Source organism: Saccopteryx bilineata, chromosome 2 (genome assembly GCF_036850765.1).
Source record: "Saccopteryx bilineata isolate mSacBil1 chromosome 2, mSacBil1_pri_phased_curated, whole genome shotgun sequence".
NCBI classification, from domain to species: domain Eukaryota; kingdom Metazoa; phylum Chordata; class Mammalia; order Chiroptera; family Emballonuridae; genus Saccopteryx; species Saccopteryx bilineata.
In genome coordinates this window covers 50,125,574-50,197,122 of record NC_089491.1, presented here as the reverse complement: position 1 = coordinate 50,197,122, position 71,549 = coordinate 50,125,574, and the positions used below count along the sequence as shown (strand labels likewise).

The 71,549-nt window shown below is 45.3% G+C and overlaps 1 protein-coding gene across 1 annotated transcript; it reads left to right on the top strand.

Moving 5' to 3' along the window:
- The first annotated feature begins 20,897 nt into the window (after nt 1-20,897).
- On the top strand, nt 20,898-57,752 carry LOC136324325 (phosphoserine aminotransferase). Its single transcript, XM_066257041.1, has 9 exons — nt 20,898-21,037; nt 26,829-26,889; nt 29,271-29,340; nt 32,162-32,367; nt 33,180-33,352; nt 35,147-35,316; nt 50,479-50,607; nt 55,849-55,986; nt 56,615-57,752. Exons 1-9 carry the CDS (start codon nt 20,978-20,980, stop codon nt 56,718-56,720), a joined length of 1,113 nt encoding a protein of 370 aa, XP_066113138.1. The 5' UTR covers nt 20,898-20,977; the 3' UTR covers nt 56,721-57,752.
- The last annotated feature ends 13,797 nt before the right edge of the window (nt 57,753-71,549 follow it).

The following is a 71,549-nucleotide window of genomic DNA, read 5'->3' as shown; positions in this document are numbered from 1 at the left end:
CGTCTCACCTCCGGGCAGGCAATGATGCCTCTTTGAGGTGGGTTTCCCTTTCATGGTTTTGAGCAGAAGCAGCTTCTAAGGAAGACCTCGGTGGCAGCACAAAGGTCTCAGCCAGCTTGGCCTTCTGCCAGACGGGGGTGGGGGGTCCCACACAGCAGAAACCCTCGAGGGTGGGTTTCTCCCAGTTGAGTTTCGGATTACAAGTCACGGACTCCAGACTACTGTGCAAAGGAGTGGCGAACTGGAGACCCGGAACCAAGATTGTCCTGCAGCGGGGGCAGCTGCAGAAAGAGCTGGACTCTGCCGCCAGTCGCTGAATGAGGCCCCTCGGGCTGACCCTGGACCGAAAAGAAATGAGGGCAAAAATAATTGCCTTCCAGAAAAAAAAAGGACATTTTTAAAGATTTTTATTCCTCCCTGAGAATTTAATAACGTGAGGCATTTCATTTTTTTCTTTTTTTTTTTTTTAATTTATTCATTTTAGAGAGGAGAGGGAGAGACAGAGAGAGGCAGAGAGAAGAGACAGAGAGAGAAGGGGGGAGGAGCTGGAAGCATCAACTCCCATATGTGCCTTGACCAGGCAAGCCCAGGGTTTTGAACCGGCGACCTCAGCATTTCCAGGTCGACGCTTTATCCACTGCGCCACCACAGGTCAGGCCACGTGAGGCATTTCAGATAGTTCAAATCAGGGCATTTTAATATTGCTGGCATTTATGACTTGTAGTAGTAGTTTTATGCCTTCATTTGAGTCCATTGCATAATCTACAATGGTCTCTGCTGAATATCCTACCTGGGAGAATGTCTGATGGAAAACAGATTGGGAAGTGAATTTTCAAACCAGGGCTTTGGTAGAGCCTCAAGTAAATTTAATCAGTGTTTTCTACTCAGACTCATTTCAGAGCCGTCAGGGTCCCAACACTGAGCTGACCTCAGGAGAACTCACAGAACCATGATGACGGGCAGCAGCGAGCAGCCTCAGCAGGGCGTTCACAAGCACTCGGCATCCTCTCCCAGGAAGAACAGCTGTATTTGTGCGGTGCTGAGCCCTATGTGTTAAGAAATAGAAATACCAGGGAGGCAGGAGAAAAGACATTGTCCTTGCCCTCCATGCATCAGCTTAATCCAATGCAGATGAATATCTGCTTTCTCAGAGTTTTGGGGGACTAAGCTCTTATTCTCCCTTTCAGATGCCCTTTCTCCCAGGATGAAGAATTGGCTTATTCTGGCTGGTCAGATGGGCTGATGGTCCTTATGCAGGCATAGCCTGGTTCTGTTTTGGATCCTGCCTGTCCCCAAGCTGCATACAATCTTGTGTGTTTTCTATAGTAAAATTCATCAGAGCTTTCTCTGATTTTGTTACAAGGTGGGGCACAACAGGCCCTCCATTGCCTGGTAAGTAAATTCCACTGGGGGGAAGGGGAATGGGAAGCCTAGCCCAGATTGGCTTCCAGTGATTGTCTCCAATCCACCTTGAAAAGTACTATGCTGATATTTTGATTTCTATCAGTGTTTGTTGGGCTTCTGTGAATAAGTTTCAGTTGGGTTCTGAACTTTGGAGGTGGGGGATATGAATAATTTACACCCTAAAAAACTCAACACTTTCTTCACATGTCAAGAAACATGACAATTAGGGTCCCACCTCCGTAGCTTCTGTCATGGAAGAAACTGACTTTCTTCCTCAGTTCCAGTTAAAAATCCTGGGGAAACCACCTCATTCCCATTAGAATGGCTACTATATACAACAACAAAGAAAAAAATGAAAATAACAAGCATTGGTGAGGAGGTGGAGAAATTGAACCCTTGTGTACTATTGGTGAGATGCAACATTGTGCAGGCACTATGGAAAATAGTGCTGTCCTTCTTAAAAAAAAATAGAAATATAAGTACCCTATGATCCATCAATTCCTCTTCTTAGTACAAATATCGGTTGACTTACGACCAATGCAACTTATGACCATTCGACTTTACGACCACAATCGCTAGCCATGACTGCTCCACATCTGGCAGCACAAGCGTTGCCCAACTGGGCATATGACAGTGCAGACCAGCTTCCGGCAGCACTACCATCTCCACGTGCACCATCTCAACAGTTATTCCAGACTTGGTACAGCAATTTGTGTTTTGTGTCTTGGATATTTTTCATCAAACCCCTCCCAAGATGTCTACCAAGGGGAAATTGTCTTTACAAATATTTAACCAGTTGTACTGGTAATGCAATATTTTACTTAAACCTGACAAATGTAAAAATAAGAAACAAAATGGTGTAGAGATAATACAAATGGCATAAAATGAACAAAGAAAATTATGATATATAACAGTAATGAAAGAAAATTATGATAAAATATGACTTAAAAATTTTTATAACATCATTTCACAGTACTGTACCTATAGCCTACTCAACTTACGACCGAATCGTGTTACAACTGGTCTGTCAGAACCAATCATGGTTGTAAGTCGAGCACTAGCTGTATATACCCAAAAGAATTGAAAGTAATTTCTCAGAGAGGTATTTATACTGCCACGTTCATAGTAGCATTATTCACAATAGCCAAAAAGTGGAAGCAACCTGTGTGTCTATTGACTAATAAATGGATAAACAAAATGTGTTCTTTCCACATAATGGAATACTATTCAGTCTTAAAAAGGAGGGAAGTTCTGACACATGCTACAACATGCATGAATCTTGGGGACATTATGCTAAGTGAACTAGCCAGCCACAGAAAGGCAATATTGTATTTTGCACTCATATGAAGACCCTAGAGTAGTCATATTTATAGAGACAGAAAGTAGAATGCCAGAGTCTGAGAGGAGATGCAGAGGGTAATATAGAGTTGCTATTTTATTTTTTGTTTGTTTGTTTTTGTTTTTAGATTTTATTTATTTATTCATTTTAGAGAGAAGGAACACAGGGAGAGAGAGAGAGAGAGAGAGAGAGAGAGAGAGAGGCAGAGAAAGAGAAGGGGGGAGGAGCAGAAAGCATCAACTCCCACATGTGCCTTGACCAGGCAAGCCAGGGGTTTCGAACCAGCGACCTCAGCGTTCCAGGTCGATGCTCTACCCACTGCGCCACCACAGGTCAGGCGGGTACAGTTTTAGTTTTGCAAAATGAAAAGAGTTCTGGATATTGGTTGCACAAAAATATGAATGTACTTAACACTACTGAGCTGTACACTTAAAAATGGTTAAAATGGTAAATTTGTATGTGTGGATTTCTGCTGGGCTGGTAGCTCATTCTAAGTAATCTTACCTGCACGGATCATGAACTGGAATGTCTGGGAGACATTGCCCATCAGCAAAACATTGCAGGATTCTGAACATTGACAGAAGTTGAGGTGAGGTCCTGGCTGAGCTGTGTGAAGGAGAGGCTAAGTGAGTGGAATATGCAGTGTTTGCCTTCCCAGACCTCTGCCTTTCTTGCGCCCAGAGAATCCCTTTTTGGGTTGCACTAGTCCCACCTCACTTCAATATCACGTTTCAGTGGGTGCTGCCAATTCTATTGATCTGTGCCCGTGGGTACTGGAGTGAGTGTGTGACCCAGAGGCCTCAGAGTTCTTCCCAGATGATGTTTGAACTACAAACAAGAGAAGATTGGACAGCAAAGATGGGACAGCCCTTCAGCATGGTTTCAGGTCTGAGGAGGAAGCCAGTTTGAGAGAATGACAGGATGAGATGAGAGAAGGAAATGTAGGAGAGAAAGACGTACACAAGGCACACCTCACATCCTGCAGGGACTTTGTCCAGGCTACTATAGAAGTGAAGCCTTACCTTTGTCTACCTGCCCTGAGGTTTGGTTCCAAGCTGCAGGAATAGAGTCATTCTCCCTCTGCCGACACTGGTTGGAGCTGGATTTCTGACACTTACAACTGGAAAAGTCCAGGGAGGCAGCTAAGCGCACCCAGCATCCCAGAGTGAAGGAGATGCCCTCGGAGGATGAGCTGGTGACAGGGTTCGGCTGCCCTCCCTGCACAAGAAAACAGGAGTAGCAGGGAAAGGTAGTGAACACTAGACTAAGAACAAAGAAGGGCAATCTGGTTTCCGCTCTCACCACTGGTGTTCTGTGTGATCTTGGATGAGTTACTTTCTAGTCCTCTGTAAAATGATGGTCTAGACCAGCGGTTCTCAACCTGTGGGTCGCAACCCCAGCGGGGTCGCCTAAAGCCATCGGAAAATACATAATGCATATCAGGTATTTACATTTTGAATCATCACTGTAGCAAAATTACAGTTATGAAGTAGCCACCAAAATTATTTTTTGGTTTGGGGTCACCGCAACATGAGGAACTATATTGCGGGGTCACGGCATTAGAAAGGTTGAGAACCACTGGTCTAGACAATACCTTCCAAAAGGCACTTTCAGCCCTTCTAGTTTTTCAGATCCCTGAGTGCCAATTTGACTTATGATATTGAGTCTTCTCTTGATTTTGCCCCCAATTTTGCCTTCAGTTTTTTGGGTTTTTTAAAAAAAGATTTTATTGCCTGACCAGGCAGTGGCACAGTGAATAGAGCGTTGGACTGGGACGCAGAGGACCCAGGTTCAAAATCCCGAGGTTGCCAGCTTGAGCGCAGGCTCATCCAGCTTGAGCGTGGGATCATAGACATGATCCTATGGTCGCTGGCTTGAGCCCAAAAGTCGCTGGTTTGAAGCCCAAGGTCGCTGGCTTGACCCTAAGATCACTGGCTTGAGCAAGGGGTCACTCGGTCTACTGTAGCATCCCGGTCAAGGCACGTATGAGAAAGCAATCACTGAACAACTAAGGAGCTACAACAAAAAATTGATGCTTCTCATCTCTCTCCCTTCCTGTCTGTCCCTCTCTCTATCTCTGTCTCTGTCAAAATAAAAAAAAAAAATTTTATTTATTGATTTTACAGAGTGGGTGGAATGAGAAGTATCAACTCATAGTTGCTTCACTTTAGTTGTTCATTCATTGCTTATATGTGCCTTGACCGGCCACGCCCAGGATTTCGAACCAGCAACCTCAGCATTCCAGGTCAATGCTCTATCCACTGCACCACCACAGGCCAGGCTTGCCTTCAGTTCTTTGCTTGAGTCTTGCATCACTTCTTTAACATGGTTGAACCTGAGGACCTTCCTGAGTTGACCAGAGACACTAAAACTGGGGAAAATAGTGTACCCTACATCTCCTAGTTATATTAAGCACTCAGGTATTTAAGAAGATATCTACTTATTGGCAGTATAGGGCATTAAAACAAAAACTGGAAGAAAGAAGAATTTCAAATTGCTCATGATCTATTTTATTTTAGATTGGATGCTGCACTAGCTAATATGTTATCACAGGATAAAAATGGTCAAAGGCAGACAGGATGTATAACCAGGAGTGGAGTTCTGCTGTTTGAAGAGTGGTTTGAGTTGCTATTATGGAAGACTCTTGCAAAACTCCCTGTGTAGGTCTGAGTTCCCCCAACATAACCATGTAAGATCCTTTTAACAGCCTGGGAAATTTTAATGGAACTGTGACTATTGTTCTTAAGCGAAATGCACTAGGTTTAAAGAATGTTGTGATTGGTTCACACCCTGAACTTTTAGTTTTTTGTGTTGGGAGAAAAAACAAACAGATAAAAGGATTTCTTGGAATAATTATGCTTTCAGAGCCTTGGCTGAACTTCTCAGCAAAACGCTTGGTTCTCTGCCTCTTAAAAAGTGCACCGGAACGCTGGCCCCTAGGACTGCCGGGGCCATTGGATAGTCTCCCTCTTAGACAGATGGTGAGTTTTGTATCTTCACTGATGTGGTACTGAAGGAAAAATAAAGAAGAAGGCTGTTTTCTAGCTTCTGTCACGTGGTGTGCTGTGATTTCTGTTTCCTGGTGATAAAAAGAATTAGAGTGGAATTACTCAAAGAGCAGAGGCATCTGTAATTTTTATTGGCCCCCAAAGAGTGACTTCTGAACAAGAAAGACATGAACCTGAGCAGTTCTGGTTCTTACACGGGCTCACCTGTCCCTACCTTCTGCTACTATATCAAACAGGACCTCCTAATTCAAAACTGTTACCTCAGAACTTCTCACTGGTTTATGTCTTCCTAAGGTCCGAGAAAAGAAATAGGCTGAATAATTATTGGCTCAATTAATTTATCCTGCTTAGTTATTTTTTTTTAAAAAAGTGTGTGCACGCATGTGCATGCTTGTTCGCATGTATGCAAATGTGTCCATGTGTTCTTTTATTTTTGGCTTCTTTCCAATCCAAATCAAAATTTGCTTAATATCTGTTATGTACAATAAAAAAGCAAAGTGCAGAGCAGCATATATGGTATGCTACCTTTTGTATAGAAGGGAGGGAAGGGAAGTAGGAAGTATATGTCTGTGTTTGCTTATATTTGCTAAAGAAGCTCTGGAAACATACTAAAGTAACTAACTGATAAAAGTGGCTACTAGTGGAGATAGGACGGGATCTAAATGGGTAGAGGACAAGGAGATTTTCTCTGTACATCTTTTAGATGTTTGATTTTTTTTTTATCTTAATAATATATTTTATTTAACTGAAGATAGCCAAAATATAATCATTTCAACATGTAATCAATGACAAAAGTTAAAGGGACATTTCATATTATTTTTAACACAAGGGTTTTGAAATCCAGCATGTATTTTTATCTATATTGCATATCTCAGTTCCGACTCACCAGAGGTCAGGTGCTCAGTAGCTATGTGTGAGGAGCAGCTGCTGCCCTGGGCAGCACAGCTCTAGGGTGTCATAAAGTTAAATTAGTTAATGGAGGTAGATTAGTTGGTTCCTAGCAAGCACATGGTAGATGCTGCTGTTATTATGTCACCGCCTGAAATGGACAGCACATGGTGGCACTCTGAATAACCACAAAGTATTTTTTAATATGCATCATCTTTTTTCATTGCGAACATCGTGTGCAGCATGTCAGGCAGACAGCCTCTGAAGTCAAACTGCTTGGGTTGAATTCTGCCTCTGCCACTTACTAGTTAGGTAGCCTTGGGCAGATTACTTAACGTCACTGTGCCTCAGTTCACTCATCTTTTTTTTTATAAATAAATTTTTATTAATTTTAATGGGGTGACATCAATAAATCAGGGTACATATATTCAAAGAAAACATGTCCAGGTTATCTTGTCATTCAGTTCTTTTGCATACCCATCACCCAAAGTCAGATTGTCCTCCGTCACCTTCTATCTAGTTTTCTTTGTGCCCCTCCCCCTCTCCCTCCTTCCCTCCCCCCGCCCCTCGTAACCACCACACTCTTGTCCATGTCTCTTAGTCTCGTTTTTATGTCCCACCAATGTATGGAATCCTGCAGTTCTTGTTTTTTTCTGATTTACTTATTTCACATTGTATAATGTTATCAAGATCCCACCATTTTGTTGTAAGGGATCCGATGTCATCATTTCTTTTTTTTTTTTTTAATTTTATTTATTTATTTATTTTTTACAGAGACAGAGAATGAGTCAGAGAGAGGGATAGACAGGGATGGAGAGAGATGAGAAGCATCAATTATTAGTTTTTAATTGAGCATTGCAACACCTTAGTTGTTCATTGATTGCCCTCTCATATGTGCCCTGACCGCGGGCCTTCAGCAGACTGAGTGACCCCTTGCTGAAGCCAGTGACCTTGGGTTCAAACTGGTGGGCTTTTGCTCAAACCAGATGAGCCCACGCTCAAGCTGGCGACCTCGGAGTCTCGAACCTGGGTCCTCTGCATCCCAGTCCGACGCTCTATCCACTGCGCCACCGCCTGGTCAAGCTGATGTCATCATTTCTTATGGCTGAATAGTATACCATGACACCATGTGCCACATCTTCTTCACCCAGTCTTCTATTTTTTTTTTATAGTGACTAAAGCCTTTAGGCAAACTCTTGGCCAATACAGCAAGAATCCATAAAAGAGTAGTGTCCTTAACATGTTTACCAAGTCCAAGTTGGCCCCAACACCATGCCAAATCCCTGAAAAATGCAACCCAACCCCAGTTCAGTCTGTTAGGAGCTGTCACAAGGAGCAGGGGTCCAGGAAAAGTCCGCATGGCACTGGAATTGTTGTCACAATTCTATACTTTGCAGTTCACGTCCAAGTCCCAATGACCGCTGCTTCTAGCTGGTAATGATTCAGGTAGACTGGAAAAGCCATCTGCAGCATGTGTGGAGATGGAGCTTCTGTTCTCCTCTGCCTGGAGTGATGAGACCAGGTTGCTTTTCTCTGGAGCTCTGCGACTGTGGCATGGTAAAGAGAACCTTGGGATACACTAAGTTCCCGCCATGCGAGTTTCTCCCGGCTGCCGTTCACTCCTACCAGTCTCGGTGTGGCTTCTTCAGTGTTCCTTGGTTGAAGAGTCCTCTTAGTTTAGTCCAAAGTTGGTTTTTCCAGATAATAGTTTTTAAAATTATTTTGTAATCCACTTTGGTTCTGGGAGGTGGATGTTGATACATCCGCCTACTCCAGCGCCATCTTGTCTTCTAGATGTTTGATTTTTTTTTTTTATTTTTTTTTAGAGAGGCAGAGATAGACAGGGACAGACAGACAGGAATGGAGAGAGATGAGAAGCATCAATCATCAGTTTCTCGTTGCGTGTTGCGACTTCTTAGTTGTTCATTGATTGCTTTCTCACATGTGCCTTGATCGTGGGCCTTCAGCAGACTGAGTAACCCCTCGCTGGAGCCAGCGACCTTGGGTCTAAGCTGGTGAGCTCTTTGCTCAAGCCAGATGAGCCTGTGCTCAAGCTGGCGACCTCGGGGTCTCGAACCTGGGTCCTTCCGCATCCCAGTCCGACGCTCTATCCACTGCGCCACCACCTGGTCAGGCTAATTTTTTTTTTTTTTGTATTTTTCCGAAGCTGGAAACGGGGAGGCAGTCAGACAGACTCCCGCATGCGCCTGACCGGGATCCACCTGGCATGCCCACGGGGGGGGGGCGATGCTCTGCCCATCCGGGGTGTCACCCTGTTGCGACCAGAGCCATTCTAGCACCTGAGGCAGAGGCCATGGAACCATCCCCAGCGCCCGGGCCATCTTTGCTCCAATGGAGCCTTGGCTGCAGGAGGGGAAGAGAGAGACAGAGAAGAAGGAGAGGGGGAGGGGTAGAGAAGCAGATGGGCGCTTCTCCTGTGTGCCCTGGCCAGGAATTGAACCCAGGACTTCCGCACGCCAGGCTAACTGACGCTCTACCACTGAGCCAACCGGCCAGGGCCTAGATGTTTGATTTTTTTAACCATTTGAATATATCACCAATTCAAAAAATATGTTCAGTACCTAAACTAAAATTGTCCTCAGCAGCTGGGCACTCTTTCTCTAGATTCTGAATCTCTGTAATGCTTGTACATTTTAAAGCAATCATGTGCTACATTTGCCTCAGGAAAACTTAAAAAGGGAGAAAACCATTATGGAACAACAAATGCTATAAATGTTCTTCCTACAGAATGAGGCCTAAGTAAACAAAGGCAAAGTATCAGATGTTTCTCCAGGAAAAACCGTCTAAAAAGATGCTGAGTTCAAAAAGTAGGGCAAAAGAAAAAAAAAGAAAAGGAGGGCAGAAGACAGAATCTCCCAACCACTGGTCTTCTGTATAAACAGGTCTCAAAATTAAGACTGCTAACTGGTTAGAAAGCTTCTCCTCTGAGCCATGCTTCCAGGGATGGTTAAAATGTCCCTATGGCCCCAAGGAAAGACAGAGGTTGAAGACCAGGATAATGGCACCAGCTACCTTGGTGATAAACAGATGGTAAGAGGTGAGAAGTGGCTTGAGATGAAATGGGGCCATAGATCTACAGAGAAAAATGGAAAATCTTATCCAAAGCTCCCATGGATCAATTCTGGGGCTGGCAGAATAAGGGAGCCTCACTAGCAAAAGTCACCTGAACTCTATCTGAAGCCCGTGCCTGCTCTTTGGAGAGGAGGCAGCATTGTATTGAGGGTGTGGCACTCTTGATGGGACAGGGCCAAGCAGGCTTGGCCAGGCTTGTGCGACTGCTTCCTTTGCTCACACCCTTCACTTTTTAGATCTCATCTATGGTTCAAGATCAGCTTATACTTCTCTGAGCTTGCTCTCTTCTTAAATCATTTAACAGACTTTATGGACATCTTTAAGTCACTTCATAAAGCAGTGAAATTTGTATAAGATGGTTATAGTCTCTGGGCTAGAAATGCAGTGGTTTGGTTTCAAACCAAATTTCCTTGGTTTGATTAACCAGATTCTTTTTTTTTTTTTTGGGGGGGGGGGGTTTGGTGCCCTCTCTGAGGCGATTAACCAGATTCTTGGTGACCTTAGACAAATCCTTGTTCTGGGATTCAGCTTATCCTTCTCTGAAATGCAATGGGGAAAGAGGTTACCTGCAGGGCACAGGAGATAACGCCTGTGGAACCCCAAAGAGCAAAGCTGGCCCAGCCGGGAAGCACCACGTGGCTTCTGTGGGCCACCTTCCCCATCAGAAAGTGAAGGAAAAATCTGAGATCTGTAATTTGAATTTGAAACTAAACACCCAAACATAAGTAAGCCACACTGAAAATATCATATCCGGATATATAAAATAAGTCCATGTTGTTTGAAAGAAAGGTGCTTTTCAGTTTATTTTTCATAAGCGAACTTGATCATTTTCTTTCATCTATACCCTTAGGATGTTGAATGTGTGCAGTTTTTGACACCTGAGTTTCACATCATCAGTAAACCTGGTTATGGTTCATTAATCATCTTTAGTTGTCCAAGAAAGTTTATTTCACATCTAGAGGTCTGAGACTCATGGGGCCAGCCTGGGCACCAGGTCTTACTATGTTACTTACCTAAGAAGTATTTTGGTAATACAAGTACAGGGATGCTGGGATTGTTGGCATTAGTACAAAGACAACGATGATGAGTCTTTCATCATTGCCCAATCCTGCAAGCCTCTGCCTCAGCCCCATGTACTCCTGTGGGAAGGGCTTTGTGATGATTTCTAGGAGAGTGTGTTTTCTTCCCCCGTCCTAGGACAGTGCTGACAGAGGGTCCCTCTCACAATGTGTGGGTAAATGATTCTAGATGACATTTCAAGATTCCTTCTAGCTCTGTGAGTTTGAGAAACAAATGCACATTGTAAACAAATGTCTCCAGCGTGCTCCTCTAACCACCTCTGCTTCCTCCATAAAACACACCTTCGGCAACCTGCAACTTGCGGAGGCCTGCGGTGAACTTCAGGTAGTTGTACAAAGTCAGGAAGTGTGAATGGGTCCAGTGCCAGTTGGACAGAAGCGAGTGAGCCAGTCTCCTCCCACCGGCAGCTTCCCTCATCAGTGAAGACACTGACCTAGAATGCTAACTGCATGGTGACATGTCAGTACTTGAGGCAGCAACCAGTCATTCAGCCTCAGCAAAAACACCTTGTGGGAGGATGGGCTTCAGCAGCCACAGGCTCTCAAAAGTGACAAAGTGGGGTCCCAGGATCTCCAGGGTTTCTTGGTGATTTATGCCTACCCTCAACCCACTCTCTTAAAATAACCAACTTTTACAAAAATGATTATTAAGTTTTTGATGTGCATTATAGAAAATTCTGGGGAAATAATAGATACCTATACTATACTTATTTGCCCCCAGCAACAAAGACTGTCAACACCATCCTTTATCTCCCTCTTCTTGTCTTATACTTTCACTCCTAGAATACCCAGCACACACCACGCCTGACCCCGGGGTATAGTCTCAGCTGACAGAGAAGGTGCGCTTTCGGATGGAAAATGAGTAAGTACACCAGCATTTCAGAGACTGGAAAGTTATGAGAAATGATCTGGGAACTATGATGATGAGGAACTGGGCACTTTTGATAAGGTGTCAGGTAAGACATGAGGAGGTGGTGTCGAAGCTGCAGACTGGACTGGATATTGGGCAGAACCAGCTTTGGGGAGGCTGGAGGGAAAGAATGCCAGGGAGGGAAGAGCTTGGAGGGTCCAGGATGGAAGGGGTGGCTTCAAGGTTGGGTCAGGCAAGGGCTGAGCTAAGAAGTGACTGAGGACCAGGTCAGGTAAGATCTTGCGGGACCACTAGTGATTATTCTAAACATAACAGGATACTGTTAAAGGGCTTTAAGGAGGGCAGTTACAAATCTACTTCATGCATGTTTTTAAAAGATGACTGCTGCTGCTGTTCGGAGAATGGATTCTAAGGGGGCGGAGTGAATACAAGGAGACCAGGTCCAAGAGTCTAGAAGAGACCACAGGAGCTTGAACTAGGCGGGAAGAGACAGGGAGAAGTAGCTGGACTGCAGAGAAGTTCTGAGGTAGAACAGATGTGCTAAGGGACTGGATGTGACAATGAAGACAGATAAAACCTCTTTTGAAACACTGCTGACTGAAGTGAGGAATTCAGTAACAATGGCAAGCGTTTTTCTGTTGCCAGAGATAAAGGCTTCAGCTCTGGGACAGACCTCTTTTTGTTCCAGTAGATCCAGTATTGACAAAGTCATTCGTTCACCAAATAAATCTTTACTGTGAGCTTACTCAAGGCTAAGCACTCCTTGGGAAATCCTAGCTAACCAAGCAGAAAGCAGTCCTGCCCTGATAGAGCTTGCATTCTATTACACAGACAATACACACAATAGATGTCCTAATCATAGAGCATGCTATGCAGTGCCCATGCTTTGGACCAAAGAGAAACGTTAGCAGGGTAAGAGGAGTCAAGAGCATCAGGAATGAGGGGGAGGTTTTTATGTCAAATAGGGATATTAGGGCAGGCTTCATTGAGCAGATAACATTTGTAAAGTACAAAACATTATATAATATATAAAAATACAGAAGGATATAAACATTCCAAACACCAGAACCTCCAGGAGGGCAGGACCATGCCTGCATTCTTCAGGGTACATGGTGGGAATACAGTACAGTTGACACGTGAAAAATGCAAGGGCTAGATAGAGGCACAGACCCCCGCGCAGTCAAAATCTGCATATAACTTTGACTTCCCCAAAATGTAACTAATAGCCTAATGTTGACTGAAGCTTTACTGATAACATGAACAGATGAACACATACTTTGTATATGATATATGTTATAGACTATATTCTTGCAATAAAATAAGCTAGAGAAAACACTATTAAGAAAATCATAAGAAAAAACATTTATAGTACTACACTGAATTGATCAATGCTGTAAGTTTATGTCATCTATTTTAGGCTGCACAGTTCATTTTCAGGTGTTTTTTTCTTTCAAATTGTTGATTAAAAAAATCTATGAATAAGTGGATGGCATGGTTTAAACCTATGTTGTTCAAGGGTCAAGTGTATTTGTTGAATAGATAGATGAATGAGTGAGTCTAAATGCATCTGTTAGTATTCTGGTTTGGGAATTTGGGAGCTATAAGAATTGTCTGAGTTTGAGTATCAAATGTGACTCCAAGGAGGTGGGCGTCTTCTTTTTTTTTATTTCTTTTGTGGGAGAATAATCATTGTTACTTTTGGCTGGTGGTGGATAAAAATGGCTATTTGTTGCTGTGATGGCAAGTTGTTTTTCATACTAACCATATTCTTCTGCCATTCAAGATTTAGTATTGGGATAGCAGTTCACCACACACAGAAACCATGCTTGTGGCACCCATATTCTCTGTGTGTCCTTGTCACAACCCTCCCAGCCCCTGCACCAGCCACACTGCCCGGCTTCTTCTTCCTCTGGTTCATTTCTGATTACACAAATGGCTTTCATGCAAGGCAGCTTTGAATTTAAATCCTTGTTATTTATTTTATTATTATTATTTTCTGAAGTGAGAAGTAGGTAGGCAGAAAGACAGACTCCCACATGCACCCGACCAAGATCCACCCAGCAAGCCCACCAGAGGGCAATGCTCTGCCCATCTGGGCTGTTGCTCTGTTGCAACTGGAGCTATTCTAGTGCCTGCGGCAGAGGCCATGGAGCCATCCTCAGCGCCCGGGTTAACTTTGCTCCAATGGAGCCTTGGCTGTAGGAGGGGAAGAGAGAGACAGAAGAGCGACATAGAGAGAAAGGAGAGGAGGAAGGGTAGAGAAGCAGATGGGCGCTTCTCCTGTGTGCCCTGACCGGGAATCGAACCCGGGACTTCCATATGCTGGGCAGACACTTTACTGCTGCACCAATCGGCCAAGGCCCTTGTTATTATTATTATTTTTTATTAATCTTTGCTGCCTTTCAGTACCAAACATGAGGCCAAAAAAAAAAAAATAAATCAAAGTACAATCACTGTATAGTTGTAAGGCAGTGTATGTGGTCCTTTGAAGTTGGGACTTAGTTTAGAGTAGGAGGAAAAGAAGGGGGCAGAAGCAGGACTTTCTGAGAGCTGAGCTGGCTCCACCCCCATGACCTCTGGCTTGGCTCTCTCTCCTTGCTTTGTAATTTGCTCTGGCCCCAAAAGGAAAAGGAAAGAATAAAAACCACCATCAGGTTATTAAACACCACGAAAGTTATTTTAAAACTGAGACTTGATGGTTTCTATAACAGGCACATGTAGACTTTGGCCAGTGGATTAAATAAGTGCTCTGTGGCTCATTTTAATGCTTCCACATGGAACCCTGGATCAAGGTAGCCCAGGTAAAGAGCGCTGATCCAAAACATGCATGTGGGATGAGCAGAGCCAGCTCAGCAGGGTGTGGTGAATAGTGTGTCTAGAAGAGATGGTGCCAGGAATTTTGCTCCTAACCTTTCAAAAAAGAGTAGTAAATAAGTACATTTTCAGGTTAGAAAACATTCTGATGCTTTTCCATATCAGAATCCTTTTAGATTGTTAAGAGATAAGAGCAGAGTGCAGTCCCCGACGCCAACTTTTCCTACTGGTTCATAGAGAGCGCCTCTCTTAAAATGACTCCTTGACCTTACTTGTGCAAAGTTTAAAATGCTCTCTATACCGATCATTTAAAATTGAGGTAAGGGAGGGTAGGGAGGGAAAATTGGTCAGGACAGAGGAGAGCTTTAGAGGAGCGAATATATTCTCTTTGATACTATAATGGTATATATATGTCATTATTATATTTGTCCAAACCTATAGAATGTACAACACCAAGAGGGAACCCTAATGTAAACTATGGACTTTGGGTGATAATGATGTGTCAATCAATGTAGGATCATTGACTGTAACAAAAATACCCCGGGGGGGGTGTGTGATATTGATCACAGAGGAAATCTTTGTAACTTCCTCTCAATTTTGCTGTAAACTTAAAACCTCTCTAAAAATAAAGTCTATTTAAAAGAAAGTAAAAAACCAACAAACAAAAAAACCTAAAGTAAAATAGATGAACTTTGAAGATACTCTGCTAAGTGATATAAGCCAGTCACAAAAGGCAAATACAGCCTGACCTGTGGTGGTGCAGTGGCTAGAGTGTCAACTCAGAATTTTGAGGCTCCCAGTTGGAAACCTCAAGGTCACTGGCTTGAGCAAGGGACCACTGGCTTGGCTTGAGCCCCTTGGTCAAGTCATGTATGAGAAGCAATCAATGAATAACTGAAGTGAACCAACTACAAGTTGATGCTTCTCCTCTCTCTCTTCTCCCTTCCTGTCTCTCTCTCTAAAAAATCAGTTAAAATAAAGACAAATGTGGTGTGAATCTACTTATCAAATGTACTTAGAGAAGTCAGATCCAGAAGCAGAAAGTAGAATTGTGGTTGCCAGGGGTTAGGGGTAAGCGGCAATAGGGTCTTCTTGTTCAGCGGGTACAGACAGAGTTTCAGTCTGGGAAGATGAAGAAGTTCCGGAGATGAATGGTGATGATGGTTGCACACAATGTGAATGTACCGAATGGTACACTTGCAAATGGTTCAAATGACAAATTTTATGTTATGTATATAGTTTATCACAATTTAATAAAATAAAGCAAAGTAGGGTGGGGAAATAAACTGGGGCAGTGAGCGAGTAGGACTAAAAGCTCTTCCTGTCTGTTGGGGTCAGTATGAAGAATGTAACAGGATTTTGGCTTTTTTGGGCTATATAACTTGTGACGACTTCCTGCTCCATTCCCCATTTTCTCTGGGAATAATTAATAAGGGAAAAGGGTCTTTAGCTATACAAAGGGCAGCAGAAATGATCTCCCCTCATTCAAAACAGCTTTTCCCTGCCCTCTCTCTTCACTCTCCTCTAAACAGGACAGATGATCTGACTGGACAGGGCAGCACAGCACTGCCCGTTTCATACATAGTAAGGGTCTATTAAAAAATGCTTGGGCCCTGGCCGGTTGGCTCAGCGGTAGAGCGTCGGCCTAGCGTGCGGAGGACCCGGGTTCGATTCCCGGCCAGGGCACACAGGAGAAGCGCCCGTTTGCTTCTCCACCCCTCCGCCGCGCTTTCCTCTCTGTCTCTCTCTTCCCCTCCCGCAGCCAAGGCTCCATTGGAGCAAAGATGGCCCGGGCGCTGGGCATGGCTCTGTGGCCTCTGCCTCAGGCGCTAGAGTGGCTCTGGTCGCAATATGGCGACGCCCAGGATGGGCAGAGCACCCCCCCCTGGGGGGCAGAGCACCGCCCCTGGTGGGCGTGCCGGGTGGATCCCGGTCGAGCGCATGCGGGAGTCTGTCTGACTGTCTCTCCCTGTTTCCAGCTTCAGAAAAATGAAAAAAAAAAAAAATTAAAATTAAAAAAAAAAAATGCTTGTGAAAATTGACAAAATATGCATTTTATAAAGAAGGTTTTTTTTTTTACCTGCTAAATAAGAATTTACTGAGAATGGAGGGGCCTTCCTGAAATGCAGAGGTTCCCTGGGCTGTCATTATACATCTACAGTGCAAAATAAAGAAGGGTGACAGAATATTTTGAGATTAAATTACATGTCCCCCAGCATTTTCCCTTTTCCCAGTTCAAGCAGGTGGTTGAGTATCTTCCTTGTTGAATGAGAGCAGAACACTATAAAACAGTCTTTAGGAGAGCTGGTGACCTATACATGTTGAATCAGGCTGGCAGAGAAGCTAGGTATGCCTCCTCACAATATCCATCTGTACAGTGACTTCTTCTCTCCTTCTCTTCCTCCCCCCTCCTCCCCCCTCCTCCCCCCTCCTCCCCCCTCCTCCCCCTCCTCCTCCTCCCTCCTCCTCCTTCTCCTCCTCCTCCTCCTCCTCCTTCTTCTCCTTCTCCTCCTCCTCCTTCCTTTTCTTCTTCCTCTTCTTATAATGGAAGCCCCTGCAGTTTTAAGCAGAGCAAGTTATGATACACTATCTTTTTATTTTTACTTATTTATTTTGAGAGAGAGAGGAAGGGAGAGTAAGAGAGAAGCAGCAACTGATTACTCCACTTAGTTGTGCATTTTTTGCTTCTTGTATGTGCCTTGACTGGGGTCCAGACTGGTGTCCTCTGGCTCTAGTGGAGCCAGAAAATCCTTGCTCAAGCTAGGACCTTGGGATCAAGCTGGTGGCCTTGGGTTTTGAACCAGTGACCTCAGCATTCCGGGTCAACTCTCTATCCACTGAACCCCCACCAGTCAGGATATACAGTGTATTGTGAAATTTAAATTTGTAGATGTTTAAAAATTGGGAAGCTTCACATAAAAATATGGGTTCCTGGTTTTTCTTTTAAAAATCTAAAGATGACTGTACGGCATTCATGGAACACAGAGGTACCACAGAGCTAATTGGCTGAAGTAGCCATATAAACTGGGATAGTAGAGACAACTCAGCCAAATTTTCTGGGGACAGAGGATCAACGGTTGTGTGTTTCCCTCTCCACCCCACCCATGGGACTGTGTAAATCCCTGGGGCTGGGGACTCTAGGAAGGTGGGAGGTTAACGCCGCCACTCCCACAGTAGATTAGAGCAGCGAGTTTCAACTGGTCTGCTGCAAGAATTTTTAAAACATGCAATACCGCCTGACCTGTGGTGGTGCAGTGGATAAAGCATCGACCTGGAAATGCTGAGGTTGCTGGTTCGAAATCCTGGGCTTGCCTGGTCAAGGCACATATGGGAGTTGATGCTTCCAGCTCCTCCCCCCTTCTCTCTCTCTGTCTCTCGCTCCTCTCTCTCTCTCTCCTCTCTAAAAAAATGAATAAATAAAATAAAAAAAAACTTAAAAAAAAGATCTCTCTTTTAAAACATGCAATACCTATTAGTCAGGGCACTGACCTCTTTTTCCTTAAACTGTCAAAAAACAAATGACAATAGCCAACATAACAGCAATCTGGTGTGAATACTGTCCTGAACTATAAATATGTAGGTCATAGAGTTGCAACTTATTGGTCATGTTGCATAATAAGATTGCATCTGATTGGTTAATTCTTGGTACCAGAAATCCTTATATACAGTATAGAATACTGATTTTTATTTTTTAGATTTTTAAAAAAGTATATTGATTTTTAGACAGAGAAGAGAAAGAAGGAAAGGGAGAGAGAGAAAGAGGAGGGAGAAATAAGACACATCATTCATAGTAGTTTAGTTGCTTCCTGTATGTGCTTTGACCAGGCAAGCCCAGGGTTTTGAACTGGCGATCTCAGGGTTCAGGTCAACACTTTATCCACTGCACCTCCACAGGTGAAGCAGCACCTGATTTTTTAAAAAGTCACTTTGGAGCAAAAAGAGTAGGTAATTACTATTTTTATTTTATTTTATTGTCTATCAATCAAAATTATACCCATTTTTTGTCAGATTAGCAAAAAAAATAATATATTTTTTGGTGTGCTGCATAATTTTAGTAATTAGTTTATGTGTGCCATGAGGTGAAAAACGTTAAAAATTGCTGGAAGAGAGGGTAGGGGTCTACAGCCAAGTCATTATATAAAATAACTGATAGGTGACAATTCTTGCACATATGAGTTAGGGACTGGGATTCATTCCCTTGTTAAAGAGAAAAACCACAGGACCAAAATGGCATTGCTCGTGCTAAAAGCCCATGATACCAAACCTAGATTTAATACATGATCTAACTGCAGTTTCAACTTCTCCCAGAAACAATCAGTCTGGAAATTTGTGGTCAAGCACCAGTAATCTGTCCCATAGGCCCTCACCATCCCCCATAGAAAGAAGAGGCTATGGGTACAATAAAAACCCTCACCACTTCCTTTCCTACAACAGAACACAGCTTGGCCTAAAAACAATCTTTTCTTTTGTTGATAGCTCTTTTGCCCTATCCATCTTCCTATAAAAACTTTCGCCCTGGCCGGTTGGCTCAGCGGTAGAGCGTCGGCCTAGCGTGCGGAGGACCTGGGTTCGATTCCCGGCCAGGGCACACAGGAGAAGCGCCCATTTGCTTCTCCACCCCTCCGCTGCACCTTCCTCTCTGTCTCTCTCTTCCCCTCCCACAGCCAAGGCTCCATTGGAGCAAAGATGGCCCGGGCGCTGGGGATGGCTCCTTGGCCTCTGCCTCAGGCGCTAGAGTGGCTCTGGTCACAACATGGCGACGCCCAGGATGGGCAGAGCATCGCCCCCTGGTGGGCAGAGCGTGGCCCCATGGTGGGCGTGCCGGGTGGATCCCGGTCGGGCGCATGCGGGAGTCTGTCTGACTGTCTCTCCCTGTTTCCAGCTTCAGAGAAATGCAAAAAAAAAACCAACAACAAAAAAAACAACTTTCCACTTTGTACACCTCTCAGCACGCTTCTAGTTGCTAGATGGGAAGCTGCCCAGACTGATGAATTGCTTTAAAAAGCCAATTAGACCTTCAGATTTACTCACTTTAATTTTAACACCCTCCATGAAATTTTGCAATTTGCTAAATGAAGGTGCTGAGGAAGATTGTGACCTTGTTTATTTCAGCCTTTTCTAGAAACTGCCCTCCAACTCCCAAACCCAAAGCAGTACCTCTGTTCTCATCCCCAAATGGCCCATACACCACAAAAGGCAAACAAAAGCAAAACCCCTGTCAACTCTCAAGCCATTCCAAAGGGGTCCTGGACAGTGTGGCTAGTGTTACCCCAACCTCCAGGATGGGCAATGTGTGTACTCTTGGCATATGAATTTTGCTCAAAGATTTGGGAAAATATTTTTATATTAAAGAAAACCAGGTTAAATTGTGGAGTAGAACATCAAATTCACTTTATTTTTTTAAAAAATGATGCATTTCCAGACTTTCTTGCAGGCAAGGGGGCCTCCCTGTTTCAGAGCCCCATGTGGGTCTCCCCTGGAGTTCAAGAACACTATTGTAGAAACGTTTGAGCATTGCTGGCCCTGAGCCCGGCCTGGCTTTGGGCCTCTCCCCTGGCTTGGGCTGCAGCTCCCCAGGGGTATCACGTTCCTGTTAATATTTCCTCACGTTTCTAAACTCACAGCTTGTCAGCGCAGGCGAACCTGAGAGCTATTGCCAGTTTCCAGCTTGCTAGTTTCATAAGAGGAAATTGAAGAATCAGCAATTTAAAGGACTTCAGATTTTGGGAAACCTAGGGGACGTCCAGGTTTCCCAGGCCAGGGACCCTTCCAGAATTAGCTGCCTCCATCCTTTAATCCTACAGGAACTTTGGGCCTCAGTGTACGCGCAAAGGACTTCACCTCCACCCACCCATCCATCTCGGGCCCATCCGTCACCCTATAGTTCGGTCCTTCGCAGTCCTGCCTCTTCACTGCATTATCTGGCGCCGTGGGAGCGCTTAGAAAAGTTTGGTGAATTAATGACTCCTGGTTCTCAAAAAAATGCATCATAGCTCAAGGCTGGTGGAGGAGCGATAGTTGGATGGGAGGAGGGGGGTACGATTCCCCCTGCGGCCCAGAGAGAGGGTCTGGGGTCAGTGTTGGAGGACTGGAACCAGCCTGATCCAGGGCGCAGAAGCACGAACTCAAGTTGGCAAGGGCAGCCTTTTCTTTCTGCCCTAGATACGGGGGCGGGGACGCACGCAGCCCAGCAGTCTGGCTGGTGCAATCTCCCGCTCGACTTGCACTGATCAAAAAAAAAAAAAAAAAAAAGGCTTGAAACTGTAAACCGGAGGGGGGAGCAACGGCTTCCGGCCTCGCTAGTGAGAGCGACCAATGGGGATGTGAACCCCACTGATATGACCAATCAGGGCAGGGCCAGCTACGGCGCGGGCCAATCGGGAGCGCCGAAGGGAGGCAGGGGGTCGGTGACCAGCTGCAGACTCGCGCACTCCACGCGTTCCATTCTCTACCGCTGACTCTCCTCTCGTGCTGCAGCACCATGAACGCTCCGAGGCAGGTGGTCAATTTCGGGCCCGGGCCAGCCAAATTGCCGCACTCGGTAAGTCCCAGCGACTGCGCGCGGAAAGTGCAGTCCGGGCGTGAGCACGTGCAAGTGGTTGTACATCTCTTGCGGTTGCTGAGCATCCTGCACCGGAGGCTGTGCATCTCCGCGCGGGGCGCGCTCTCGCTCCGAGTCCACCAACCGCTCTGCACCAGCGTGCACCAAATTCAGGATCTCGTAGGTAGACTTCTGGAAAAATGCATTTGGGGTAGAAGCTCGGGAGGCATGCCTGAGCAGCTGCTCAGAGGCGTGCACGACAGGCCCGCCGGGGCGTTGCGGGCACGCCGTTGTAGAACACCTTGGAGACTCCTGCAGACTTCAGGCCCGGGTGTGGGCGCGGCGAAGAGAAACCTCTCGTTCTGCGTTGGGTGCGCGGGGCAGTGCAGAGAGCCAAGCAGAATTGAGTGGATGCACGCATGAATGGACACTGTGTGAATGAATGGCGAACGGGATAGCGTTAACCTGGGGCGATTGCAAACTGGAGGCTCGCGCATGGTTCCGGTAAACAGTGTTCGGGTTGGCCCGCACTTGGTAACATTGCTTTTCAAAAATGTAAATTTGAAAGTCGTCTAATCCCTCGTTGTCGTCCCCAGAACCTATCCTTCCCAAAACTCCGTTTCTCCGCTCTGTTTTGAGCGTAGATTATTTATTTTTTTAACCGGTTGTCCCCCAACGGCATTAGAGTATTTATACTCTGGTAGGCCTTGGGCTCTTAGCCCACTTCGCTTCACTTTGTTCTGGAGCAAATGAATGATTGAATTCTCCCCGGGGCCACAACCAGACCTTCAAGTGCAAGTGGCACTCTCCCTGCCTTCCCAACCCCCAGGCAGGTTCCAAGCCCTTGGCTCCTCCAGCCCCAACCCGTAGCAGCTGTGAAGGCAAAGCCTCTGATGTGCCTTGAACGCGCTGACAGGCTGTCGCCGCTGCTGTGAGATTTTCATTTTTCTAAACAGGATGACTCTGATAATATGTTGTAGCAACTTGGGACACCGCCAAGTACTTTTACAATTACCTTTTGTTGAACAGAGTAGAAATCTCCCTGGGACAGAGCCTCCTCTGTATTGTAAGAACAGAGAATCTTATAATTTTAGAAGGGGAAGGACATCTTTTCTAGGGGCAGCTCTCACAGCGGAGAGAACAGGGCTTTTCTTGGCTATTGCAGTCCATTTTAGTCCAGATTCTCTGCTGGAGCAGGGGAAATGTTTTCATGCTCTCCTCACCATTTTCCCCAGTGTATCTTTTGGATTCAGAGTATTGTTCCCTGTGTAATTATGCATTTATTATAATGGCAGTTGTCATCAGTAATATAGTTATTTATTATTTATTTTCTGGGGAGGATTTTTACCCTCAGATGCACCCTTGAACCTGGGGGGGGGGAGGTGTTGCTTTGTATGTAACTTGATTTAATTTAATTAAAAGGATTAGAGAAGTTTTTCAAACTTTGAATGTAATCACAATGGAAAATATATGTATATTTTACAAAATGACCAAGTACATACATGTAATTCTAACTAAAACAAAAGCCTTATGAAATAGCCCAATTAACTATGACATACACAATTTGTATTTTATTCTGCTCTCGTCCATTGAATTTCATTTAAAAAAATCATTGTGACCCACAAAAACATTTTGCAGTTTGAAAAAAATAAACTTCACTGGATTAAAGGAGCTGTGCTTTATGGTTGGAGTCTTAAAACTAATGATTTTGGATGCAAACTTACAGATGTCTTCAAGGAATACCATCTAGAAGAGAAATACACTTAAAATTTCAAAGACACTTCTATCACAGATGGGTGTTTCTGTTTACTAAAGGGAGGGATTCATTAAAGTTTATTTGATCAGCTATTGCTTATAAGCACCCAGGAATTTGCAAAACAGTGACAAATTCTTGAACCCCCTTTTTGGTAGAGTCTCTTTTTTGTCTAATTCTGTATTCAAATACTATTTTTTCAGACAAGTCGCAATCCGGTTTAGATGGTTTTATGATGTCCTCCTTGGCCTGTATCTGTTAAGGAAACCATCTCTGATGGCGAGATGCTTCTGTAGATGTCTTACCTCACTTACTTTGTGCACAGTTTTTGAGCTTTTCTTTCCCTCTTTTTACTTAGTGACCTTTCTCACATATGCAGAAGTAGAGAGGGAACAACAAGAGGCCATTCACTGGCCCATCTCTGAGATTTAACCACTATGGACATTTTTCTAATCTTGTTTCAGCAACTCCAGCCCCCACTCCCCACACACGCGCATACATACACACACACACCCCTCTCCCTTTCTCCCCTCCTACTCCAGGATTATGTTAAAGCCAATCCAGATAGATATCAGTCCTTTCACTCACAGACATTAGCTAGGATCTCTGATGAGGGTTTGATATCTTTAAAACATTTGGGGGGGGGTGGACTGGAAGGGAGATTGGAGTGATTGAACACAAAAGAAAAAATCGTAGACAGGGACAACAGTGTGGTGATTGCCAGGGGGAGGGGCACGGGGAGATAAATGGTGATGGAGACTTGACCTGGGGGGGTGAACACAGACTACAGTGTACACATGATGTGTTGTAGAATTGTGCACCTGAAACCCATATTGTTTTGTTAACGAGTGTCACACCAGTAAATTCAATATAAAAGGAGATAATAGGTATTTTTCCTTTCAGTTTGTAGTTATTTTCATTTTACTTGCCTTTGGGAAACAAACAATGGGTCTGGTCACCCTAGCTACGAGCTGCGGTGCCAAGGCAGAGATTTACAAGGCATTTAGCTGTGGCCCCCTCACTGCCCCCCTCTTCATTTCCTGACACTGGGATTGGTTGGCACTAAGCTGGGTCCTGCTGGCCCTTTTGTTCCTGTGAAATAGAATGTAGTTGTAAAACCAATAGCCACAGCCACCGTCACAGCCGCCTGGCCCGTGCAGGTTCGCATTGGATCCAGACAGATGGTAATGAAATAATGGAGCCAAGAACTGGTGGGCCATTATCTTTATCCTAGCTTGTACCCGGTGGGCGAGAAATACACACAGTGGGAAAACACTTCCCTTTCCATTCAGGGCTCCTAAAGCCACTGATTTATCCAAGTTTCCTAGAATCAGAGGTTCCTACCCCACCAGCCTTATTCACCTCTGTTCGCCATCTCTTTCTCTTTGCACAAACTGGCTTCTTCAGCACTCCGCCATCTTGGCTGCCTCTCCTCTCCTCCATGTGGCCTTTTTCTGTTCTCCTCCAGCATGGGCTCCTCTGCCCCATTTTATAGTGTAGAAATCAAAACCTTTAATTCAATATACAAACAAGGAAGTCTCCAATACAAAGTCACTTATCTGAGGCATAATGGGATTCCTCATGAGCGAGCACCACCCCACATCTTGCAACAGTTAAAGGTGTGGGGAAAAGCTTAATCTTAAAACTAAGCCTTAGGGCTTGACCTGTGGTGGCGTAGTGGATAAAGCATCAACCTGGAAATGCTGAGGTCGCGGGTTCGAAATCCTGGGCTTGCCTGTTCAAGGCACATATGGGAGTTGATGCTTCCAGCTCCTTCCCCCTGTCTCTCTCTCTGTCTCTCCCTCTCTCCTCTCTAAAATGAATAAATAAAATAAAAATTAAAAAAAATTCATTTAAAAAGAAAAAAAACCAAAAAACTAAGCCTTAGGCCTGTGATGGTGAACCTTTTTATAAAAACCGCCCACTTTTTCTTTTTCTTTCTTTTTTTTTTGTATTTTTCTGAAGCTGGAAATGGGGAGAGACAGTCAGACTCCCGCATGCGCCCGACCGGACCCGCCCGACACGCCCACATGGGGGGCGATGCTCTGCCCCCGGGGCCTTGCTCTGCCACGACCAGAGCCACTCTAGCGCCTGGGGCAGAGGCCAAGGAGCCATCCCCAGCACCTGGGCCATCTTTGTTCCAATGGAGCCCCGGCTGCGGGAGGGGAAGAGAGAGACAGAGAGGAAGGAGGGGGGCGGGTGGAGAAGCAAATGGGCGCTTCTCCTATGTGCCCTGGCCGGGAATCGAACCTGGGTCCCCTGCACACCAGGCCGATGCTCTACCACTGAGCCAACTGGCCAGGGCAAAAACCATCCACTTTTGCAATGCTGGTCAACCTGGTCCCTCCCGCCCACTAGTGGGCATTCCATCTTTCATGGTGGGCCAATCGCGACGCCATTTGATTGCTCTGCTTCACCCACCATGAAAGCTGGAACCCCCACTAGTGGGCGGGAGAGACCAGGTTGACCAGCACTGCAAAAGGGGGTGGTTTTTATAAAAAGGTTCGCCATCACGGCCTTAGGCTATGACAGCCCTGCCTGTGAACAGCCTGTCCCCCACACCCAGTACAAACTATAAGTGAACAAACATACATATTTACAAACTTATTTGACCAACAGTAGTTATGGGACTGCAGGGATCCAACAAGACGGGTCGAGGAGAGGGCCGGTGCATACAGCTAAGTCCCCCTCTGGAGCCTCAGGTGAGAGTTCTCATAGGCAAATTAGGGATAAGAAAATCACCCTCATGGCTCAGTTGTTGGAACCAAAGATTGGTACATCAGTCGTTGTAAGTAGCGTATCTTAATTCTGCGGGTTACATAGAAACACCAAGGCAGGATACAGAAGAATTTTTAGGAGGAGATTTATTAATAAGCTGGCTGCATATGACTTATATGGAGTATAGCTAACCCAAATCGTGTGCCCCCAAAATAGCCCTGCCGCTAGTTATATAGACTTGACCACATACAGGTTGGGGGAAAAGGAGGGGGAGCATGGCACAATAATCAATCATTAACATGCTTACAACATTGGTCTATAGGATCTATAAAAACATTCCTACATATTAAAACTTACAAGGTAACACAATAGTGATGTTGTTTACATATCAAAGACATTCATAAATTTTTTAGTGTCTACCTTCCATGCCTTTGTCTAGAGGTATATGTTATTCTCAGGTCTCCAGGAGGGGAGGAAGAGTTAAAATCAGTGTGGGATATGCAAACATTTCTTATTGAAAGGGAAAGGAAATTCTTCAGATAACCTTTATTCTTTCAGAGAACTATAGTTAAACTAAATGACCCAATTGTCCCTGTAAGCCAGGAAGCTCCCACATCCTTCTCCCTCCATTCTCTAAAGAAAGGAGGGGGCAAGAGGCCGGACTTTTACTCTTCGAAATGGCGTTGCCAATACTAACTTTTACAGTTCTTTGGCACCTTACCACAAGTCGCTCCTGGCAGAGTCTTACTTCACAGCAGTTGATTCCTGATTCATGCCCCCTCCCCCACCAGTGGCGCACCTTAGACCAAAAGTGTGGAATAATCAAGGTATCGGTTTAGTTTGGGGCCTAGTTGATTTTTTGTTGTTGTTTCCTGAACCCAGAACTTTATGCATTTTGTACTTTTGCTTTAAGATAGTAGGAAATGAGATTGTGGAAGGGACATATTCTAGTTTTTCCCAAAGGTTTCATCTTGACAGTTAAAGAGTTGTTGTCAGAAAAATTGTATACTTGGTCATTTTCTTTGAAATCCAAGTTACTTTTTTTTTTTTAAATCTCCTTTAATGCGTGACTTTGGAAAACCTGTATCCTAGTACCAATCACATTTGGTAATTTCATATTCAACTTTTGTGAAAATTGCATCTTCTGGGCTCTGTGGGAGGAAGGGGGTTGGCTGTGGGGGGGGGCCGGGGCTTTCGTATCTGCTGAGCCCCATGGTAGACCCTGTCTCTTACCCCGCCCCCCTCCCATGTTTGTATGTCCAGAGGGAGAGCTGTGTAAAGAATATGCAGATCACTTATTTTCTTTATTTTTTTTTCTAGGTATTGTTAGAGATACAAAAAGAAATACTAGACTACAAAGGCATTGGGATTAGTGTTCTTGGTAAGTTTTACTTTTGGATTCTGTGTATGTTCAGATTTCAAAAGGAACTAATCTAAAAGCATTAAACCTGCAGTTTCTATAGGGTCTTTCTATAGGCCTTTGTTGATGTATTTTTGTTTTTATTATTTTACTTTTTTTTTTTTTTTTTTTTTTTTGTATTTTTCTGAAGCTGGAAACGGGGAGAGACAGTCAGACAGTCCCCCGCATGCGCCCGACCGGGATCCACCCGGCACGCCCACCAGGGGGCGATGCTCTGCCCACCAAGGGCGATGCTCTGCCCCTCCGGGGCGTCGCTCTGCTGCGACCAGAGCCACTCTAGCGCCTGGGGCAGAGGCCAAGGAGCCATCCCCAGAGCCCGGGCCATCTTTGCTCCAATGGAGCCCCGGTTGCGGGAGGGGAAGAGAGAGACAGAGAGGAAGGAGGGGGGGTGGAGAAGCAAATGGGCGCTTCTCCTATGTGCCCTGGCCGGGAATCGAACCGGGGTCCCCCGCACGCCAGGCTGACGCTCTACCGCTAAGCCAACTGGCCAGAGCCTTATTATTTTACTTTTTAAGAATAATTTTATTTATTGATTTAAGTGGGTGGAGGAGAGAAAGAGGAAGCGAGAAGCATTCGTATATGCCTTGACTGGGCAAGCCTGGGGGTTCAGTCCGGTGACTTCAGCATTCCAGGTCGAGCTCTACCCACTGGGCCGCCACAGTTAAGGCTGTAAATGTATTTTTAAATTTTAATAACTTTAGTTGCATATTTGATGGAAACAATTTTGAAATCAACATAAATATAAATGCTGGTGAGATTTTCTCCATCTCAGCATTCCTGGCTGCTTTTGCTATTCATAGGATCTGAGATTAGAAGGTTCTTACTGTACCTTTGCATCCTAATGTATTGAAAGTTTATAATATCACTTTATTTTCATTTAGTTTCTACTACACTTAAACATGAACTTATTAAAAGTTTAAAAGTACATAAGCTTTGCCCTGGCCAGTTGGTTCAATGGTAGAGTGTCCATCTGGTGTGTAGATGTCCTGGGTTCGATTCCCAGTCAGTGCACATAGGAGAAGCGCCCATCAGCCTCTCTTCTCTTCCCTGTCTCACTTGTCTCTCTCTCTCTCTCTCTCTTTCTCCTTCTCTCCCTCTCGTCCCCTGCTGCAGCCATGGCTTGATTGGGGCGAGTTGGCCCTGGGCGCAGAGGATGGCCCCATGGCCTCCACCTCAAGTGCTAAGGAGAGCTTGGTTGATGAGCAGTGGAGCAACATCCCCAGATGGGCAGAGCATTGTCCCCTAGTGGGCTTGCTGGGTGGGGCACAGTTGAGAGCCCTCCTCTCATGGAATAAATAAATAACAATAAAATAAAAGTATATAAGCATTTTATGAAGATCTGGCCTGTTAATAATTTCATTAAATTTTCTTTATATTATTGGGGAAGAGGACCTTTGACTTCTAAACTTTTGTATTTAATTTCCTCCCTCCCTCCCTTCTTCCCTGCCTTCCCTTCTTCCCTCCCTCCCTCCCTTCTTCCCTGCCTTCTCTTCTGCCCTCCCTCCCTTCTTCCCTGCCTTCCCTTCCTCCCTTCCTCCCTTCTTCCCTGCCTTCCCTTCCTCTCTCCCTCCCTCCCAAGAAGGGAGAGAGATGAGAAGCGTCAACTTGTAGTTACATCACTTTAGTTGTTTGTTGATTGTTCTTCGTGTGTGCCTTGACCAGTGTAGGGGGGGCTTAAGCCATGGCAGTGACCCTTTGCTCAAGCCAGCTACCTTAGGCTCAAGCCAGTGACCTTGGGCTTTAAGCCAGCAACCTTTGGGCTCACGCCAGCAACCTGGGGATCACGTTTGGTGATGCCATGCTTAAGCTGGCGAGCCCATGCTCAAGCCAGCGATCTCAGGGTTTTGAACCTGGGACCTTAGCGTCACCACCACCAGTCAGGCTCTTTTAAAAATTTTATTTTTGTAATTTTTTTGTAGTTCTAAAGACTGCATAGTATTAAGAGACTATAGGGTTGACTATTCAATATAGTTTCTGTGGCTTTGGGATATGTAAGACTTAGGTGTCTGGGAGGTGAAATGACAGTGTAGAATTTTGTACTGTTGTCCCAAAGGGCCACATAGATTTCTCATGTTTGTGAGAAAAGGTGAGAAATCACAGAGATCAAAATTTTTCCACTTGAAAAATCATTCTGCTGTGATTTAAGGCTCCACTGCTTCCGATTTGAAAATCAATTTGGATTTTCTCCTAAATGCAGAGAGCCTTAGCCCACAATTTTGAAAGCAAAATAGTTGAAAATTCTGTTTATTCTTTTACTTGCAAGTTTTGTTGTTCTTTCTGAAGCTACTCATGTTTGTTTGGTTTTGAACTGGAACTTATGGTGTTGATCTTTCCTTCCACAGAAATGAGCCACAGATCATCAGATTTCTCTAAGATTCTTAACAACACAGAGAATCTTGTGCGGGAATTGCTGTAAGTTTATAATTTCAAAGACCAAGCTGTGTTACTTTTGTTTGGTAATATATATACTGGGGCATCTGTTATATTATTTTCTATACTTTGCTGTTTAGAATATTCTGTAAGTAAAAATAGTCTTATTAAGGTTCTCCCACATTCACTAAGTTAGCACATAATGCTTTTTCCTTGTTCTCCATCCTGGTATTTGTACTTTTATTTTATGCAGTATATCCAAAGATTTGAAGTTGGTATATCTAGGACAGATTTTTTGGCACTGTAGAAGTTCAGCTGGCCTAAAAGGGATTTAAATGACAAAGAAATGGTCATCTTTGTCGGCATTATTAACTACAATGGCGTTCACTGGTTTGGGAAGTGGGTTTCCTCCTACCTGTCAGAGTTACGTGGTTGGGGAGAAATACTAAAAAAATTCAGCCTGACCAGGCAGTGGCACAGTGGGTAGAGCATCACACTGGGATGCAGAGGGCCCAGCTTCGAAACCCCGAGGTCACTGGCTTGAACATGGGCTCATCCATCTTGAGCGCAGGGTCGTTGGCTTAAGCGTGGGATCATAGACATGACCCCATGGTTGCTGGCTTGAGCCCAAAGGTCGCTGGCTTGAAGCCCAAGGTCGCTGGCTTGAGCCCAAAGTCACTGGCTCAAACAAGGGGTCACTCGCTCTGCTGTAGCCCCCCCGGGTCAAAGCACATATGAGAAAACAATCAATGAACAGCTAAGGAGCCACAACAAAGAATTGATGCTTCTCATCTCTCTCACACACATAAAAAAATTTAAACTTTGGGCCCCACCCAGACTTGCTATCAGAATCTCTGTAGAAACTTAATTTTTAATAGACTCTTTGGGTTATTTTAACAATTTTGAACTGCAGGAACTGCTGCTTCGAGGACCTCTCCGAGGCGATAATATACACTGCTTTTTTTACCCAGAGGAAACCTCATTCTTCAATGCATTGCAACTTAAAGGACAGGTTTTATAATAATCACATAAACAAATATGGTAACCTTGGAAACACTTTTTTTTCTATTCACAAAATTAGTGCATGTTCAGGATAGAAAGTTTAGAAAAACAAACACAAGTTAAAATGAGATTATCTATAACTCCATTCATCAGGGGGCAATCTTTATTAACGTTTTAGGGTCCATCCTTTCATTCTTTCATTAACAAAATTGAAATTGTACTGACTGTTTCATTACTCTTCTTTCAAATTGCCTGGATAAGTGCTTTGGATGGACGGCCTTGGTTCCATCTTTGTGAGGAGTCGTAGGAGCCTATTGCAATGTGAGTGTTCATAGCCAGTGATCATCTGTTTGGCTTTGAACACCAGGTCCGCCTGCCGGGTCACATGCCGTGTTCACAGAGCAATCCTATCGTCCATGGAGGGAGGATTTGGAACCCTGGCCCTATGTGGCCTCTGCCTCACATGGCTGTGAGCGTCTTCAGACTGGACTCCCAGTTCAATTCACGGGCCCATCTCCTTGTCTCCTAACCATGTTCTTGTCTGGTACCCTGTACCTTGGCCTCTGTCCAGTGTCCTTCCCTCCAATTTTTTGGCCTTGTTTACTGCCCTGCATCTGAGTACCACAACCCTGGAACCCTGCCTGTGTGCTTTGCCATCCTGCTGAGCACGGATATAGGCCGGCTCAGAACCAGGCATTTGCACATCACCTATTTCCCAAGACTCGCTCACGTTCCCTGCCCTTTGGTACTTACGCCTCTGCTGGAGCTCTGTCCCCCGCTGTCTGCCTTCTGTCTGCCTGCTCCTAAGATCCGACCTTTCACAAATGCGTGGGTCTGGGTTCTACAGCCTAGTCTTTCTGGAGCTGGTCTTATCCTACTTAATTTTCCATGTTGGAGTAAAAAAATTCACTCTTAATCTTTGTGTGTATTGGGTGCCTGATTATGTGATTAGGCCTAAAACACGATCAAGATCCCTGTCCAGTGTCACCCTGGGTCATAGCAGGGCCAGCACGTCCTTTTAGGACTTGGTTGCAATGGATGGAAAGAAGCCCAGCTCCCGGCTTAACCGAAAGAAGGAACGTATTGGCACGTGCTTGCTCTCTCTCCTGAGCACGCCTGCGCCTCCCCCGGTCCTCTATTTAAAGGTGTGTTACCTTTGTCTGTCTCTCTCTTAAGTTCTGAGGGTTCTTCCTTTGCCCCTGTAACTTGTTTCCTGAGCCCACACAGCCCAGCTGGCTCACTTCTACCTCTGCAACTTTCGAAATAAACTTTTGCTTATATTTGGGGGGTGGGGGGTGGGGAAGAAATGTATTACCTTGTGTGATGGAAGTGCCCACGAGTGATTTGGGAGCTCAGATGATGGCAGGAAGGTCTTCTCCATCTCCTGGCCCTGCTTTTTTATGCGGCAGTTTTATCAGATGGCCACCATTGGTGGCAGGGTTAGTTCCTACAACTTCTTTCTTTCCCTTAATAGAAACAGCTCTTCTTTCCCAAAAATTTGATCAAAAGTCATGGAACCAATCCCCGTTGGCCAGCCTGGGTCACATGCTCGTCCCTAGAGCTGGGGTTGGTCACCCTGGAACTGTGTGGACTGAGTTGTAGCAGGGTGATTCCATAAAGGAGCAGCGGGGTATGACTAGCTTCTGTCTAGTGGACATAGATTTCCACCACAGGGCCGATAAGTAGCTGTCCACGAAGTGAATGGATACGTGAGTGGATTGGGGAAGGCAAGGTGGTAATGGGACTTCCCCGTATTTCTTGGTCCACATCCCCCCCGAGGTAAAGTGCTGGCAGAGCATTGCTCATTCTCCGGCTTTGACCCTCTGAGTCTCTAGTTACTGCCTCTTGTGCTTCTGCCCAGAGCTGTTCCAGACAACTACAAGGTGATTTTTATGCAAGGAGGTGGGTGTGGCCAGTTCAGTGCTGTCCCCTTAAACCTGATTGGACTGAATGCAGGAAGGTGTGCCGACTATGTGGTGACAGGAGCTTGGTCAGCTAAAGCTGCAGAGGAAGCCAAGAAGTTTGGGACTGTGAACATCGTCCACCCCCAACTTGGGAGTTATACAAGTAAGTGCTGGCAGCGGAGGCGGACGGTGTGATGTTGACTGGTGGGTGGTCCCTCCTCAGATGTCCGGTCACCCCTGCTCAGGATAGTCTGCAGTTGTTTTTATTTTTTTGTTCTTCCTTGTCAGTAGTTGGCTCGATACCATTTCGATTGGGTGGCTGTACTAGTTAGGACCACTAAGTGGCTGCTGCAGAAAGAGCATTCATAAGCTCACTTTGCCGAGAGCCCAGGGTCTGGTTTGGCTTTAGATGTGGCTAAATCAAGGGCCTCAACACTATTCCCAGGTCCTGGTGTTTCTCACTGTCTCCTCCGCGGTAGCTCCGCAGTCAGGAAAGCTGTCCCCTCAGTTTTAGAAGATGGCTGCAGGCTCTCTGACCTTATATTCTCCCAAGTTTTGGTGCCTGTGCTCAAGTATTCCAGTAACAGTCTCAGGTCCCACGTGTCCCATTCCAAATCAGGCACGTGACGGCACGTGAGTCACATTCTACTTTGGGGCTCACACGGGCTGAGAGGGAGGTAGGCTGGAGCCCCAAGAGGAAACTATTGGACCATCCATGGACACAGGATGACAAGAAAACCCCCCAAATAATTACTCCATCATTTCTGTAGACTCAACTGTCGGCAAGGTGAGATCGGTCATACCTCTAAGACAGGGGTGGTGTTTATAATGTGAAATGGACAAGGTGCTTTTACTCTTGAATGCTTTGGAATCGGTCTCACTGCTGCGGGAGGGATGTGATTCCTGGTTGACACCATCAGCATAAGGAAAGAGGGGAATAAAAGTGTGGTGTCTCCAACCTGTCTTCTGTGATAGAAATTCCGGACCCAAGCACCTGGACCCTGAGCCCGGAGGCCTCCTACGTGTATTACTGTGCCAACGAGACCGTGCATGGCGTCGAGTTTGACTTTATCCCTGACGTCAAGGGAGCAGTACTGGTTTGCGACATGTCCTCAAACTTCCTATCCAAGCCAGTGGACGTTTCCAAGGTAGAGTATCAAAGAGGGGACCCCAGTGTCTTGGTTTTTGACAAAAAAAAAGGTGAGGGAGCCTGGGACCCGCAGAGGCCCTGAAGCCAGGGTAGCTTTTGGTGCGCTAGCCAATAGTTGTTTGTTTATAATGGGACTGTCAGATGTTTAAGTCTTGACATTCCCAGCCCTGTGTTCATGATGACCTCACAGGCTCACACTCAAGTCCTTGGGGAAATACCTGCCAAGGACTTTTTGAGAGTAGCTCCTTGAAGATTTTTAGGGCAACACGTTGGAGGTGGCGTGCTGTCTTCAAGGGAAGATGCAGATTATCCAAGCTGGGGGGGCCATGAAGGAGCCCCACCTTGCCTTGCAACTGCCTCACCTCCCAGGACGCGCGAGATCGCGGACTTTCCGTGGCACACCAAGGTGGGCGGTGGGAGTACTGTACCCAGGTGCCCGCAACAAGAATTGAAAACTAACCGACTAAATAGTGATCTGCCTTTTAAAAACAATTGTGGTAAAATATACTTAACATAAAATTTGTCATTTTTGAAGTGCAGTTCAGCGGCATTAAGCACATTCACACTGTGGTGTAGTCAGGCCCACCATCCATCTTCGGAGCTTCTCATCTTTCCAGACTGAAGCTCAGTGCCCATTGAACACTCCCCAGGCCTCCCTCCCCCAGCTCCTCATGACCACCATTTGTGCTTTCTGTCTCTGTGAATATGACCACGTAGGTTACCATGTCTGAGTGGTATTCTGCAGTATCTGTGCTTTTGTTTTTTTGTTTTTTTTACAGAGCCAGAGAGAGGGATAGACAGGGACAGTCAGACAGTGACAGAGAGACGAGAAGCATCAATCATCAGTTTTTCGTTGCGCATTGCGACACCTTAGCTGTTCATTGATTGCTTCCTCATATGTGCCTTGACCGCGGGCCTTCAGCAGACCGAGAGTAACCCCTTGCTTGAGCCAGAGGCTGGTGAGCTTTTTGCTCAAACCAGATGAGCCTGCGCTCAAGCTGGCAACCTTGGAGTCTCGAACCTGGGTCCTTCCGCATCCCAGTCCGATGCTCTATCCACTGCGCCACCGCCTAGTCAGGCATATCTGTGCTTTTGTATCTGGCTTACTTCACTTAGCAGATTGTCCCTGAGGTTCGTCCATATGGCAGCACATGTCAGAACTGCATTCCTTTTTAAGGCTGCATAGCATTCCATCACATGGAGAGTTTGGGCATAGCCTGGTAGGCATCATCAGTCGCCGTGCACTGGCAGTTCTGAACACTGTCAGCTGTAAAAGAGTCCTCCTGCAGGGCCAGGCGGTCTTCTTTCCCACTTGGGACACCACTTGACTTTCCTAGGTTTTCACAGGGAGATGTGGGGAGAGGGTTCTGTTTTCTAAAGTCTCTTTTCTCTCAGGTAGCTTATCCTTATTCTTTAGCACTCTTCTGATTGTCCCTTTATACAAATACAAATGGATTAAAAATTCTAGCTTGTTTGGTTACTGAGGACAGTTAGCCTCCCTATTTTAAAGACTAGCCTGGGTATAGATGGAAAGATGCAGAGTGAATATGAGTGTGTGTATGAGGTCTTTACAGTGATGGGCATGGGCTAGCCCCTTCCGGGGAGAAGGGCCAGGCAGACGCCAACCTGCGGGCCTCTGAACTCGCGAGAGTCCCAGGTTCCTTTAGTGAATACACTGAACAGGAATAGAACAGTCACTTTCTCAGAAAAATCGTGCTTTGGAAAGAGGTTGGGAAGTTAAGCTACATTTAAGAAAAATGACCAGGTTCGTCTGTGTTTTTTTCGTCTTCAGTTTGGGGTGATTTTTGCCGGTGCGCAGAAGAACGTTGGCTCTGCGGGGGTCACGGTGGTGATCGTTCGTGATGACCTGCTGGGGTTCGCCCTCAGAGAGTGCCCCTCGGTCCTGGAGTACAAAGTGCAGGCCGGAAACAACTCCTTGTACAACACACCTCCCTGCTTCAGGTAACTCAGGTGTGCTGCTTGTGGGCCGGTGGAGGGCTCTCTTTCCCGTCAAAGTAGAGGTAACTTTACAGGAGAGTGTGTTTCCACAAACCAGTGGTCTGGCCTAGAGACCCTACTAGGACTCTGTCTGGCTCCTGTGTCCCTCGTCACCCTCTGTGCACTGTTTGATCTCTCCTAGCTTTTTTTTTGGGGGGGGAGGGTGTTTTTGTTTGATTTCAGTAGCCTTGGTGGTTCACCATTAACCCCGAAGCTCTCTGCAGGTGAAATGCTGTGGCTGCCTCTCGAGCAGACAGTGCAGACGAGAAGGACCCAAACCCTGGGCCTGCCCTGTTTTCTTTTCTTTCCCTGCTGGGCCTGCGCAAAGGAAGCTCAATGCTTGGCTGCAAACGTACTGGCTTGGCACAAACGGCTTCCTGGATTTTACCCAATTTGCAGGGCTCCTGTTAGCTGCCCGGCAGGCTTCTTAGCCTTCCCACGATCTGTTAATTCATTTGGGCAAACCTGTGTGGCACCCAGGTTTTAACAATTGCCTGAGAGATCTTACTGCTGACTAGCTGTGGGAAGGGGTCTGTGCAGCAGGTCCCGTCAGAAGTGAAGTGATACTCGTATCCTCCTCACTGGGTTGTGGTGAGGATGGAATGAGTTGATATATGTATTTAATGCTCTCAGTGAGGGCCTGGCACTGGAGTTTTTCATTTGTCAGATGTTAGCTGCTGCAGTTACTGTTTCTGTCACTATTAGTTCTCAGAGCCTCAGCAGGGGAGGGAAGAGCCGGAGTCGATGGGCTTAGTTCCAGGGCACCTATGACGTAATATAGTAATACTTTGTGTAAATGACTCTTTCATCTCCTAAGCAGTTTAGGAGGCAGGAACTCTTATTATTATTCTCGTTTTGCAAGTGAAGAAGCCGAGGCCATGCTTTTAGGAAGTGGCCGACCTGGGGTTTGAGCCGAGGCAGCCTGGCTCCAGAGCCTGGGCATGGAGCCCCCAGGCCTCAGCACTCTTCACCAGCCAGGTCCTCAGTGTGGGCTGGCTGTGTTTACTGGACACCATCTTAGGAGGACAGATGGCTGTTGGAGTCCAGCTCTCCCATTTCTGGGTTTTTCTGTGATGGAAGGAAGTTCTCTTAAAGGACTGTATGAGAGGGTGCCTGGCAGGTGTGGCCCCTGCCCACCAGGGTTGGGACTTTGTTAGATGTCTCCCCATTGTGTGCTGCCTATAGAAGATTTCCTCCACATCATTTACTTAGGAAAGACAGGAGTTGTTTTTCCAAAGTGGGAATTCTGATGGAATCTCTGCTAGTTTCTCACACGGCTTGTGTGAGGCAGAGCAGCTCTGCATCTGTGTCCCCTCTGTCCACAGGGAAGGGGTGTTCTGCTGTGGCTCTTTTGGTTGTCTCTACACCTCAGGTTATTTCAGCTTGGTTGAAAGTGTTCCTTTTTTTAGTGAGAGAGAAAGAGACAGACAGACAGGAAGGGAAAGAAATGAGATGAGAAGCATCAACTCATAGTTGCATCTCCTTAGTTGTTCATTGAATGCTTTCTCACATGTACCTTGATCAGGGTGCTACAGCAGAGCGAGTGACCCCTTGCTCAAGCCAGTGACCTTCTGCCTCAAGTCAGCAACCTTGGGTCTCAAGCCAGAGACCATAGGGTCATGTCTATGATCTCACCCTCATGCCAGTGACCTTTGGACTCAAGCCAGCGGCTTTGAGGTCATGTCAGTGATCCTGCACTCAAGCCGACAACGTCAGGATTTTGAACATGGATCCTTAGCATCCTGGGCCGACGCTCTATCCACTGCACCACCACCTGGTCAGGCATATATATATATATTATTGGTGTTTCTAAAATACCTCTTAGGGAAGGGGCAATGGTGCTGGCGGTGCTGAATCTATTGCTCACCTCTGGGGCCTAGTGCTCACTGGCCAACTTGGAAATGAGAACTGGATGTGCTGAGTGGAGAAGGCAGAGCTGGGTCCCTCAAGGACTGGGCTCCTGGAGAAGGGGTTCGGGTGCCAGGTTGCATGATGGCAGGACATTACCTGTTACAACAGTGATTTTCACCTGGTGTGCTGCAAGATTTTTAAAACATGCAATACCTGACTATTTGGTCAGGGGCACTGACCCCTTTTCCCTTAGAATGTCAAATAAAAAAAATGAAAACAGCCAACACTACAATAGCTATCCAATGTGAATGAATCAAAATTATACCTATTTTTTTTGTCAGGTTGTCAAAAATATATTTTTTTGGTGTCACAGAATTTTAGTAATTAGCTTATATGAGCCAGGAGCCGGAAAAAGTCGACAATCACTATGTTATAAGGTGGGGCTGGGGTCTGGCTCTCGGTCAGGGGAGTCTTTCAGCAAGAGGCAGAGGCCACCGCTGGCTTTGGGGAGGTGGCAGGGAGAGCACCACCGCTGAACTGTGGCCGGAAGGTACAGCACAGCCTGGAGGACAAAGGGGAGCTGCCACTGGCCCGGCACCTTCTCAAGAGTTACTGTGAAACAAATTTTTAAAAATGCGGTGAATACGTTTATATGCTGTTTATTAACATTAGGTGGAATATCAGTGAGAAAGTGGCCCAGCCTGTTTAATGGGGGATGAAAGTAATTTAGAGTCAGACATGGAGACACAGGGCAAGTCCTAGAATAGGGACTTTTATTTATTTCTTTTTGAGAAAGAGAGAAAGAGAGAGAGGGAGAGAGAAAGGAGGAAGGGAGAGGGGAGGAGAGATAAGAAGCATCAATTCATATTGCTTTGCTTTGTTGTTCACTGATTGCTTCTCATATGTTCCTTGACTGGTAGGGGTGAGGGCGCTCAAACCAACGACCCCGCGCTCAAGCTGATGAGCCCACGCACAAGCTGGCGACCTCAATGTCTCAAACTGGGGGCATCAATGTCCCAGGTTAGCTCTTCGTTTTTCACTGCACCACCACCAGTCAGGCAGCTGGACCTTTTTTATAGGGCTACTCTCCAGCCTTGGTCCCCAGCCTTGACCAGTTGGGTGAGCTTGTTACCTATGGGTGGGTGGGGAGGACAGAAAAGTGCCCCCCTGAGGAGTGTCCTGAGCCAGTGACAAGGGCAGAAAAGGGCTCTGTTTCTTCCCCAGAGATACCAGAATAGTAATGTGAGGCCATCTCCAGGCAGGATCGTTAATATTTGATTAGAATCATGTACTGTAGAACAGTGGTCCCCAACCTTTTTTGGGTTTAATGTCAGAAAATATTTTCATGGACCAGCCTTTAGGGTGGGACGGATAAATGTGTCAAGAGACCGAGACAAGCATCAAGAGTGAGTCTTAGACGGACGTAACAGAGGAAATCTGGTCATTTTTAAAAATAAAACATCGTTCATACTTAAATTTAAATAAGACGGAAGTAAGTTATTCTTTCTCTGCGGACCGGTACCAAATGGCCCACAGACCGATACCGGTCTGCGGCCCAGGGGTTGGGGACCACTGCTGTAGAAGATGCAAGAGGCTCAGTTAAATGTGTTCTGTCAGAAAACAACTTCTGGAAGTGCTTTGCTTTCTTTTACCCCAAAAGAAGAGAAACAAGAAAAGTAAAGTCTGTATGATTGAGCAGTTACCCTGCATCTCTAACTTGAACAATGCCAAGTGCATTTGCATTGTTAAACATTTCAGTGTTAGAAAATTGTAGCTCACCCACTGAGAACAAACTGCATATATGGAGACATGAAGATTTGTGCTAAACACCCTCCCCAGTCCTTGAATGTAAGCTGATAAGGCACTGAAAAAGACTGAATTTGAAAAGAAGTCTTTTTTTTTTTTTTTTTTTAAATCAGAGCCAAACGCCCACAGGCCCTGGGAAGTTTGTTTGAACACTGCTGGATAAGTGACTTTCAAATACTTGCCTGTTGCCCTGAGCAATGAATTGGGAAGGAATAAAGGACACTTCCCTATTCCATTTAACCCGTTAGTAGAACACATTAAGCCCAATTAGTGGATAAGCAAAAAGATGCCTACACTCTTTTTTTTCTAAGGCTGTAAAAATTTTACTTACTGTAATTAACTGAATCTATAAGTAATGCATTTGTTTTAGTTCTTGTCTGAGGTAGAGTAACTAATAGACAAACCAACCCCACTAATTCAAGCCACCTTTCTGATCAGAATGGGCTTAGCCTTGTTCACCTTCAACTCCAGAAGCTCATCTGCAGAGTGAGAACCTTCAGAATAGCCAGGGAGAGTTTTAGGGGGACTTCTTGGTATGCTTTTCTAAGCCCTAGTGCACAGAGAGTATTTTGTATTGTTTTTTAAAATGTGTAAGAGGAACATGTGCTCTTAGTAAAGTTTTCTGAAGTGATCAGAGCCTGCTGGGGTAATCACTGGTAATTGCTTGCTGTGCGTTGTAACAGACCCTTAACTGGGTATTTGCACATTGTAAAGCCAGTAGCCACGGCCACCATCACAGCTGCCTGGCCCAGGCAGGTTCGCATTTGATTCAGATAGACGGTAATGAAACAATGGAGCCAAGAACTGGTGGGCCATCATCTTTATCATGGCTTGCACCTGGCGGGCAAGAGAATACACACAGTAGGAAAATACTTCCCTTTCCATTCAGGGCTCCCAAAGTCACTGACTTATCTGAGTTTCCTAGAATCAAAGGTTCCTACTGTTGGAATCCATGGGAGTCTGAAAAGACCAGAGTAACAGGCTTTATTGAAAGGAAGAAAGGAACCCTGCCAGGCACTTCTTCAGGGAGAAGGGCACCAGTACAAACTAGGGGGATGAATTTTATAGGGTAAGGGAGAGTCTCGAGCAAGTGGGTGTTGAATCAAAAAAAGTACTGGTATGTCCGGAATGCTCCTCCTTGGGGCAACTGACCAGCTTCTTGGAATTCCTCTGCCTCAGGGGCGATAGTCCAGTGAGTAAGGGTGAGGTCTGACAGATAAGCAGAACATCAAAAGGGCAGTTGGAATTTCTGGTAAATTCATATATCTGTCATTTCTCAACTCTGTGGTATGATAAAAGAAAAAAGAGGTGGGGGAAAGGAGAGGGTATGGGGTTCAGAAAGGAGGTTTGTCTTGGACCGGCCATCTTCTGGAGCTACTTCCTGCTGTTATCCCTATAGGGGGCCTCCTTCGTGAACCCCCCCTTGGGGTAGTTGGAGTAGTGGTTGTAAAAGCATTCGATTGTAGGTAATCCTGGAGATTTCTCTCATTCGAGCCTGCAGGAACTTGATAAAGAAAGGGGCAAGCATTAATATTAGGCACAAGATTAGGATTGGTCCTATAATTGATGCTAGCATCGAGAACAAGGGGTTTTTCCACCATTGCTCGGAGTAGGGGTGTTTTTTATAGGGTTCCAGATTTTTCTGTTTTGCAAGGGCAGGTTTCAGGGTTGGTGTGTAGGGTTAGGTAGATTTCCCCACTTTTCTGATTGGCGAAGGTCTGCATGCGGTCCTGTAAGAAACTAGCGAACAAACGTCAGAAGCAGGATCCAAAAGTTAGAAAAATAAATAGAAGAGTATGTGGACCAATGAAAGGCAATAGTCAAGACACCCAGTTTGTGCAAAACCACTGATTCCATGACTTGTTTGTTTTTTTTTACGAATTCACTGGGCCTGTTCAGAGAGAGAGAGAGAGAGAGAAGGAATAAGACAGGGCAGTGGCCAGTGCCCCTGCCCCTAGACCTACTTCTGTAGAGATTCCTAAAGCAACAAAGAAGAGGGATTACCTGTACAGCTCGTTTGGTCCTTAGATTGCCAGGTAGTGTATTAGAAACTGGAAGAGGCTCATAGGGTGGGATTAGGTTGATATTTGGGGTGAGATAGATTAGGGTACAGGTTTCTGTCCAGTTAGTAGGGAGACACATATAGGTGTTAGTCCCACATAAGTAGAAAGTCCCTGATTGGGTGAGGCAGGTTAAGAGGTGAATAAAAAATAGAAGGACAAGGGGTCAATTTTGTTTCTCTAAGCTCCAGATGGTAAGGGTGAAGGAAAGAGTCGTCCCAATAAGTGGGGAGAGTAGAGGATTGTTAGCTAGGGTGACTAATTAAACATTCTTTGAAAACCAGTTTTCTGACTGTTCAAATTCTTTTTTCTTGGTACAAACCTACAACCTGCACAAACCTTCTACAACTTACATAAACCCTCAGCTTTCATGCACTTTCTTATCAAGAAATAACTGGCCTTCATAACAACTTGCTTTTTCCATTTTCTTTCAAAAGTATTTCCATACCTTATACCTTCTATTATCAAAACCATACAATTCCTCCTGACCTGTGGTGGTGCAGTGGGATAAAGCGTCAATCTGGAACACTGAGGTTGCCAGTTTGAAACCCTGGGCTTGCCTGGTCAAGGCATATATGGGAGTTGATGCTTCCTGTTCCTCCTTCTCTCTCTCTCTCTCTCCTCTCTGAAAATTGAATAAATAAAGTCTTTAAAAAAATAATTATAAAAAAACCCATACAATTCCTTTCTAGTCAGAACTCTTGATTTAAAATCTTTAACCTTTAGTGACAATTAAATTTACTTTCTTTTTACCCTAGTTTCCCTTTTTTCCAAAGTCTGATTAAAAGAGTCCTTAGTTAAAAAAAAAAAAAAAATAAATAAATAAATAAAAGAGTCCTTAGTTTCTTCATATATTTGCCATACGTAGACCAACCAGCTTCCGGTTTGTGGTTGGAGTAAGGCATGCTGTTTTTCTATTTTAGCAGCAGTGGGAGTTGTCAGGATCATGGTGTGTGGACCTGTCCACGTGAAAATCAGTCCTTGGGTGATGTAATGCTGGAAGCGTCTCTTGGATAGTCTTTGAACAGTCTGCTGAGTAACCTCTAAATCCTGCAAGTACTTAGGGAAAGGGTGGTTACATTTCTATACTTTGCAGTTAGAGTTTAAGATCTAGTGACCACTGCTTCTAGCTGGAATTAGCAGCAGGTCCCAGCCTATAATCAGCATGGGGCATTGAGACAAGAGGAATAAAGGAGAAATTATACATTAAATAAAGCAATAAAATCAGACTGTCAATACCCACAGTAGAGATCTTTGAAGGATAAATAAAACTTAAGTATTCAGGCAAGGTATAGTAGATGGTTTTTGTGTTCACAAGAAATGAGATCAGTTTATCTGCTATTTGGAAGAAATACCTTAGGCTCATGAATGTTGTCCTTGGGCCTTTAGTGGCAATTCCCAGCATGCTGGGCAAGGTCAGGTCACAGGTAGCTGGAGCAGGACTAGAAGAGACTGAACCCTCCCTCCATGGAGCAAGGGGGCACTTTACCTTCTTGTGTCCCTTTTCCACAGCACATAAACGTGTCAACCGGTGGGGCTGGGAAGCCTGGCAGGCTTTAGTTCAGTGACCTTTCTTTCCACTCTGGAGCAGGGCCCTGATGGAATTCTATGAAGCCCTTTTAGGGCTCTGGAGCCTTTAAGAGCGTATGCTAAAAGCTGGTATTTCCTGACTTCTTTTGGGCCTTATTTGCCTTTTCTGTTACTTCCTTGGCCATTATAGACCTTAAAAGACATGCTCAGAAGATCTCACTGAGGGGCTTGACTAAGAGAGCAAAATTGGGAATCCAGTGTTTAAAGAAGCATATTAGACTGAGGAAAGAAAGGTTTTAATCTGCCGTGGTAGGTGGTTGGAGACTGCAGAGGGTCTGAGTTCGATCTAGGATGAGACCTCAGCTGGTGGGGGTTAAGGCAATGCCTAGATAGACTATGGACTGAGAGTGAAGTTGAGCCTTAGTAGAGAAGACACGATATCCCTTCATGGTGAGGAAGTTAAGGGTGGCGGTGTGTCTCCTTGAGGCAGGCAGGGAGGGGCTGCAGAGGAGTAGGTCATCTACATATTGTAAGAGAGTACTAATTTTGAGATTGCATGCTGTTAAATTCTGAGCTAGTGTCTGCCGAAACAGGTGTGGGCTATTTTTGAACCCCTGGGGTAAGACAGTCCACGTATGTTGCTGGGCTGCATTAGTGTCTGGGTAAAGGCAACCAGAAAGTAAGAGTCAGGGTGTAGAGCAGGGGTCCCCGAACTTTTTACACAGGGGGCCAGTTCACTGCCCCTCAGACTGTTGGAGGGCCGGACTATAAAAAAACTATGAACAAATCCCTATGCATACTGCACATATCTTATTTTAAAGTAAAACAAACAAACAAACAAAAAACAGGAACAAATACAATATTTAAAATAAAGAACAAGTAAATTTAAATCAACAAACTGACCAGTATTTCAATGGGAACTATGGACCTGCTTTTGGTTAATGAGATGGTCAATGTGCTCCTCTCACTGACCACCAATGAAAGAGGTGCCCCTTCCGGAAGTGGGGGGGGCCGGATAAATGGCCTCAGGGGCCCGCATGTGGCCCGTGGGCCGTAGTTTGGGGACCCCTGGTGTAGAGGAATGGTAAAGAAGGCATTCTTGAGGTCTAGGACCATGAAGTGAGTGGTATTTGAGGGAATGTGTGATAGTAACCTGTAGAGATGAAGGATTACTGGATGGAGGGGAATTATTGTCTCATTGATTAGGTGTAAGTCTTGTATGAGGCAATAAGCCCCTGAAGGTTTTCGAACAGGAAGGATGGGGGTATTGTAGGGAGAGTTCGTGGGGATGAGTAAGCCTGGTTTAAGAGGTGGGTAATTATTGGTTTAAGGCCTTAGAAACAGACAGTTACACATTAAAGATTTTACATACAAATTTTGAATTAAGGAATTTAAACGAGTGCACTTGTTTCAATTAAAATTATACTAGAGATATTTTCTGACAAAGAGACAAGACAGATTACTTACTTACACAGCTCAATAGACAACTCTTTTTTAAGTTTTTCAAGATGGCAGGGAGTTGTCAGCATAGAGAGGAGGAAGAGAGAAAGCAGACGGATGGACAGTGTGAGCAGTTGGATGGAAAAAAAGGAGGGTCAGAATCTGCAGAAGGAGTAGGTGGTGGCACCACGTGGTCAGAGGAGTCAAAAAGATTTAGAGCTCTGAGGAGAGGGGAGAGGATGAGGGGTAGTGGAAGGCACAGTCAGTCTCTGAGGAGGGGGAAGGATGGGACAAAGAAGAAAAAGAGACAGCTGCCCATCTGTAAGGAGGGAGGAAGGGTTTAAGAACACAGTGGAGAAGGGAGGGGCCTCTGGCCAGCAGAGGAGGAGAAAGAGAGACTGGTATTTGCAGGTGAATGAGAAACAGGATTCTGCAAAGGGAGGAGAGGGGGCTTTCTGGAGGGAAGAGACTCAAGTGAAAGATTTGCAGAGGGACCAGAGAGGGGTCTCGAGAGAGGGGTCCTGAGAGAGGGGTGCCCCTGGGGGTCAGGCAGGAAGAGAAGAGAGTTGGAGAAGGAAAGATTAGGAATGGAGGTTTTTTTTTTTTTTTTTTAATTTATTTATTTTTACAGGGACAGAGAGAAGTCAGATAGAGGGATAGACAGGGACAGACAGACAGGAAGGGAGAGAGATGAGAAGTATCAATCATCAGATTTTCATTGCGACACCTTAGTTGTTCATTGATTGCTCTCTCACACATGCCATGACCATGGGCCTTCAGGAGACCGAGTAACCCCTTGCTCGAGCCAGTGACCTTGGGCCCAAGCTGGTGAGCTTTTTGCTCAAGCCAGATGAGCCTGGGGTCTCGAACCTGGGTCCTCTGCATCCCAGTCCGACACTCTATCCACTGCACCACCGCCTGGTCAGGCAGGAACGGAGGTTTTAGGTGAGGTTGCTTTGGCCAAAAACAGCCTGCGTGTAGAACAAGCGGCACAGAGATTAAGGACAGGAGCAAAAGTAAAAGGAAGCCTGCACGTAAGGAATTTCAGAAGCCTTTCCTGTCCTGTGGCAAAGATTATCAAAGATAATCAAAGGTTCCGTTCTCAGATCCATGGGAGTCGTTGTCTAGTTTATATTGTGGCCAGGCAGTATGGCAAAATAAAATGAGTAGAAGACAGCCCAACAGGGTTGGTCAGACAGCTTTGACTCTGAAGAGCCCAATGTTGAGATTAGTGATCTAGAGAGGGCGTCCCTGCCTCCAATCACAATCTCAAAGGAGAAAGCTCTCCTGGGAATTTGGAGTCATCCTGCTTAGAGGTCGTCACCACCCAAGAAGGAGCTCAAAGAGAATGTGGAGGGATTTGGCTAAGCACTTAGACTTTTGGACTGTGCTGTCTCCTGAGACAGAAAAATGGCAAACCCCTCAAAATGTGAGGCTGACCGAAGAAAGCCGTCCGACGATGGATTAGGGCAGGGGTCTCAATTTTGTGCGGCCCGCAGACTAATCCACGAAGTTCAAAATATTTTGGATAAAATTAAGTAAGCCTAGGGGCCTACTTGTATTTTTCATTTCTCTAGCATCCTAGCTAGATATTAGCTTAGTTAACAGCAGTTGTGATGCGAACTACAGTTTCTGGTCATTTTGCGACACTGAGTAAACTGCATGTACGATTGTGCTTGTTGTACTGATTTTTTTTTGTTTTCAACTGCAGTGAGAAAAGTGTTGCGTAACAGTTGCCTTTTGTAGACCTAGTGCGGCCCGCTGAACGGCTGTGATCTTGCTCTGCGGCCCACATGCTGAGTTGAGTTTGAGACCCCTGGATTAGGGATTTATGGGTCAAATTAAAGCCAACTGGGAAAGGGAAGGGAGAAACTCCTTACCTTTCTGGTCCAGCAGGAGTTCAGATCGCCGGCCAATCAACCTACAATTACACGTCCAAACAAAATCAGGGAGTAAGCCTGGGATGAGCTGCAGCTGCCCATTGCTTCCCTGGTTGTAAGTTTGGACGGCAAAGAGGAATCGTCCAGTCAGTTAGTACCCTGTCCCGGGTTTCGGCACCAAATGTTGGAATCCATGGGAGTCAGAAAAGACCAGAGTAACAGGCTTTATTGAAAGGAAGAAAGGAACCCTGCCAGGCACTTCTTCGGGGAGAAGGGCACCAGTACAAACTAGGGGGACGAATTGTATAGGGTAAGTGAGAGTCTTGAGCAAGTGGGTGTTGAATCAAAAGTCCTGGTATGTCCGGAATGCTCCTCCTTGGGGCAACTGACCAGCTTCTTGGAATTCCTCTGCCTCAGGGGCGATAGTCCAGTGAGTAAGGTGAGGTCTGACAGATAAGTGGTACATCAAAGGGCAGTTGAAATTTCTGGTAAATTCATATATCTATCACCTACCTCACCAGCCTTATTCACCTCTGTTCCCCATCTCCTTCTCTCTGCACAAACTCTGCACAAACTGGCTTCTCCTTCAGCACTCCGCCATCTTGGCTACTTCTCCTCTCCTCCACGTGGCCTTTCTCTGCTCTCCTCCAGCATGAGCTCCTCTGCCCCATTTTATAGTGTAGAAATCAAAACCTTTAATCCAATATGCAAACAAGGAAGTCTCTGATACAAAGTCACTTATCTGAGGCATAAATAGGATTCCTCAATGAGTGCACCACCCCACATCATGCAACAGTCAAGGGTGTGGGGAAAAGCTTAGTGTTGAGAAGATCTTAGTATTAAAAGGGTGGGAAAAACTTAGTCTTAAATCTAAGCCTTAGGTTATAATGACCCTGCCTGCTTACAGCCTGTCCCCCACACCCAATGCAAACTGTAAGCGAACAAACATATATATCATACTTACAAACTTATTTGACTAACACACACACACACATATATATACGAATGGAACTTTCCCATATGCACTGTTCTGTGAATTCTTTTTATTCCACCCAAGAAAATGCTATGAACATTGCCATATCCACTCAAATGCCTGCCTTTTATTTCTTTAAACTGCTGTGTGGTATTCCATAGAACAGATGTTGTTGGGCAGATAAAATGTATTATACTCACTTTGTTAAAGAGGCCGTTGCCCAGGTGATATTAATGTGTGTTGAGAATCCTTGTAGCCTGGGGCTTGGTTTTGGGATTAAGCCTTTCCCACCCATTTTGATGTGGGGTGGTACAATCCAATCATGCCTCAGAGAAGTGACTGTATTAGAGACTTCCCTATTTTGTATATTGGATTAAGGGTTTGGATTTATACACTATAAAATAGGGATGGAGCGGGACCTTGGGCTCTTGGTTCCTGAGATTATCATTAGAAGAGAGAGCAGAGGAGAGCAGAGAAAGGCCACGTGGAGGAGGCCAGGAGAAGCAGCCAAGATGGTGGAGTGCTGAGTGAGATGCCAGTTTGTGTAGAGTTTGTATTTGGGATAAGGAAGGAGATGGGGAACAGAGGTGAATAAGTCTGGTGAGCTAGAAACCTTTGATTCTAGGAAACTCGGATAAGTCAGTGGCTTTGTGAGCACTGAATGTGACTGGGTTTTGGAGCCCAGTGTGTATTTTTACTTGCCCACCGGGTGCAAGCTAGAATTAAAGACTATGGCCTATCAGTTTTTGGCTCCGCTGTTTCTTTACCGACTGTCCGAATCCAATGCGAACCTGCACTGGCCAGACTGCTCTGATGGTGGCCCTGGCCTTGGCCTTGCCTCCTGGCTTTACAGATGTTCTGTGATGTATTTAGTCATATAACAGACAGGCCTAGATGGTAAACCTATGCTCTGTGTGTGCAGGTGGCATTTTAGATGGGAAAGTATAAATCAGTTAAAAGTATTGCACTGATAGTGGAAAGAATTAAGACTAAGTTGCAAACTGTGTAAGCATTTTGGGGCCCTGTATTTTGAAGAGTTTTGGATTGTGCAGGGTAGAAACTGAGTTAATCATGAATTGGAAGCCACAGCAGAGTCACAGGGGCCAGACAGCCCTCCACCCCAGGAATGTCTTCTGGGCCCTGGGATGGTCCTCTGCCTCTTGGTGAGACCCCAGACACCTAGGTTAAGGGTGCAGTCTGCAGATGCCATGTAAAATGGTTGGGCCTTCTGTTGACTCTGCCTGCTTGGATTGCATTAAGACTAGCCAGAGAACATGGCCAGTGAATCCGAGCCTGACGGCCATGCCACCAAGCAGGGAGTGTGTGTGTGCTGAGGTCTGGTCTGGCTGGGACTGTGGGCCTGGCCTGGGCCTTGCCCCGGGCCTTGCTCCAGCTTTGGATGTGGTTATTGAAATGGCAGCTTGGGAACCCCGGAATAACTGAGCTGCAGATAAGAGCGAATGGTGGCCTCCTAAAAGTACTGTTGGGCTTGCAGGTGGCTTTGTTTGGACCTTGTGGCAGGGTGTGTTTCTGTGGTTGGTGGGAGGCCGTTTTGGGTTAGACGGGAATTCTAGAATATCTTACAGAACAGAGGAGTTGGCAGGCAGCATCATATCTGGAACGTGCCTGTATGCTGTGATGCCCCTGTAACTAATAGCTGCACTTGGCAGCTGTGACTGTGACACTTGGTGCCAGCCTGGCTGTCCACTGGAAAGTGAGATGGTGGTTGAGGGTCCCAGAGAACCTGGGAAACCTGAGGCCTTTGTTAATTGTTAATGAGTGAAAAGGACTTGGGTGTTGGAGTCAGACTGACAAGAGTTGGAATTCTGGCTTAATCAGCCCCTTGCTCAGAGACTTTAGCTAAGTTAAGCTCTGAGCTTCAGTTCTCTCTTCTGTAAAGTGGGATAGTGCTGGCTCTGACCTCAGGATGTTGTGAACAATAAAAGGGAGAGCATCTGTCAGGATGCCTGGCCTGAAGTAGACCTCAGTGCTATTCATTGCCTGCTCTTCTTTCTCCTTTGCCTCTCTGATTTTTCTCAGGCTTCATCCAGAGCGCTAGGACTGAGGCGTATTTAGTCAGGGGCTGTTTTCTGCTCCACCCTCCCTTCCCTTTCTGTTGCTGGTTGCTGTTTCTCATTCCTCCCAGAGATGTCCAGAGAGCTAGGACGGGGCAGTTTCCAGAGAGGCTAGACATGTTTGTGGGCTCTGTCTGCTCTCTGCCCTGTGCAGGGCAGCATGCTGTTAGCTTCCGCTACGTTCTGGGGGTAGAAATGCCTGGGCCCTCCACCCTCTGGATGAGGCAGTGAATGATCTTCCCTGGGACAGTTCTCTCTATGAGAGTGTGTTAAAGAAAGAGGCTTTCAGATCACTGGGGAAACCACCCACTACTCTTCAACACCGTGTGTCTTTGGCTTAGTTTTGAGCGATTAATAGTGAAGATAACTATTACTACCACTTGCGTGGCCCACCTGCTATGTGCCAGGCCCTGCGCCAAGCACTTTACCCAACCTGTGTCCTGCAGTCCCTACAAGAGCCCTGAGGTCTTGCAGTTGATAGAACATTAAAGTATTTGGCTCAGAAAGGGATGGCTGTGAATTCCAGGGAGGACCGAGGTTCACTGGGTCCTCTTGGAACCAGGGACACAAATATCCCATCTGTTGTTTCTGATCCTTGCTTCTCTGTTGGAATGTTGGCTTCATATTTTCAGATGAGCATCCTTCTTAATCTCATATCTAGCCCTTTCACCAACACACATCTGCCTCTTTCTCCTCACTCCCAAATCAGAGAATCCCAGGGAAGGCCTCAGTTGGTCTGGTTAGGTCCCCTGCCCAACTGCGAGAACAGGGGAGCTAGGTCCGCCTTTGGGGGGGGGGGTGGAATTGGGAAGAGCAGAACAGTTAAAATGCCACGTGTCCACTGGAAGTTGGTTGGTCTTCCTGGTTCCAGATGGAAGACTAATGGATTCCCAAGGTGACTAATGCTGGTAATCTGTTAGTAAGTGGCAGTGCTGGAGGACTAGTCAGGACTGGGACTCAGAGCCCACGCTCTTAGCCACACTGCCTCCTGCCAGCTGGGGGGCCCTGTGTTGGCTCTGAGGTGGAAACTCTGAACACCTGTTGCTTCCAGCCTTCAAGACTCAGGCACACAGAAATATAAAATAAAGGAGTAAATGGTAAAAACGATGGGAAGTATGGGCAGAGGGCTCTGGTAGTTCAGAAAGTGAAGGAGGAGATTGGTCGAGTGTGGGACCAGTGGTCTGAGGATGCTTGTGATGGGGATGAAATGTCTGCAGATGGAGGGGGAAAGTGTGGCCTAAGGATTGTGAAGTCTGCATGAGGGCTTGGGCTGGACAGGTGGGGACTGATGTGATATCCAGTGAGGAGCCTCATTAAACCTCTTTTCTAAATGGCTCTCTGGGGTCTAGAATTGGGTTGATCTTGTCCTTGGTCTACACAAGGCCCCCTTTCGTCTTGTCTGTGTCTAATGACATTTTAAAGTCTGTTTTGCTGCAGCTTAACAGTTTGCTTGAATGTCCACTTTTGCAAAGCTGAACTAAATGGATTCCTTGTTGTGGTCTTTGTTGTAGCATCTACGTCATGGGCTTGGTTCTAGAGTGGATTAAGAACAACGGTGGTGCATCGGCCATGGAGAAGCTCAGCTCCATCAAATCTAAGATGATTTATGATATCATTGATAATTCTCAAGGATTCTATGTGTAAGTCATGTCATGGGTTTTATCTCACATTTTGCCTCTTGTGAATTTAAAAATGTGCATGTGCCAGGAACTTTCAGCAAATGGATGCATTCTCCTTTTCCCTGGGACATTGAAGTGCTGGTGAGCTGAGTGGTTCTATTTCCCCACCCCAGGAATCCCAGGCTTTGTGACCTGTCTCCCGGTGGGTGGTGGCATTTTTTATACTAAAGACTTTTTATACTAAAGACATTGCCTTGGAAGAGTCTCATTTCACCGCTCACGGTGATCCCCTGCTTCCTCTGTGCTCCATGGGGGGGGGGAAATGCACATACTTGCTGGAATCTCTTGACTTTATCTAGGAGGGCATAGCCGAAGGCTAAATGAGGCATGAGCTTGGAACAGGAAGCTACTTCCTTGGCTGTGAGGGGTGGCCTTTTATGAGCTTGAGTCTTGGGTGAGGATATAATTAGGCAGAGAAGAAGGCAAAAGTATTTTTGCGAAGGCAGGGAGCGGCCCCCGCAAAGGGACGGAGGGGAAATAGTGCAGTATGTTCAAGGAGCAGAGAGTGGCCTGTCTGGAGGTCTGGCATTAGAAAGGAAGTCTGGGAAGGTCTGAGAACATGTTTATTCTGTTTGTTCATTCATCCATCCATCCATCCATCCATCCATCCCCATTCATCCATCCATTCCCATTCATCCAACCATCCACCCACCCACCCACCCACTCACCATTCCATCTACCTACCATCTGCCTGTCCAGCCATCCTCTTGAGCACTGACTCTGGGCTGGCCTTGTTCTGGGCTCTGGGGATACTCAGAAGAGTAGGTCGTCTTCCCTGACTCCCAGACAGGGCACAGAACCTGCACATGCGTGAAAGCACTTGCCAGCTATTGCGGAGGGGAGACCAGTTTTTCTGTTGGCTTTTGGCTCCATGTGTTGCTTGGATTATGTGTGGACACAAAATAGGAGCTGATACCTCTGGAAAAAATCCAGGGAATTAGAAACAAACAACGAAAAAGTGAAGAGGAACATTGGGAATCCAGTATCCGTTTCCCAGGGTCGAACTCCATGCACTCAACCTGGGCATTCATTTTCCAGAGGCTACCTGCTGAAGCCAGTGTGTCAGGCAGATCCTCTTGTGAGGAACTCAATTACCTGCCCATTCAATACTCCTCACACATGTATAAACAGCCTTGACCCAGAGCTTGCATCCTCTTCAGAATAAACCTCTTTCTGGAACCTTCCATCTATCTCTCTGAGCCACCTGCCCAGAAAAGGTCACTCCAGCTCCTGACGTTCCTGTGGGAACTTGTCAAGAGCAGGCTTTCACTCTGCCTCCTTGGTGTCTGCCTGGATGCTCGCTCATTGTCCCTGTGCTCGAGTTTCAGGGAATTCTTCAGTTTTCTTTTGAACTATGGAAGTAGGGCCCCAAAGGGGAGGTGGGCCATTTTAAAGATGAATACCACATATAACCTAGTACTAGACTTTGCCATTTACCACCGCCTTTGCTTCTCATTTTTGTCCACTATTGGGTGTCTCCTGACTGGTAAGGCAGTCCCTGTACTGAACACAGTTCTGCGCAGTTGTCTGTGGGTTGCACCAGCTCTGCCAGCGACCTTGGCAGGGAACTCTGAGACTAGTTAAGGTTAAGACAACCGTAGAAGGCCCTGCATTCATTCCACGTAGGTTAACCACCCACATGGTGCTGGCTGACCCCAAGTTGACCCCACGTGAGCCACATAGCATCTTGAATGTAGAAGCCTCATTGTGCCACTTACTAACTAGCATATGAGCTTGGGCAAATGACCTTGCTGCTCTAAACTCATCTGTACAATGGATGTAATAATGGTACATACTTATGAGAATTAAATGAAAATGCACGTGAATACAGAGCGTATAATATAGGGGCTAAAAACATGCGCTCTTGTACCAGTTAATTGCATTAAGCACTAGACACAGTGCTTGGCACACAGAGCATTCCTTAAGAGTTAGCTCTTAATATTATTTGTGGTGATTATGGAAAGTACTTAGGATATTCCTGACATGGTGCTCAATATACATTAGATACTAATTTTAATATCATAAAGATGTCCAAGTGATAGAGTCCATATCCCAAGGTCACCTTTCTTACCTTCTTCATGTGGGGAACAGGGCTTAGGAGGAAAGAGAGGGAAGGAAAAAAATATCCAGGTTTCCAGTTTTTCTCATCCCGAAACTCTGATTGCTTCTCACTGCTCAAGGACCCCACCCAGTCTCCAGCAGAGCGTGTCTGCAGGGCATCCCCCAGTCCAAACCCTCCCCCAGCGGGGATCCCAACACCAGTCGGGTCAGAGAACCTGCCTCAGCCCGCAGGCCCCCGGCGTCTCAGATGCAAGTTCTCCGCCAGAGTGCCTGTCTTAAATCTCCTTCACCCTAACGCAGCGGTTCTCAAACTTTTTGAAGTCGGAGAGCATTTAAAATCCTACAAATAATTGTAGGCGCACTATATACAAATTTCTGAGAAATATATTATAATAATTAAGTCAAATGTTAAAGAAAAAAATATAGAATCCAAGTGTGCTTTTATGGTAATTAAATGAAATAAATACAACAAAGTTAAATTTATTCTGACATTAAAAAACATTTTTATGTTACATTTTTTTGAGTTATGCTTTTTAGAATTTGTAAAGAAAGAAGGGTTAAAAAATTTTAAAAAAAGACAAAAAAGTTGTCTTTTTATATATATATAGATACACTCTTAGTAAACTCAGCAGGTCCCAGCACAAATGTGTTAAGTTTTTTCATTCTTGTGTTTATGAGAAACATGAGCCTGATGTGTCCTAGCAATTTCTTCAATGTTTGGGCATATATTTGAAAGGCAAACTCTCATTTTCTCATCAATACATTGAAGAATTCCTCTCTTTTTACTCTTGTGTGGAGTCCAGAAAACCCCCACCATACATATCATCTTAACTTTACACCAAACAAAGGATAGAAGAAACTTGCCTCCAGTCTTTCTGGGGAACATGGGGGGTAGTGTAAACAATCCAGCACCACAGCTTAACAGCCTTTTGCAACCTAATCAGGCAAGTGAGGTGGGGGGTTGGGCAGACTGTCAGTTTACAGCCAATTCTCTACACCTCTTTCTTCCAGAAATCTGAACTCTAAAACCCTGTTGGTGTTTTGGTCTCCAACAGACACATAGTTCTCTGGAATACCATAGGGCGCACACTTTGAGAACCACTGCCCCAACAACTCCCACGTCCCCTCCCCCGAAGGCTTTCTACTCTCTCTAAGGCACAGCTTGGCTGCTTCCCCGCCCCTGCTGTGGCATGGGAACATGGAAACATGGAATTTTAATTCCCCGCACAGCCCTCTCCCTAGATTGGGAGCAGTTAATCCCCCTTAATCGTTTTTCCCTCTCAGCCTCATCCCAGAGAGCACCATGGAAGTATCCCTTATGTTCCCCTTTCGTCTTTTATGACATTATTGCTATCATGATATCATCTACTTTCAGAATAGGATGGGTCAGTGGGGTACAGGGGCAAACTCTAAATATGGATTCTTCTTCCTCTTTTTATTTTATTCATTTTATTTTTACATTAGCCATGCTTTTTGCTGCTCCACCTTCATAATTGGATCCTCATGTTGGGAGCCTGAGGCAGCAGAATATCAAAAGAGGGTATCTACTGAATTCTTTTTTTCCCTCTGAATGTTTAATTTTCATGTCAACCATGACAGCTGCCCCTCTGTGAGAAAGGGGGCCTGGAATTGAGGCTCAAAGCCTATTACCCGATACTTGGTCTCCTCTGCATGTAGGTGTGCACGTGACTCCTGTTAACTTGAACAGGAATGATGGCTGTGTCCTCTGGGAGTACGTAACTTTTAATGGGGGCTTTCTCTCTCTCCTTTTGTTTGCTGTTTTTAGTGGATCCCACTCTGGAAAAGTGAAAGACTCAAGACAGGATGTGCTTGAGAAAATGGAGATAGAGGGTTATTACATATTTTACTTTCTGTGTGTTCAAGAGGAGCCCAGTCAGTTCTTCTTTCATTTGTCTTTTTGGGTTGTCAACGAAAAATAATTTTGGCTGCTTACTTTCCAAATCAGAAACTGAAGTCAAATCCTAGATAAAAAAATTCATTCATCAGTTTTGAGTCTGTATTCGCCGTGTGCAAGCCACGCTGGGAATAAAAAGATGAATTTATTGAATTTAACAACTGCTTATATCACATTTACTTTGCATCAGACACTGTTCTCAGTTGTTTCAGTTACCTATTTTTGCATCACTGAATACCCCAGGACAGTGAATGGCAACTGTTTTCTTTGCCTGTGATTCCTCCGGTCAGCATTTGGGGCCGGGTGCAGCGGTCCAGTTCTGCTGCCCTCACCTGGGATTGCTTATTCAGTAAAGTTATCTGGTGATTCACTTGGAGCCAGTGCTCAAAAATGGCCTGTCACACGTCTGGAAGTTGGTGCTGGCTATTGGCTGGGCCTCTTACTTCAGCAGGCTAGCTCGGGCTTACTCACAGGAAAGCAGTGTTTGAAGAGGGCAGATGTGGAACTGCCTGCCCCTTGAGGCTGAGGCTTGGAAGCTGTACAGCGTCACTTCTGGTGCCGTCTCTTGGTCAATGCAAGTCACAAGGTCAGCCCAGATTCAAAAGGTGTGGAGAACTAGACCCCACCTGTTGCTGGGAGGGCTGCACAGAATGAGTGGCCATTTAAAAATATACCACAAAATTTTTCTATAAATATACTTAATTCTCACATCAGCCTTATGAGGTAGGGTTCATGACCCTTTTCACGATTCCGTAGATGAGAAAAGTGAGGCACAACAGAGGTTGGTAACTTGCTCAAGGTCTTACAGCTTGTCTTTCAACCACTATGAAGACCACCATATTTTTTTCTCTACAGCCTTGTAGAGAAAGCATCACTCACATTGCTGTGGTGCTGCTTCATACATATCACTGAGCTGTCACAAATAGTCTGAAATGGAGGTGGTATTATTCCCAATATTTAGATGAGTTTTTAGATATAAATATTTAGATATTTAGATGAGTAAGTGGAAGCTCATGAAAATTAGGTACAGGTCTTAAAAGAGAAGGCTAGCTCCTTGTTCCGTCTGCAAGAAGGTTTTCCCTAGTAAATTATACATGTCCTGAGGACTTCTTTTTTTTTAATCTCTTGTTTGCATCTAGAAAATGTTTGAACTTTTTTTCTGTTCATTTGTGAACAGTAGTTGCACATTTTAGAAAAGTTGCTGGAATAATAAATGTGTTTTTTAGATGTCCAGTAGAGCCCCAGAATAGAAGCAAGATGAATATTCCATTCCGCATTGGCAGCGCCAAAGGAGACGATGCTTTAGAAAAACGGTTTCTCAATAAAGCCCTTGAGCTCAATATGATCTCCTTGAAAGGGCATCGGTAAGTACACATCCAGTCCGGAAGCTTGTCTGCTCGGTGGAGAATGGGTTTAGTTTTTCAAATGCAGAATGAAACATCTCGGAGCCCGCCCAGCTCGGAGGAGCAGTTATTGTAACTGCTCCTTTTGTTGGGAAAACCAGCTGTCTGAGAGATAATCCTCCCTCCTGTGGTTTATAGAGCCCTGAGCGCGATTCCCTTGTGAGAGCATGGTGGAGCCACATAGTCCAGGGTTTATTTTTAAAATGACCCCTGGAAAATCTCAGATTGATCTCAGAGCACAGGAGTTGCTATCCCATCTCTGATGAGGCTAGAATAGCCCGTTTGGGGTAAGAACAGATTACTGGTCCTCAGCTGAACATTAGACAGCGTTGCTGATCCAGCACACTCTCTGAGAAATACACGTCCTTGCTACACAAGAGGCTGGACGCTCACCCTGCAGAGGGTGCCGGCTCCCTGCTTCCTGTTGCTTTCATCTAGGTTATGTGTGAGCTTGATGGACCTTCACTGCATTAGGAAGAATTTTCTGATGACTGATAGTGAAGCTCCTGGCTACCTGCGGGGGTGGAAAGAGGGTTCATCTTGATGCTCAATTAGATGCTTTTGTTAATGACGGCATCTCTGGCTCTAGGTCTGTGGGAGGCATCCGGGCCTCTTTGTATAATGCCGTCACCATTGAGGATGTGCAGGAGCTGGCAGCCTTCATGAAGAAATTTTTGAAGACGCATCAGCTGTGAACACATCCTAACCAGTGTATACTCTACCCTTGAACAATGTCCAAATTTTAAAGTAATTTAGCGGCTTCAAAAACTTAACCATGGTATTTTTCTCAAAGGAACATGCTTATTATAGATGATCCCCCCCCCCCCAAGAAAAAAAGAACAGCAGTATATCCACAGCTTTGCAAATCTGGTGGGACTTAATAGACATCTTAACTTTGACTTGAACTGGAAGCATTTAAAAAATCTTTCTTTACCTTTTCTAACAATTCTAGCTTATGTTATCTTCGCTGCTATTTTTTCTGGCTACATCTCAGTATTAAGACTTTTGCCTGTGGACTTACACAAAGTGCAGTTAATGTTTCTGGAGACATACAAGCTCGTAGCATTGAGGCGGGTGGGGTTCGATGGGTGCTGAATCTCGGTCCTTTCCAAAATGACAGCAGTGGAGGCTCCTGGGTTGCACAGCTGTGGAGGCAGGCCAACCTTGACCAGGTGGCGAGTGTTAGGGTATCTAGGCTAAAGCGTCAATTGGAGATCTTTATACAGTTATTCTCATAAAGAGATAAAATTGATATGCCATGCGTTTATATAGCAAGGTCTGTTTTTAATACCAAATAGTTTATATCTCTATACATTTATATGCCTAATAATGCAGTTCTCAGTGATATATGTAGAGACTTTGGGAATTTCTTAAGAGTCCTTAGCCTTGTACATTGTCATTATATTTTCAGTGGTTCTGTCTCTGCCTCCCTCCTCCCTTTTGAAACTGTCTCACAAGATTTAGAAGCTCCCCGAGTCACCTCGATTTTTCTTTCAGTAGTTGGAAGAGAAGATTGGTTGGTTGGTTTATTTTTTAATTACACCATTAACCTAAAAAATTACTGCTAAACTCTCCCTTGTCGTTTGTTCACTTGACTGTTCTCTCCGTAGTGTTTGACCAGAGTGATGTGAGGTCTTGAAGATCCTTGCTGGAGAGTTTTCTCGTTCTGTTTATCCATTGTCAGTATTTTATGCTGAATAAATGAAGGACATTAAAGTCCTAAAGCACCTAAACCTTGTCAGTGAGTTTCTTTGCCTGGTTTTTATCTTATTTATTTAATTTAGAAATTAAATTTAATGGGATGGCATTGGTCCATATGAACACATAGATTTCAGGTAGACATCTCCATAGCGTGTGAACTATTCATTGTGTTGTGCACCCATCACCCAAAGTCAAACCACTTGCTGTCACCGAATATATGGCCCTCTCTACTCCCTTCTCTCCACCCCTTCCCTTGGGTAAGCAATTCACTTTGTCTTTGTTTGTGAATCTCAGTTTTATATCCCAAGTATGAATGAAATCATGTGGTTGTTAGCTTTTTCTTACTGACTTGACTCACCATAATATTCTCAAGGACCATCCATGTTACAAATGGCAGTATTTTCTTATGACTGAGTAGTATTCTATAGTATATATGAACCACATCTTCTTTATCCAATCCTCTATCGAAGGGCACTTTGGTTGTCTCCATGTCTTGGCCACGGTGAATAATGCTGCAATGAACATGGGGGTGCATATGTCTTTAAACTTTATGATGGGAAAACTTAAGTCTAAAAACAGCATCTGATAAGGGCATTTAATTTAATTCAACCAAACACAAAAGACTTGAGTTTGGTGCATCCATTAAAGAAAAGAAAAGAAAAAAGACTCAGTGCACTGTGCTAGCTTCCCATTGACTCAGAATGGACATTATCAGTGGAACCACCTTCCAACACACTCCAGGGTGTAATGTTCCATGAACTCTGTTCTACTCAGGCCAGAAACACATCAAGAGGATGGTTTTGAGCTATCACTGCACTTCATTGCATTGTGGACCCTATTGATCTCTTATCCCAGATTAATTTGGGTTTCCCTGGTTAAGGGTAAGCCTCCTAATTTTTGTTTACTCATCTTGAGGATTGAAATAATTCCCCCACTTATCTCAGGGATGTTTAAGAGTTTATAAGGACTCAATGCAGGATGTAAATAATAACTACAACATATGTTGAAATAGCAAAAGCCATGGAATCTAAGTGTTCACATATAATTGATTCAACCTTTTTTCCCTCATTCTTCCATATGATGGTTGCAAGTCCCTGTGGTTTATACTGGCCCCAAGTTCCTTGACTCTCCACTTATTTCCATTCCCGTTTCCCTGGCCAGCTCTGTTGGCCTTCAGCAAGATATTTCAGCAGCCATTTGGACTATCAATTCCCTTCATACTCCTTGATACAAATTCCATGCATCTTGGCCCATGTATTTATGGTGTTTAGATGTGGCATGCGTTTGCTATATGACATTAGCCGGAAGGTCTTGCCCGACTTATCAGGATCCTGACCTTGTTTGTGCCTCCACCCTTAGAATGATGCTCTTTTCACTTTTAAATGTTTATTAATTTTAGAGAGGGGCAGGGAGAGAGATACAGGAACATTGATCTGTATGTGCCTTAACTGGGGATAGTACGGGCAACCTATGTGCCCCTGGATGATGCTCTAACCAGCCATCCTATTGGGCTCCTCTTTTCTTACTTGGGTGACCCGTTTATCCCATCACAGCACTTTCACTCTGTTCTTCACTGCACTGGGGGGTTTGCTCTCTGTCTTGTGCATTACAGCGGCAAGGCAGGAGCCATGTTTCTCTGACTATCTGCTGGCACCCCGCCGTGCCCTGGGGAGGTACGCAACAATTGTCTGTTTAATGAATGGAAAGTCTTAACACAGGTCCAGTTGGTTTTTCTGTTTTGCAAACAGCCTGTAGTAAAAAGAAGTTTTAATCTCACATATATGGATTTTTAAATTTTCAAATGCTTAGTGTGCAATTTAATGGTCCACTAAAATGATCAGATATGAACTGGTTGACTGAGTAAGTTTCAAACCTTGGAGGTCTCCCAGCTTCATTTTTATAGATCTCTGTGAAAGCTTTTGGAAAATGGGCAGCAACTGCATTCACCTAAGTACAAAGGGCAGTGTCTATTGTCTGGATACAGATTGCTGGAAGAGACTCATCGAGTGAAAACCAGGACCTCTGTTTGTCTCGAGTGAAGAAGCTGCTGCCAATCTGCTGTCCACGTGGAGAGGTGGAAGGGGAGGTGGGAGGCTCCCGGGTCAGCAGGCTGTGGGAGCCAGAACCAGGTGGTCTTCCATAAAATTCCAAACGGGGTAGACAAAGTTACACCTTTTAGACCCTCAAATTTGTACTTCACCCAACCAGGATTTGAAGTTTGATTTTCCTCTCAATCATATGCCATCCCAGTGAAAAAAGACAAAATCGTCCCCATGTTCCTTATGTTTATTTCCATATACTGCTTCGTCTCTAACACAGGTCCTGTTCTTTGCACAAGAAACACAATTAGCCTGACCAGGCGGTGGCATAGTGGATAGAGCGTCGGACTGGGATGCAGAAGACCCAGGTTTGAGACCCCGAGGTCGCCAGCGTGAGCGTGGGCTCATCTGGTTTGAGCAAAGCTCACCAGCTTGGACCCCAGGTCGCTGGCTCGAGCAAGGGGTTACTTGGTCTGCTGAAGGCCCGCGGTCAAGGCACATATGAGAAAGCAATCAATGAACAACTAAGGTGTTACAACAAAAAACATGATTGATGCTTTTCATCTCTCTCTGTCCCTGTCCATCCCTCTCTGTCTTTGTATAGAAAGAAAAAGAAACACAATTGTGTTGTCATTCCCCCACTAGTCTATCTTAGTATCTAATGCTGTCCATCATAGCTTAGCTGATGCTGGGAGGTTTGCCGAACCCTTAGGTGAACTATGTGATGTTAACAGAATTATATCCTGCTAGAGCTAGAGCAGCCACGAAGACCCGTAAATGAGTAAGACCCAGTGCTGGATGTCCAGTTCTGCCGAAGGCATTAGCAGGTCTGGCCCCGTATCACTCCCTGATTAATGTTTGTTGTATTATGTTCTTTGGAAGGGAAAAAAGCAAAGAATTTTCTCACACTTGATCAGAATAAACATAATTAAAAAGTGAAATACTACTAGGTCTGCAAAGAAATCAATCACTTACTTTAATTGGAAAGAATATGCCTGGCTTCTATCCGTAATTAGGCTCTTGGTAATTTAAAATTGGAATCCATGACAATTTGTGATAAATTGACTCCTTTTGGGCTAGAGAAGGTAAGAAGTTATAATTACCTCTGAAGTGGATAGAAAAATTTGATCAAAGAGATATTGGGAGAGAGAAAAGCTAACAATGAGCATAGAGTTATTGAATTTCTTTTTAGGAAGCTAAAGAGTAAAATAGCTCATTTGATGTGACAAAAACAAGAGCTTGTGGTATTTGAAGTCCCAAAGATGTAAATTGGATTTTCTAAGAAAGTCGGGAACTCAGCATATTTGCAAAAGTGTACATATGCGAACATTCTATAGTTAGGTTATAGAGATTAGCCTGACTTAATGAGCACACATACTATTGACAACTTTGGACCTCCCTTGTGGAAAAGTATGGATTTTGTACTTTGAGTGTTACACATATAAGTACTAGACACTAAGTTTATGAAAATCCAAAATGTTTTATTTAAATGTAAACATAATTTGAGTTAGTAGAAGTGGAGAGAGGCCCTAACTGGTGAATCTGTTGATCGGGTCACTGTTGGTATCTTAGCCTTTGTTTCTATAGATTGTCTAAGAATACCTGAGAAATAAGCTGGATTTTAGGTTGATGCACTGGGTTGTAAACTTACTTTGGTGTGTGTTTATTTGATATATGTATGTAGATGTAGATTTAGAGGTATAGATAGAGACAATTTCAAACTTAGAGAAAAGTTGCGAGATTAGCATAAAGAACTCGTGTATGCTTTATCTAGAGACATCATTTATTAACATTTAGCTTCATTTGCTTTAACATTCACTCTCTCTCCATATATTCTTATTTTTTTCTGAACCACTTAAAGCAGGGTCAGGAACTTTTTTGACTGAGAGAGCCATGAACGCCACATATTTTAAAATGTAGTTCCATGAGAGCCATACAATGACCCGTGTACGTTTTGCATTATCCAATAAAAATTTGGTGTTGTCCCGGAGGACAGCTGGGATTGACTCCAGCCACCCGCAACCATGAACATTAGGAAATGAATGAATTGTAACACATGAGAATGTTTTATATTTTTAACATTTTTTTTTATTAAAGATTTATCTGCGAGCCAGATGCAGCCATCAAAAGAGCCACATCTGGCTCGTGAGCCCTAGGTTTCCTATCCCTGACTTAAAGGTAAGTTGGAGACATTGTGCTCCTTCTAAACAGTGATATTTCCTAAGAGCAATGACCTTCTCTTACATAACCCAGCACAGTTATCTAAATCAGAAATTTGACACTGATATTGTTTACTCATCTACAGTCCATATTCAGATTTTGCCATTATTCTAGTAATATCTGTTATAGCTTTTTTTTTTTTTTTTTTTTTTTTTTTTAGCACAGGATCCAGTCTACAATAAATAATGCATTGCATTTAGTTCTCTGTCTCCTTAGATATAAAACAGTTCTTCACCATCTTTTTTTTTCCTCCTTTTTCAAGTGAGAGGAGGGAAGATAGATAGACTCCTGCATGCGCCCTGATTGGGATCCACCAAGCAACATCTGTCTGGGGCCATGCTCACAACTGAGCTATTTTTAGTGCCTAAGGTAGAGGCTCCTGGGAGCCAGCCTCAGTGCCTGAGCTGATGTGCTAGAAACAATTGAGCCATAGCCAAAAGCAGATGATTGCTTCTCCTATGTGCTTTGACAGGAAATCAAACCCAGTATATCCACATGCAGGGCTGACACTCTGCCACTGAGCAAACCATCCAGGGTGGTTCTTCACCTTCTTTGTTCTTCAGGTTATTGGCAATTTGGGAAGAATATAGGCTGGTTGTTCTGTAGAATGATCCCCAATTTGGCTTTGTCCTCTGTTTATTCATGATTGTTTCAGGGAGTGCATTTTTGGCAAGGGTACTACCCTCTCCCCAAATGGTTAAAAATAACCCTTAAAATATAAGCAGAGGTATGCAAAAAAAGGACCTCGAGAAATCAAAAGCCAAGAGTTGGCCTGACCAGGCAGTGGCGTAGTGGATAGAGCTTTGGAATGGGACACAGAAGACCCAGGTTCCAAACCCCAAGGTCTCCAGAACTGAGTGTGAGCTCACCAACTTGAGCGTAGGGTCACTGGCTTGAGCATGGGATCATAGAAATGACCCTATGGTCACTGGCTTGAGCCCAAGGTTGTTGGCTTGAGCAAGGGGTCAGTTGCTCTGTTGTAGCCCCCACCCCCCTGGTAAAGGCACATATGAGAAAGCAATAAATGAACTACTAAGAAGCCACAACAAAGAATTGGATCTTCTCATCTCTCTTCCTTCCTGTCTGTCTGTCCCTATCTGTCCTTCTCTCTATGTCACAAAAAAATAAAAATAAAATAAAAGCCAATAGTTGGAGGATATATATATAAAATATATATATAATATATATAATATATATATGGTCCTGGAACCCTGAGAGTAACACATAGTTTGAGAATATGAAGAATACAGGCAAGTGTGTCCTTGATGAACCAGAAGGAGACCAACTTGTAGACTTGTCCTTCTCTGTTTAGTCAAACGTGTTTTTCCCCCCTCTCAGTATTTTTAAAAGCACAGCCCTTTGGCAACACAGACCATTAATCTAATAGCTAGATCATGAACCACACAGCCTGATGATACTTTGAAAGATGTCATATAATAACCTAACATTAAGGTTGTTTCTGATGACTCTAGCTGAGCAAAATAACCCCCAAGGGAAAAATAACATCTTGGCTTCCATCAGGCCAGGTAAAAAACCAAAGGCATTCTTAAATGCCTAAGAAACAAAATTTGAGTTTGAAATATAAGAAATATAAGAAGTTATAGGTCATTCTGAGGGGAGGAGGATGGATAATTATCCAGCAGAGTAAAAGGTGTCCAGAGGCCGAGTCATTCCACCCTGCTCCCTCCTCCACTTTATTTATTTATTTTTATTTATTTTTATTTTTTTCTGAAGTTGGAAACGGGGAGGCAGTCAGACAGACTCCCGCATGCGTCCGACCGGGATCCACCCGGCACGCCCACCAGGGAGCGATGCTCTGCCCATCTGGGGCATTGCTCTGTTGCGACCAGAGCCATTCTAGTGCCTGAGGCAGAGGCCATGGAGCCATCCTCAGTGCCTGGGCCAACCTTGCTCCAATGGAGCCTTGGCTGTGGGAGGGGAAGAGAGAGACAGAGAGGAAGGAGAGGGGGAGGGGTGGAGAAGCAGATGGGCGCTTCTCCTGTGTGCCCTGGCCGGGAATCGAACCAGGGACTCCTGCACACCAGGTCAACACTCTACCACTGAGCCAACCGGCCAGGGCTCCGTCCCCCACTTTAAAACCATAGTTTCTTTAGGTTGAAAGTCCAGGAGTTAAAGCAGAGTCTTCAGGAGTTCTTGGAAAATGACAAGGTGAGCAGGTTAGTAACCTCAGGTAGCAAGCATTCTATTATACAATACATTGGAGAAAATACTTCTGAATTTCTGAAGCATTTAAATCTAGGACAATTTACACATTTCCTGAAGGATGTTCAAATTAAGGCTCCGCTGACTGTCACCTGGTCACCTCCCCCACTCAGCAGTGCCCTGTTCTCCCAGGGGCACAGTGCCTAACAGGTCTGTATTCACTGTTTCCCATGAGTGAGATTCTTGTAGATACAGGGGCAAGCAAAACTAATTCAGGTATTATATCAATTAGGATTTTGTTGGTTACAAGAGATAGAAAACTTGATCCGAACTGGCTAAAGGGAAAAAAAGAAATGATTGGCTGCTATAATTGAAAATTCCAAAGGTAGGACCTGGCCAGGTCTGGTTTGCTGCAGAGGCCCATACGTTACCTTTGGGTCTCCCTTTCTGAGCCGCCACACTGCATGTGATCTTCGTGTCATGCTTCAGGATAACCACCGTGGTGATACTGCGTCTGTGTCTCTTCCTCCCTGGCCACAGGCCACGGTGCTCGGCTTGCTTTGCTTGCATTGCCCTAGGTCAGGCTCAAATTCCTGAACCAATGAGTAGGGTCTGGAGGCAGGATGTACTTCCCTGATGGCTGGAGTACCTGGGGCCCATCCTTGGAGCTGCGTTGGTGATCCTCCACCTCAGCCACATGGAAGCCTGTTTAGTTTGCTAAATACTTTCTTTTGTTTTCATGGAGCTCACAGCCTAGTCAGAGAGGCAAACAATAAACAAACTGGTGCAAGATATGGAGTAAAGGGGACGGAACTGCGAGACTATGTTAGAAGGACACAGTCCAGACTGAGAAGTAGAAAGTGACATTTGAGGGGAGATCCAAAAGACAGGAGTTAATCAAGAGAAGAGATTAGGAGGGATGAGCAAATTGTGTATTTTGGGGAACACTTATTATCATTTTATTTTCTCTTTGGCAAGTTGGTAATAATAATACTGCAACCATATGAACAATCGCGTGGTACCCTGTCACGGCCGCAGTTCCTAAGGGTGCCTGCAAGAAATCACCAGCTGGCTACAAGTGGCCAGAGCCTCGGGATCAGATGAGCACCCTACACTGGCCCATTACTGTCTGGGGCACTCTCTCCGAGGCCAGCAGGGCTGGGGCTTGGACAGTGACTATTAACCAACTAGTATGGAAGTAGATAAACATGTAAATATAATATAATATATAACTGGTATGGCTGCAGAGGTGCATTCCCCCTGGACTTCGGCCCTGAGTGTACCTCATTCTTCCGGGCCACTTCTCATTGTTGAACCATCAAGCCTTTCCTATGTGACATTCAATAAATGTCACTAAATATCTAGGTGACCACATGTTGGGCAGATAAAATATATTATGCTCACTTTGTTAAAGATGGCACTGCCCACGTGAAAGCCGTTGGCCAGGTGATATTAATGTGTGTTGGGGGTGGGCTGTGGGCAGGCAGAATCCTTGTAGCCTGGGGCTTGGTTTTGGGATTAAGCCTTTCCCACCCTTTTTGATGTGTGGTGGTACAATCCCATCATGTCTCTGATAAGTGACTTTGTATTAGAGACTTCCCTATTTTGTATATTGGATTAAAGGTTTTGATTTCTACACTATAAAATGGGGGCAGAACGGAAGCTTGCTCTCTCGGTTCCTGAGAAAGCATTAGAGGAGAAAGCAGAGCAGAGAGCAGAGAGAGGCCACGTGGAGGAGGCCAGGAGAAGCAGCCAAGATGGCGGAGTGTTGAGTGAGAAGCCAGTTTGTGCAGAGTTTGTGCAGGGAGAAGGAAGGAGATGGGGAACAGAGGTGAATTAAGTCTGGTGAGCTAGAAACCTTTGATTCTAGGAAACTCGGATAAGTCAGTAGCTTTGTGAGCCCTGAATGTGAGTGGGTTTTGGAGCCCAGTGTGTGTTTTTACTTGCCCACCGGGTGTAAGCTAGAATTAAAGACTATGGCCCACCAGTTTTTGGCTCCATTGTTTCTTTGCTGACTGTCCAAATCCAATGAGAACCTGCATGGGCCAGGCTATTGTGATGGTGGCCGTGGCTTCTGGCTTTACACCACATTAGTAGAATGGGGAAATAATCTACATTTATGCCTGATTCATACTGATAAGATTTCACCCCAGAGCAAATTAGCAAATGCTTCCCTTGATTCTGCAGGGCAGAATTTTTTTTATTTTTTATTTTTATTTTTTGGTGGAGGTGCCAGGGAATGAACCCGGGACCTCATACAAGCGAGCATTAGGCATTGATTTTAAGGAAAGGCTTCTGGAGGTTGAATCAACTGCCTGAGATTTGTAAGTGAGGTGGTGTAAAGCCAGTAACTACAGTCACCATCACAGCAGCCTGGCCCATGCAGGTTCACATTGGATTTGGACAGATGGTAATGAAAGAACGGAGCCAAAAACTGGTGAGCCATCATCTTTAATCCTAGCTTGCACCCAGCAGGCAAGTAAAAACACACACTGGGCTCCAAAACCCACTCATTCAGTGCTCACAAAGCTACTGACTTCTCCGAGTTTCCTAGAATCAAAGGTTTCTAGCTCACCAGACTTATTCACTTCTGTTCCCCATCTCCTTCCTTCTCCCTGCACAAACTCTGCACAAACTGGCTTCTCACTCAGCACTCCACCATCTTGGCTGATTCTCCTGGCCTCTTCCACATGGCTTCTCTCTGCTCTCCTCTCTGCTCTCTCCTCTAATGCTTTCTCAGTGTTGGGCAGATAAAATATATTATGCTCACTTTGTTAAAGATGGCGCTGCCCACGTGGAGGCCTTTGCCCAGGTGATATTAATGTGTGTCTCTGTGGGCTGTGGGCAGGCAGAATCCTTGTAGCCTGGGGCTTGGTTTTGGGATTAAGCCTTTCTCACCCTTTTTGATGTGGGGTGGTACAATCCCATCATGCCCCAGATAAGTGACTTTGTATTAGAGACTTCCCTATTTTGTATATTGGATTAAAGGTTTGGATTTCTACACTATAAAATAGCAGCAAAACGGGAGCTTGCTCTTGGTTCCTGAGATTAATATTAGAGGTATATGGCCAGTAGGCAGGGCCAGGGCCACCATCACAGCAGCCTGGCCCATGCAGGTTCGCATTGGATTCGGACAGTTGGTAAGGAAACAACGGAGCCAAAAACTGATGGGCTGTCATCTTCTATTCTAGCTTGCACCTGGCGGGCAAGTAAAAACACACACTGGGCTCCTGTTGGGCGGATAAAATGTATTATGCTCACTTTGTTAAAGATGCCATCGCCCAGGTGATATTAATGTGTGTTGGGGGCAGACAGGATCATTGTAGCCTGGGGCTTGGTTTTGGGATTAAGCCTCTCCCACCCGTCTTGATGTGGGGTGGTACAATCCAATCATGCCTCAGAGAAGTGACTGTATTAGAGACTTCCCTATTCTGTATATTGGATTAAGGGTTTAGATTTCTACACTATAAAATGGGGACAGAGCGGGAGTTTGTGCTCTTGGTTCCTGGGATGATTAGCATTAGAGAGCAGAGCAGAGAAAGGCCACGTGGAGGAGGCCAGGAGAAGCAGCCAAGATGGCGGATGCTGAGTGTGATGCCAGTTTGTGTAGAGTTTGTATTTGGGATAAGGAAGGAGATGGGGAACAGAGGTGAATAAGTCTAGTGAGCTAGAAACCTTTGATTCTAGGAAACTCGGATAAGTCAGTGGCTTTGTGAGCACTGAATGTGACTGGGTTTTGGAGCCCAGTGTATATTTTTACTTGCCCGCTGGGTGCAAGCTAGAATTAAAGACTATGGCCCACCAGTTTGTGGCTCCGTTGTTTCTTTACCGACTGTCCGAATCCAATGCGAACCGGCATGGGCCAGGCTGCTGTGATAGTGGCGTGGCTTCTGGCTTTACAGCTCCAAAACCCACTCACATTCAGTGCTCACAAAGCTACTGACTTATCCAAGTTTCCTAGAATCAAAGGTTTCTAGCTCACCAATTTATTCACCTCTGTTCCCCATCTCCTTCCTTCTCCCTGCACAAACTGCACAAAGTGGCTTCTCACTCAACACTCCGCCATCTTGGCTACTTCTCCTGGCCTCCTCCATGTGACCTCCTTCTGCTCTCTGCTCTGCTCTCTCCTCTAATGATAATCTCAGGAACCAAGAGCGCAAGCTCCCCTTTTACCCCCACTTTATAGTGTAGATTCAAAACCTTTAATCCAATATACAAAATAGGGAAGTCTCTAATACAAAGTCACTTCTCTGAGGCATGATTGGATTGTACCATCCCACATCAAAAAGGGTGGGGTCTGACCAGGTGGTGGCGCAGTGGATAGAGCATCGGACTGGGATGCATAGGACCGAGGTTCAAGACCCCGAGGTCGCCAGCTTGAGCACGGGCTCATCTGGCTTGAGCAAAAAAAAGCCCACTAGCTTGAACCCAAGGTCGCTGGCTCCAGCAAGGGGTTACTTGGTCTACTCAAGGCCTGCAGTCAAGGCATGTATGAGAAAGCAATCAATGAACAACTAAGGTGTTGCAACACGCAATGAAAAACTAATGATTGATGTTTCTCATCTCTCTCCGTTCCTGTCTGTCTGTCCCTATCTATCCCTCTCTCTGACTCACTCTCTGTCTCTGTAAAAAAAAAAAAAAAAAAAAGGTGGGAAAGGCTTAATCCCAAAACCAAGCCCCAGGCTACAAGAATTCTGCCTGCCCAGAGCCCGCCCCCAACACACATTAATATCACCTGGGTGACGGCCTCCACATGGGCAGCGCCATCTTTAACAAAGTGAGCATAATGTATTTTATCTGCCCAACAAGAGGAGAGAGCAGAGAGCAGAGAGCAGAGAGCAGAGCACGTGGAGAAGGCTAGGAGAGGCAGCCAAGATGGCGAAGTGCTGAGTGAGATGCTGTTGGTCAAATAAGTTTGTAAACATGATATATATGTTTGCTCGCTTGTGACTTATATTGGGTGTGGGGGACAGGCTATAAGCAGGCCAGGTTGTTGTAGCCTGAGGTTTGGTTTTGGGACTAAGCTTTTCCCCACACCCTTGACTGATTGTATGATCTGGGTGATGCACTCTCATGAGAAATCCAATTATGCCTTGGATAAGTGACTTTGTATCGGAGACTTCCTTGTTTGTATATTGGATTAAGGGATTTTGGTTTTCTACACTATAAAGTGGGACAGACCAGGAGCTCAGACACACAGTTCCTGCTATCACAATTGCAGGGGCTCCCCTGATCCCTTGCCCTTCATGGGAAGAGCTGGTTTTCTGCTTTTCCCTTGTCTTCTTTTGTGGTTTGCCTGTCTTGGTGAGACACCAATAAATAGGATGGCCCCCCATCCTCTGACTCCGCCATTTCTTTATCGCCTGCCCGAATCCAATGGGAACCTGCATGTGAATGGTCATGATGACGGCTCCTGGCCTTACAGATGCCAGTTTGTGTAGCATTTGTATCTGGGATAAGGAAGGAGATGGGGAACTGAGGAGAATAAGGCTGGTGAGCTAGAAACCTTTGATTCTAGGAAACTCGGATAAGTCAGTGGCTTTGTGAGCACTGAATGTGAGTGGGTTTTGGAGCCCAGTGTGTATTTTTACTTGCCCGCCGGCTGCAAGCTAGAATTAAAGAAAATGGCCTATCAGTTTTTGGCTCCATTGTTTCTTTACCGACTGTCCAAATCCAATGCGAACCTGCATGTGAATGGCCACAATGGCGGCTTCTGGCTTTACAGAAGGAGATGGGGAACAGAGGTGAATAAAGTCTGGTGAGCTAGAAACCTTTAATTCTAGGAAACTCGGATAAGTCAGTAGCTTTGTGAGCACTGAATGTGAGTGGGTTTTGGAGCCCAGTGTGTGTTTTTACTTGCCCGCAGGGTGCAAGCTAGGATTAAAGTCGATGACTCATCAGTTTTTGGCTCCGTTGTTTCTTTACCGACTGTCCGAATCCAATGCGAACCTGCATGGGCCAGGCGGCTGTGATGATGGTAGCCGTGGCCACTGGCTTTACAGACATCTAGAACTAACCCCTTCCATCCAGCTTGGATGAATCAGTCATTAGCCTCATTGTAGTCTCTGAAGCATATCTCCTACTCGGGTCTGAGGTTCAGTTCTATAGGATTTCAGGTATAAACTACCATCTACAAGTCACTTCTCCATCTGTCCAAGTCAGTCACGTTTACTTATTAAATTTGCCAGTTGAGGAATAGTATTGACAAGATCATTATCCTCAAGGGATCTAGATGCTAGTGGGGAAATTAAAATGTGAGCTGCAATTGTCAAACTGTAGGATAAGTGCTCATCCGGTAGGGTTGCCAGGTGAAATGCAGGATGCCCCATTAAAAGTGCATGGTTTCGCCTGATGTGGTGGTGCAGTGGATAAAGCATCAGACTGGAATGCAGAGGACCCAGGTTTGAAACTCTGAGGTTGCCGACTTGAGCACGGGCTCATCTGGCTTGAGCGCAGGGTTGCTGGCTTGAGTGTAGGATCATAGACATAATCCCATGGTCAATGGCTTGAGCCCAAAGGTCATTGGCTGAAGCCCAAGGTCACTGCCTTGAGCAAGGGGTCACTCACTTTGCTGTAGCCCCCATGAAGGCACATATGGGAAAGCAATCAATGAACAACTAAGGAGTCGTAACGAAGACTTGATGCTTCTCATCTCTCTCCCTTCCTGTCTGTCTGTCCCTATCTATCCCTCTCTCTGTCTCTTACTCTGTCTCTGTCACACACACACACACAAAAGAAGCATGGTTTCCTGGTTAAACCTGGTAACCCCTACCCCTACCCCTAGAGGTGTCAGACGCAAGAGGATATACATGAGGAGGAGCTGGCAGGCTTCTGAGATGAGTGTTCCATGAAGAATACGCTGGACTTGAGCAGCCCTGGGAAATTCAAGGACATGAAGTTCAGTTTGGAGCATGGAGGTTGGAGAAGTGTGTCACGAGAGAGGGGACTGGAAAGGCACTGATGTCCGGCGATGGACTCTGCACTTGACCCTAAGCTCAGCGGGGAGCCATGCTGGCACTTGAAGCACTCCAGGCGGGCATGTAGTGGCTGACAAGAGGGGCAGCCTGGAGCCCAAGGGAGAGTGCGCCGGCAGCAATAACAGTGAGTGATGGCCGCTGCGAGGAGGAGGAATGGATGAGCTACTTAGAGGGCAGATGATTAGATATGAGCGATGAGGGAAAGAGAAAGGTCAAGTATGACTTATGTCATGAGTGAAAGATGGTTCCACTCGACGGGATAGGACACACAGGGAGAAGTGGCTATTGCACTGTCACTTGCTTGTCTGCCTCAGAGGTACTCCCTGCCTTTCCATTACTCTGCTCAATGTCACGGGGCTGACTGGCATGCCCTATTTCCCATCTATTCTTGCCCACTCTTTCCAGGTGGGGTCAGCAGATGGAA

What these genes read in the sequence shown, in the direction of transcription:
- LOC136324325 (XM_066257041.1), top strand. Translation starts at nt 20,978, where the DNA reads ATGAACGCTCCGAGGCAGGTGGTCAATTTCGGGCCCGGGCCAGCCAAA. An exon ending in AATTCTCAAGGATTCTATGT is followed by an intron (nt 50,608 to 55,848) that starts GTAAGTCATGTC and finishes TGTGTTTTTTAG; the next exon opens with ATGTCCAGTAGAGCCCCAGA. An exon ending in ATCTCCTTGAAAGGGCATCG is followed by an intron (nt 55,987 to 56,614) that starts GTAAGTACACAT and finishes CTCTGGCTCTAG; the next exon opens with GTCTGTGGGAGGCATCCGGG.